Raw genomic sequence first — 71,580 nt, 5'->3', positions numbered from 1 at the left:
GTATGATGCAGGATTCTGGACATTCCCAGCCCCAACTCGAAGGAGGCAGCAAAAATGTATTCATTTAGAAAAACAGTCCAATCCAAAAAAGTATTTATACATCTACTTAACATAGGGCATATGATAAATCTCGTTGTTAATGGAACTACTGACATATCTAATGTAATGGCACTGTTTATATGCCTAAAATTTAAGCATGAACTTTGGGCGACTTGAACAGTCATTCTTGAGAAATTGAATCTCACTCTTAAAAGCTATATTTTATCTTTGTCATTATCCCTATTTGATTTTATTATATCTGCAATTTGAACTTTTGAAATCAGCTTTCAGAGTTTTAAGTCCAATTCAAGTTTAATTGAGCTTCTTTGGTATTTATCCTCATTTTTTCTTTTACAGTTACTATAATTTTAGTTTCAACAATATTGTTATAAAAAACAAGTAAAGAAAAAAGAAAGTTGCAATACTTTCTAAGTTTAAATGTAATGGAACCATCAATAAAATATTTACAATTGTATTTTTGTCTCAGCAATCTTTATCTAAATGGTAACAACTTGCAATGTTTGGGTGCCCTTGAACTCATCAGACCAATAGCTATGTATGCAGAAAGTCTTGGAAGAGAAAAGGAAACAAATGCCTTACAATTCAACAATGACTCTGATCACCAAATGCCAGAAGGTGAGACTACCTGGGGATGGTGCTTGGATTACAGAAAATTATCATTTTTATATTTTGGTTTAAAATTAAACTTACACATACTGGTAATATCCTGTGCAAACATTTAGGCTATGTCTAGACTGCAGGCTTCTTTCGAAAGAGGCAGAGCCTCTTTCGAAAGATCGCGTCTAGACTGCAGGCGGATCTTTCGAAAGAGAAATCCGCTTTTTCGAAAGAGAGCACCCAGCGAGTCTGGATGCTCTCTTTCGAAGACGGCCTCTTTACATTGAAGAACGCCTTCTTTCGAAAGAGGAACTTTCGAAAGAAGGAGTTCTTCCTCGTAAATTGAGGTTTACCGCCATCAAAAGAAAAGCCGCGTTCTTTCGAAATAATTTCGAAAGAACGTGGCTTGAGTCTGGACACAGGGGAAGTTTTTTCGGGAAAAGGCTACTTTTCTCGAAAAAAACCCTGAGTCTGGACACGGCCTTACTGTACACGAATGTAATGGAAGAGCAAGTACAGGTTCAGCCTCCCTGGTCCAGCACACTTGGGACCTGACCTGTCCCAGATGAGTGATTTTTGCCAGACTAGGAGAGGTCATTTCTGGACGCCCCCACTGGCCTCCTGGCCAGCTCCTCACCTCCTGCTGGCCTCACTGCCCTACTGATCCCACTTGGCAGCCATTGCTGCCCTGGGTCTGGGACCTGCAGGTCAGCCGCGCGCACCACGCTGGGGCTCAAGGACCTGCCAGACAGCCATGCCATGGATCTTTGTCTCACCAAGCTATTGCAGCTCCCAGCCCCTCAGGGAAATCACACGCGTATCTTCCAACTCCACTGGGCAGACCTGCTGCCACATTGACAGCTGGGTCTCTGTAGGCAGCCCACTGCCATGCCAGCCCCACGGGGATCCTTGCCACTGGGAGACTCTGGTCCTGTAACATCTGTGCCAGACCATGGATGTTGCTGGACCCAGAGAATCCTGGTGAAGAGACTTTCAAACTGTATTCTCTTCATCGCACCTAGACATACACCCTGTCCCTACAATGCACCGTGTAATGTCTTGTTTCAGAGAGTGTCGTGTTTGCAAAGATGTGTTTAAAAGGATATCACAAATTTGTGTAATCTTTAGGATTAATTATGCAACTGCTAATATTAAAATGTGCCTAGAATCCAAATTTAAAGCCGAAAAAGTACATACATTTGATTTGAGCAAAACACCAATTTAGTTTTCTAAGTACCTTTTATTGTTAAATTTTGCTCCCATTGTTTAATATTTACATGTTTACCCCCCTGACTGAGAAACGATCAGGATTTGGCCAGAACCACTTAAGCCACTATATTTTTCTACCTGAAAAGCAAGATCAGTATACTTGGGAACCATATAAATAAATCAACTTATAAAATTGTCAAATAACATTAGTTTCAGAGGCTGTCCTTGGGGTCAATTCACTCCTTGAGCGTTAAGCTGTTGATGATGATTAGTGTACCTGAAGCAGACATGTAGCTGCATAAACGGCACACTCTTCTTTCTGCCAGGGATTGCTGCTCTATGTGGGGATGGGCAGTACAGTGGTCGAGATGTCTTTTTAAATCACAATGAACATTTTCTGGAAATATTTCTAGAATTTTTTTCATTTGAAAAGCTGTTTTTATATTAGCGTTTGTGCATTTTTCAACCAGCTGTAGCAGCAGCAGCCTGCATGTGAAATGTCCAAATTCAGCATCTCCCTCAGGTGGCTTCTTTCAAAAGGTTTCTGATGACTAGAATTAAAGATGCCCTCTCCCTACAGAACTACTGTTGCAGCTGTCCCAGCAGACAGGGTGTGTGTCAAAACATCACTCCAGTGGTGAATCTGACCACGTACTCAGATATAATGGTGAATGTACTGCAGTGCAAAAGATGCTCTAATTTTCACAAATGAGAATACTAGGTAAACTATATTAAGGAATATAAGAAATTAGAAATAAGCAAAAATATCATAGAAGCTTTGTGCTGAAATATGCTGATTTCCCCCCCCCCCCCCCGCCACACACACACACTTAATTTTTTTTATCAAAAATAATTGTAACTGTGCAGATCCAGCTATGGTGAATGTCCCTCAGCATCCAGGACTATGTACATTTCGGAAGAGTATATCAAATAATTAATACTGCACATTCCAAAAAATTGTGTATAACTCCATGAATTGGCAACGGTTTGAATGGCTGTTCTTATTTACAAACATCAGATAAAGGTTTGGGTATCCACTTAACAACTTCTGACTTGACCATTACTTCCGAAACAAGAGCCTCTAACACAGTGGAAAGTAGTGGGAGGAAGGAAAAGAAAAGAAAAGGTATAGTTCGGTTTGGTATGGTATTCTTCTATTATACGTACCGTATTTTCCGGCGTATAGGGCGACTGGGCGTATAAGACGACCCCCTATCTTTTTAATTAAAAGATAGGGTTTCATCTTATACCCCAGCGCCCCGCCGCCTCCTTTGCTCCCGGTGTCCCTGGTCTGCTGGAGATGGTCCCCAGCAGACCAGAGGCACCGGGAGCAAAGCCGCCAGGAGCGCCTGGGCTCCCCCCCCCCCGCCGGAGCCCCTCCGCGGCTTTGAAAGCCTCGGGGGAAACCGGCGGGGGGGGGCATCCCAGGCGCGCATGGGCTGCCCCCCCGCCGGAGCTCCTCTGCGGCTTTGAAAGCCTCGGGGGAAGCCGGCGGCGGGGCATCCCAGGCGCGCATAGGCTGCCCCCCCGCCGGAGCTCCTCCGTGGCTTTGAAAGCCTCGGGGGAAACCGGCGGGGGGGCATCCCAGGCGTGCATGGGATGCCCCCCCCGCCGGTTTCCCCCGAGGCTTTCAAAGCCGCGGAGGAGCTCCGGCGGGCGGGCAGCCTATGCGCGCCTGGGATGCCCCGCCGCCGGCTTCCCCCGAGGCTTTCAAAGCCGCGGAGGGGCTCCGGCGGCGGGGCATCCGGCGTACAAGACGACCCCCGATTTTTGGGGGATGTTTTTTAACTTCAGAGGTCGTCTTGTACGCCGGAATATACGGTAAGTTCTTAAAACAGTGATGGGGGTGATATATCTGAGACCCTTCCAATAGCACATGAAGCAATGTGATTACCATCTATTGCACATGGTTTGGTGGTTCACTTCTTTCATCCCTATCATTAGTTTTTAAGGTTGGAAGGGGGCCTTGTGATCATCTACTCTTACCTCTTTCCTGCACAACACAGGCCAAAGAGATTCAAGATGTGGTGTCTTTTAGACATTCTCTTTCTCTCTCTATACTGCTCTTATCTCCGGTGTTCTTGTCATCTCAAGCTAGTAATGGAAAAGCTTCCCAGAGGATACTGCTTTCCAGTTTGAAAAAGGCCCGTCATATAGGCTAGATCAGTGTTTCTCAACCTTTTTTTTTTTTTTTTTTAATAAAGTACCCCTTTTTTAAAAAAATTGTAAGTACAGGCAGTCCCCGGGTTACGTACAAGATAGGGACTGTAGGTTTGTTCTTAAGTTGAATCTGTATGTAAGTCAGAACTGGCGTCCAGATTCAGCCGCTGCTGAAACTGATCAGTTTCAACAGCGGCTGAATCTGGACGCCAGTTCTGACTTACATACAGATTCAACTTAAGAACCCCAGGCATCCCCAAGTCAGCTGCTGCTGAAACTGATCAGCGGCTGATTCCAGGAAGCCCGGGGCAGGGGCTTCCTGTAGTCAGCCACTGGTCAGTTTCAGCAGCGGCTGACTTGGGGACGCCTGGGGCAGAGCACCCAAGCTGCTCTGCCCCAGGCGTCCTGATTCAGCCGCTGCTGAATCTGACCAGCAGTGGCTGAATCAGGACGCCTGGGGCAGAACAGCTGGGGTGCTGCCCGGTTGGTCCAGTAGCGCCCAGAGCGGTGCTACGGGACCAACTGGCAGCGCCCCAGCTGCTGTACCACAGGTGTCTGGAGCAAAGCCACGGAGCACGGGGGCAGCGGGGCAGCCCAGACGCGCCGTGGCTGTCCGCTGCCCGCGTGCTCCGCGGCTTGGCTCTGCTTTGTCCCCCCCCCACCCGTCCCCCTGGTCTGTAGACCAGGGGGATGGGGGGGGGCAAAGCAGAGCCAAGCCGCGGAGCACGCGGGCAGCGGACAGCCACGGCGCGTCTGGGCTGTCCCAGCTGGGAGGCAGGGCTGCGATCGCTGCTCTGGGTGCATCAGAAGTGAGGGGCTGGGAGTCCCAGCTGGGAGGTGGGGCTGTGATCGGCACTGGGAGCCTGTGGTTGTGCAGAAGCCTGGCAGGGGCAGGAGAGTCCCAGCCACTCCCCCGCTGGGCTTCTGTGCAATCACAGGCTCCTAGTGCTGATCATGGCCCCGCCTTCCAGCCGCTCCCCCGCCCACACCAGGCTTCTGTCCAGTGCGCAGCCGGAAAAATCAGAGAATACCAGACATTGCACATGTCCAATATTCTGATTTTTTTTTTTTTTACCGGACAAAGACTGCAAATACCGGACTGCCCAGTAGAATACCGGACACCTGGCACTCCTACAACCCAGCAGCCTGCCACGTGGCAGCTGCCAGAGACACATCCGGCCCCAGCTCAGAGGCCGGAGTATTTCCCAGTCCGGCGCCCACTCCTCCTACAGCAGGCCTCTCTGGTGGCCTTGTCGCTTTCTCCCTCTCCCCAGTGCCAGAACTTTTTTTAGCCTCCCTACGACGGGCCTATGCAGGCCCCCAGCAATTTTCCTCCTGCCTCCCTCCCCCAGATGCCTACCAGCAGCAGTTTACCTGGTGCTTGGGAGCCATGGGTTGCTGATCTCTGATGGGTTAGTGGCAGGAAAGCGAGAGGAACGTAGAAGGCGGGATGGCTGGGAGGGGACTATGGGACACAGTGACGTGATGATGTCACAGTGTCATCACACAGGAAGAACTCTTTTAAATAATATAGATTGACTAAGTTTTTAATAGAATTCAATTTGCATTTTTTGTAATTTCAGCTGATAATATCAATGGTTAGCCTTTTTTATGTTTATTGTCCATGGCTGTGAAAAATTATGATTTTAAGCCTTTTTTATATTTATTTCTTTAAATATTCACAAATGCGGGAAATCTGGGGATCAGATAATGGTGAGAGTCGGACAATAATTTCCTGATAGTAGACACAGAGATTCGAAAAGTTAAAGCTTTATAACCTTTAAAACACAAATTGGCAACATCACATGGGGGCAAAATATTCAAAGTGAATATCCATAAATCCAACTCTAATAAGCTATCAAGTAGCATTTCTCTTACTTTGCTGATCTCCACATTCCAGTACAATCGTTATCATTGGAAATATTTTTGTTCGTGTGTGACTAGTGAACATGTTGATCAACAAATAAAAATCTGAGCCTAAGTATTTTACTCCCTTCCTGCGTGTTTGGCTTATCTCTGTTAAAGCATTTCCTCCGGTGAGATAAACATTTCTCAATTCTGCTGTACATAAATCTACAATTGTGTGTGGCTATTACTAGAAGGGCAACTCTGGTGGTACGGTACAGAATGCCGCACAACTGGTACAGTGTACCAGAGAGAGAAGCAGCAGAATGTATAGCTGCTGGATGGCTCTATGCTGACAATTCCTCTGGCATAGCTGTACCACTCCCAGCCTTTCCCCCATAGGGTCTCCCCCATCTGTACAGCAGCCAGCCCTATCGGGGGCAGGGTGGAGGTGTGGTATGGGGTCGTATGGCCAGGAGCTGTGGGCACAGGGCTACTCAATGGCTCCATGTTCTGCTCCTTTCCCTGCTGTGGTTCCTGGGTCCTGAGAGCTGCAACAGGAAAAGAACAGAACCCCCAGACCTGCCTTTCCACAGAGCTGCATCTGCTCAGGCTCCCAGTAGCAGCCCTGCCTTGTTGGGAGTAGTACAGGTACCGGCGGAGCTGCCGGTGGCTTCTTTTCCCCACTGCTGTTCCCAGGTGGGTAGCAGCTCTCCATACAGCGTTTGACCCCAGCAGCTGGGGCAGCCGTTCTCCACATGGCCCCGGCTGCCAGAGTTGGAATTGGGGCCACAGTAAGGACAGCCTCACCGTGACCCAGCTCCAGCCACAGTGTTATACCAATAAAAGCAAGCAGAATCTCATGAGGGGGATAAGGCAAAAAGCCACATTTATTGTAAAGATAATAATAAAGAAAAGATAGAAGCAAACAACGTTGTTTAACTACTTATTCCTATCACTACTTAACCCTTATACACTTATATATATAAACATTCATTCATCCAGTCATTCAGGTTCTGTGTATTTGTTATAGTTACCAGCCTGGAAGTTGCTTGTGACAGAATACTGGCCAGGTATTCTGTACACAAGTGATGGTAGGTGGGGAGCGAAGTCCTGATCAGATGCGCATCTGAAGCTCCTGGTAGGCTGGCAGCAGAACCTTGGACTCTAACTTCATAGTCTTTTAGTCCAGTTCTTATAGGAATTTCTTCCTATGCCAGTCTATGGAAATTGCTGCATCATGCTGATGTCTTCAGGGTGGCTGCCAGGTGTTCGTTGGTGATCTCATAGGGTGGACCTCCAGTACTTGGTTTTCTCCACTTGACACCTTTTGGTTGCACTGGCACCTGACATCTTCTTCAGCCCTTTGTTGCTGCATTCTCAGGCTGGCACCTCTCAAAACCATTCATTCATCGTCCAAGCACTCTCTCTCTCTTACATACATTCCCTAATTGTTTCCCATACAGTATTTTGTATAATAACAACTTTACATATTCAAGAGTTGTAGTTACAAAAAAGTCACAAGTTTCTGGGTGGCATTTCTTGAAACATTCTCTGTCTGAGTGCTGAGTTAGTTACAGTTGCTTTGAAGAGAACAGGCGTCAATTATGTAACAATGCCCTTAATCGATTACAGGGCTTGGCTCCCTGGGACACAGAGAGGGGAGCTGTTTCTGGCTACATAATTATATTCTTAACAGTTCTAAGTTACATGATCTAATATTATATTCCTAATAAATTATATTCTAAAGGGGCAATAATAATAAATCTAAACATTTAACAATCTTAATAATAATAATAATAGATCTAACCACTTATATGCTTATGCTACTTGGACTTTAAATTGTGGAGAACAAATTATGGGGAGTCACTTCCACTTGGGGGAATCATTTTCAATACATTAATATGTTATCCCTATAACAGCACACTTGGCTGCCAACCATCCCTCTCACCCTGCTGCTGTGCAGAAATGTGGGTGGGAAGAGAATTTTTTGTGCGCATGCAAGCATGCACCTTTTGGGGAAGTCTAGTGGGCGAGGCTGATTAGCAACTGTGGGAGTGGCCTGGTAATGTGCCACGGGACAGCAGGCAGGGGTTTGCAGCCCACCGCCGATTCAGGGACCAGTAATTTAGAACCACTGTTCTGTAGTACACAGGAAAAACAAATCTCTGGAGTCTTAGCACATTGTGGCTCCCCTTGCACAGTAGAACTGAATTTATTCAGCCTTTAGGACCACCTGGGCCCTTTATTACACAAGAATTTTGACAAAAGGAAATTGAAAACCAAGGCTATAGATTTAAATAATATTAGAGATCTAACTTTCTCCCAGAGTCATGTTCCACACTCAGATGCAGGTGTGCAACTGCCAGTGTATTGGGAGTCACAGGTAAACTTTCTAGAATCACTTTTTGATTGCAAAAACAGATGATAGAAGCACATTTTCTATTAATATCATTAGGTAAGTGTAGGCCAGGTGAGAAGAAAACAGCTACTGAAATTCAGGAAATAATCAAATGTTATCAACATCAGCTGTCTTAATAAATGTTAGAAACAGTTCTACTATAATCCAAAGCAAAGTGCATGTGTGATGGATAGAAGGAGTGCTGTACTTTTCTGGGTATCCCAGTATTTGGTGACTAACAGGTTAAACTCAAGTAGCTAGAAGGTGTTAGCAGAGAGCCAAGAGAATGAATGGGAGAAGGTGTTGAGATTTGAATTGCAAGGAACCCTGCTTGCTTTGTATGCTTGTGTGACTTGAAGCTAGGAATTGGGGGAACAAGATGAATTGGACCAGGCAGGACTACCATGCCTACAATGAATACTGGGCATGAAAATGGACTGGACCTCGAAGCACAAATATGTGAGTAGATAGGGCATGTGTATTTAGACACACTGAAGTTATTTTCTTTGTTTTGTTGTTTGGTTAAACTTCTCTGTGCTAAATGCATGCGCCCCCTCCCTGCGCGTGCGTGCACACACACACCCACACACAAAAGCTGTAACTTTAAGCTGTATCCCAGGGATGAAATTCTCTATTTTAATTTGTTCTTTTCTCAGTTGCTTTACCAAGTATATATTTTTGTTTTGTTAATAAAATCACCTTTTTGAGGCTACAGTTTGATTGTGTCCTCGAAGGTAATTGGAGGTCTGTGTATGCATACCTAAGATTGAGAGGTCATCTATCGGAGGTTACAGTTTGGTTCCTTTTTTTTTCAAGCTCCCTTGTGGTAAAAGAGATTGGGGCATCCCTCTGGAAGAAGTTCCAAGTGCTTTCTTCCTGGATTCAAGAAGAGGGTTGTTGGGTTTTTTTAATGTTTATTTTTAATTTAACTTGATGATGGTAGCCTGTCTCCCAGGGTCAGGGAGTGACCTTTAATCTGTGACCTTGGGGAGTTTTTTAAAGCAGAAGTCTAGAGGCAAGATATTTTTAAGGTCTCTTGCAGGCCTCCATCTTCTGCACTCAGAGTGCCAGGATGGGGAACAGCTTCAACAGCACAGAATCAGCAAAATCTGGGAAACAAAACAAAGAGATTATGCAAGACGCAGCAACAAATGTGGAAGACTTCATAAGGCTTTAATGTTAAACAAAGTCCAAGTGGCTGCCTGTCTTACTAATGCCAACAGTAATACTCACATGAGTCAGGCAAACAAGATGTGACCCTGATTTTTGTAGTATCTTTAAACGAAGAAAAGTGATTTAATCAGCTATGGAATCCACTTTCAGTTTTTATGTTTATAGTCAAGAAATTCTTCCATTGTTGTGCCCTACCCACAATTGTTAATATCAGTACAGCTGTTCAAATACCAAATTGATGAGAGAATTTCAATGTATCTTTAAAAATTTTAATTGATTAGTGGGACTTAATCAATATTTATACACCTAGAACAGTGGGGTGTGTCTACACGGTACTTGTCGCTCGAAATAAACTACACAATTTGAGCTATGCAAATTGTGCAGTTTATTTCTAGTCAATTTTGAAATATTTTATTTTTCAATTTGGCACTATCTACACAGCACTTATTTTGAAATAAATCGCTATTCCATAATGTCCCTTACTCCTCGTGGAATGAAGTTTACAGGGGTGTTGGAATAGTGAATCCATTATATTTTGAAATAACGGGCACGCTCAAAAGACACAGAATAGATGTAGCCCTCAAGAGCAATGTAATGAGTATCCACTTTACCTTTATTCCACTACCCTCTTGGTTCTGAGCAAGTAGAAGGTGGCGACAGGATAAATTTTATTTGGTGAAATGTTATAGTCTATTATGCATGTCATACTAGATGGTCAACCCTTCTGTTCTTAAACACTATAAGTTTTTGTTATTTTTTTAAAGCCAAGCATAACTTTCTGAAATAGATTTATTGTGCAAATGCTGGTAGGTCTTTATTTACCGCTATGCAAACAGCACTGGCTACCACTATACATTCGTTTTCTCCTCTGAAATAATATTATGGAGCTGACATCTTAGCCGCCTTGTACTCAATGGGAATCCCATCTCTGGAATCTGACAGTGTTGTTTGCATATTGCTGAGGATTTCTATTCAAATTCTTATCTGAAAAAGAATCCTAGTAAAGAGATGAACACATTTTCTCAAAGGAAATCTTTAAGAGGAGCCATGTATTCATTTGGTGGCTGATCTAAAGCCCCCTGAAATTAATGGGAGTAAGGGGCTTTGGATCAGGTCACCAGTCAGAATTATCAAAGAATCATGGCTTTTGTTTCAGTGGTTTAATAATAAATCTTTGGCATTAGTTATATTCTACATAAAAAATACTTGTATTTTATTTACTAATGTATAACACTGTTTTTACTTACAGCAGATTTCTGTTTGTATTGTTCTTAAATGCAGCCTAATCAAATACTCTGAACACTTAATAGAACTCGATCTGTATGGCAATGCTATAGGAGATCTTTGTGCAACTAACATCCTAGAAGCTCTTCAGAAGCGAAAGAAAGGTAGAGTGTCTCCAACTTCAGTCTGTAAGCTTTAAAAATTACTTTACTTTTTATGTAGGTATTCATCTGGATGTTTATGCAAGAATATGAGAAATACTGTATGTAAATTAAATTTCTACATAAATTCAGTACTATTGACAATACAACCTTGAGTATCTTAGAGTTTTCAATGCAATAGATGTCAGGGGAAAGGGCCATATTATAAAAAATTGAGCTTTGTGTGCTTATATTTGGGTGAATGCAAGGTACAAATCAGAAAAAAGATCAAAATCCTGACAATGGCTATGTATGCTGCATATATTTGTTCTAATTTATACTTTAGTGATCCTGTATTATGCATATCACATGTATTGATACATCAATTGTCCTTTTTAGAAATGTCAGCAGCCTCATTTGTCACCCTCCCCAATGCTGCATAACTCCTAATAGTTTCTTGCTCTTGCATCTCCTTCTCCTCATTCCCTTCCTAATCGTGAACTTGCCCATATCCTCAAACTCCCTTCCACAATCTTGGTGGCTGATTTTCCCATCTGCTCTTTCCCATTTGCTTGCTGGCTCTCCCACGTCCCATGGAATTGTGATTGAGTATTTGGTAAAGGTAAAAAAAAAAAAACCTATGTCATCTATAGTTTAAATATTTTTGCTCTCGAGAATTGCTGCTGTGTGTCAATCCTTTGTCAATCAGAAGAGAAATGCAAGCATCAGGACCTTTTTCACATCAAAGATGTGTGATGTGTATGAGAGGAAAATAGTTGGAGGGAGAGATGCTATTCTGCTGATAAGTCAATAGAAAATGGTGAAGAAAAATGGAAATCACAGTGGAATTCCATTTTGGGGAATAATTACATCAGTGAATATGTCTGAGGTAGAAAGGGTTTAAAAAAAAAGTATATCGAGTTTTTTATAGTTGAAAATGGGAAAATATGTTCTTGGTAGTCTCAACAGACACGATGCCAGGCTTACATATTAAGATTACACCACAGATTTCCTCTAATACTTTCAAGTTAATTTTCAAGAACAGCAAGAAGTTCAGATCAACTAAAAAGGGAATGAAAAAGGTATGTACTTGCTTCTTTTCCAGCAAGGGGAGAAGAGAAAGAGAGAGAGACGGAGAGGCAGTAGGCGGACGAGAGCTAAGAGAGAGAGGGTGAGGCAGTAGAAGGAGAAGAGAGAGGGAGAGGCCGTTTGCGCCGCTTGCTCCCGCGTGGCAGCCTGGCTGAGCGGTGCAGAAGTCAGCCAAGCGCCACAGAGGGAGGCGAAGGGGGGGGGGCGGGGGGGTGACGTACACGCCCACGGGGCAGGCCTGGATGAGCGTGCATCTCCGATGATGATGATGGAGGAGGAGGAGGGGGGAGGGGGAGACCTGAAAATCCCATCTTATGACGGGTTAATTGGCTAGTTCTAGAATAAGAATGCTTTCTTCAAGTTTGTCTAGAAATAGCTTGGTTTAGAATAGTTTAGTTATTCTGGGATAGCTATTGCAGTAAATTACCAGTTGTTGACAAGTTTCTATCCTGGCCCTGCATTCCACTGATGCCTAGACCCATTGAAATCAGTAGAGATCTTCATGACTCAGGAATCTGTCCATGTGGATCAGAACACACGACCAGTTTCTAAATAGTAGCAAGTAAAACTGATTTTCAAAGCAAAATTTTCAAAATTATTTTACTTTTAATAATTTAAAGTGATATTAAATAAATTAATTTAAAAAATCACTTTGAGCATGATAGTGTCTTATTAAAGTTGTTTTAAATTGATGTAATGGGAAAAGGCATCATACTTTAAAAATAAAAATACAGAAACTGCTAATCATTATCCCTTTCTCATTTACATTTTAGGGCCTACTTCAAACACGTCAGGCACATAAGTAGAGCCATTGAAGTCAACAGAACTATTTGTGTGCTTAACTTATGTATATGCATAACCATTTGCAAGATTGAGACCTCAGACTATAACTTATAGTTAGTGCATCTGAAATGTATTAATTTAGAGTCAGATACACACATGCTCTTTAAAGTGGTGGTTGTTGTTTTAGACAAGAAACTGATAAGCCTGAAAGTTCCTGCTGGCAGGACTGGGTACCTAGAAGTTTTGTACTCCATCAGACTATTTCTTAACAATGGCTTCTTGGCCATGTAAATACTGTATTTTCTCATATGTCTGTTATTTTTCAACATGCTCCATTGAATGTAAATAAACTATTTCAAGAAAAAAATATTAATTGTATAGGTGCTTAGTATTTTTTCCTTGGTTATACTTTGAGGACAAAAATACAGTTGTCTTACAGCAGAATGGCATGCACTAAAATAGAGCAGACCCATGTGTAAGTTGCATTTTATGTTTTGTTTGTATAATTACTGCTGTAAAAAAATGCCTAATAAAGATATCAGTCAGAACATATTCCCAGGAGCTTCAGTGTAACCAGGCAAGGAATATTAAAAATATCAAATTACAGTCCTTCCCATATGTTGAGATTTAGATAATTATCTCCCCTTCAATCTAATGAGATAGATATAAATAGTATGCATTGATAGGAACATAGCAAATAGATCATTTCTTGTGGCTCTTTAATACCTGAGGTCGACAAGCCTTGATTTCACATTTCAGAAGGAAAGCAGCACCAGTCGTTCAATACTGTCTCAGAGACGAATACGGCCTACTAGGATTGTTAGATTTTGTGGTTTTAGTAGCCATAATTGATCCCCAGAGGCGGGACTGGCAGCCAGTGCGCTCCCAGTTCCACGCACAGGGCAACAGGTGGAGCCAGTCTGTGGGGGCCTGAGCTCACCACAGACAGAGGCTGCTCAGGCATCCCATGGAGCAGCCTCTGTCCGTGGCGAGGCAGCAGCACAGAGAACAGGGGAGGTGATAGAGACAGCGGGGGGAGGGGCGGGGGAGAGGGGGGGGATTGCATGTGGTTGTTTGGGTTAACCAATAAGCCCAGGTCTATGGCTTAATTGTTTCAACATCTATACACTAACATCCCTATCACCTACTTGGTCAGAAACACCGCCTCCTGCAGTGCTTTGGGTTTTCCTTGAAGGTCTCACATTCAAATACTTACTAGCCCAACTTTGTTTAGTTTATGGGACATTTAATAATGAAAGTCCAATGACTTTATGGCTGTGATCCTGCAACTCATTCATGGGCAGACAGTTCAACCATGTACTCTGAGGACTAGGGTGAAAGTCACAATCAACTTGGAAATGTCATTAATCTGAAAACAATGTAATAAAATCCTAAAATGAAACTAACTCAAAGATGGCAGAAAAAACATTTTGTTTAAAGTTCTGTGCATTTGTCAGCATTTGTGTATTGTCACTATCACCCTGTTTCCCAGTATAATCAGTTTCTCTTTTGCTGGAAAGACTCAAATATCAAAAGGGAACTAGGACCCTTGTAAAACTATTTTAATTTTTTTTAAAGTTTGCGTTTAAAAACTTTTTAATTGTCAACTTGATCTATTTTATTAACATCATTTTACATGCACACAAATCTATTAATTTTAGGACTTAATTGCAGTTAATTCATGCAATTAATTCAAAATAATGATAAAGCACAATTTTAATTAGTGTTTAAAAACAGAGTATCAATTGAAATGTATTTAATATTATGGATGTTTTTCTACTTCAAGAATATTTATTTAAATCACCACACAAATACACACTGGCTACGTCTACGCTGGCATGATTTTGCGCAAGAACTCTTTTGCGGAAGAGTTCTTGTGCAAAAACTCTTCCAGAAGAGAGCGTCTACACTGGCATGTGCTTTTGCGCAGGAGATGTGCTTTTGCGCAAGAGCATCTATGCCAGTGTACTGTAGACGCTCTCTTGCGCAAGAAAGCTCTGATGGCCATTTTAACCATAGGGCTTTCTAGCGCAAGAAATTCATGTTGCCTGTCTACACTGGCCTCTTGCGCAAGAACAGTTGCGCAAAGAGGGCTTATTCCTGAGTGGGAGCATCAGAGTTCTTGCGCAAGAAGCACTGATTTCATACATTAGAACGTCAGTGTTCTTGCACAGGAACTCTCAGCCAGTGTAGACAGGCAGCAAGCAGCCGCTTTTGCGCAAGATCGCACCAATATAGACAGAGCCACTCTGTGTTAAACCTCTCTAGGTTAGCACTCCCTGGTCCAGCAACATCTGTGGTCCAGCATGATTTTAGTTAGCTGGATGTTCACTTTTCATAGGTGTGACCAAGTTTCCCATGGTTCCATAAAGTTTGTTTACAGCCATCAGTCCTGGCTCTTGGTGTTCTGTGCCTTTTATTAAGCTCTAATTTACCTCTAAAGATCTTTAGAGAGTCCAGTAAGCAGTGGAAGTGTTGGTAATGCTGCTAGACAATACTGACCTCCCATGATCCGGCAAATTCTCTGGTTTGGCACCAGTCAGGTCCCAAGGGTGCCGGACTAGAGAGGTTCAACCTGTACAGTGGCTCCTTATATTTTAATTAGAAATATTTGCACTGTAAAATGATAAACAAAAGAGTATTTTTCAATTCACTTTATACAAGCACTTTAGTGCAGTCTTTACCATGAAAGTGCAACTTACAAATGTAGCGGGGTTTTGTTGCATAATTGCGCTCAAAAGCAAAACAACTTACAAATTTAGAGTCTATTAGTCTACTCAGTCCTACTTCTTGTTCAAGAAATCACTTAGAGAATGAAGCCTGTTTACATTTATAGGAGATAATGCTGTCCACTTATTTGAAGTGTCACCTGAAGGTGGGAACAGGTGTTCCCAGGGTACTTTTGTAGCGGCATTGAAAGGCATGTGTACCAGATATGCTAAATATATGTATGCCCCTTTATGCTTTAACCACCATCCCAGAGGACATAATTCAATGTTGATAATGCTCATTAGAAAAATGCATTAATTTTTGTCTTAATTCCTTGAGATATGTCTCCTGCTCTGTTTTGCCTGCATTCTGCCATATATCTCATGTTGTAACAGTTTCAGATGATGAGCCAGCATGTGTCTATTTTAAGACTGCTTTCACTGGCAGATTTCACAAAACGCAAAAAAGGTACCAATATGGCATTTCTAAAGACAGCTGCAGCACCGGAACCTATATTTAAGAATTTGACACTCCTTCCAAATTGTTAGGAGTTGTGGAGCATTGTTTCAGAAAAAGCAAAATTCTGATGAAGAAACTATACAACCCAAACTATTTCCTACCCCTGGTTTAAAATCTGCCCCATGATCTAAAAAGGTAGAAAAGGGTCATTTGACCCTTGCAGCAACATCTGTCCAAATTGAATAAGGACTTGATATAGTGTGCTGTGTGTTGCTGATCATCATGGCTATGTCTAGACTGGCATGATTTTCCGTTAAAAGCATTTGCGGAAAAGAGTGTCTAGATTGGCACGGACGCTTTTCCACAAAAGCACTTTTTGTGGAAAAGCGTCCGTGCCAATCTAGACGTGCTTTTCTGCAAAAAAAGCCCCGATTGCCATTTTTGTAATCGGGGCTTTTTTGCGCAAAACAAATCTGAGCTGTCTACACTGGCCCTTTTGCGCAAAAGGACTTTTGCCCGAACAGAAACAGCATAATATTTCTGCAAGAAGCACTGATTTCAGGCAGTAGGAAGTCAGTGTTCTTGTGGAAATTCAAGCAGCCAGTGTAGACAGCTGGCAAGTTTTTCCGCAAAAGCAGCTGCTTTTGCAGAAAAACGTGCCAGTCTAGACGCAGCCCATGGGAGTGTCTGTTCCACATAATACCAGAGGAGATGGAAGATATCTGTTTCTGAAGCTTCTATTCCTGCTCTCTCTGTTGCGGACCTGTTGTTCCCAAGTTCCTGATTACTGGTCAGCTGTTCCTTGTTCTTGTGTGGTGGGGTCCCTGGCCTAACACTGAAGTGGGTGGATTTTAACTTTTTAACTGTGATTAGTGGTTGTTCTTAGCAGACGGCCATAGTTGACAGATGCTAATTTAAGGGATGAACATGTATGGGACTGGATCCTTACTAAAGATTTTTCCTAGATATATATGATTCCTTAAACTAGCTCCCTTTGAAGACTGGAGCTGGAATAGTGGTGTACCATCATGTTCGTAATAAACCTTAAAAAATCCAACTCTCCTACTATACTTGCTGAATACCTTTTTCTACTGGTGGACTGTTGAGAACTGTTCATATTCTGCCAAATGGAATACAGTGGACTTAAGTGGTGGGGTCTAGTTTACCCTCTCAGGACTGGTTCGCCTTGTCTCAGCTCCAGTGCATGCCGCGTGCCAAGGGGCCTCTAACATCTTATTTCTTGGAGGGAAAGAAAAAAAATGGTTAAGTAATTCGGGTTATGACTGGGCAGGGGAGTGTTAACTCAGCCACCCTTGCTGCCAAACTCCCTTGCCACAGCCAATGGAAACACCTGTCCCAGAGGGTGGCCTTACTCTTTACCTAGGAATAATCCCTCCCTCTCCAACCCCTCCAAGGAGCCTAACTCACTTGTCTCTCCCACAGCTCGCCCCTTAGCTGACAGGAGAGTTTTCTCTCCTCTGTCAAGCAGCATTAATCACTGCCTGAAGTAGCAAGTGCTGGTGCCTGGCGACGGGCTCAGACCAAATCTCCCGCCGTCTGCCCTGGATCGGAACAGTAACTGTCCGATGTCCTGGGGGATCCAGGCTCCCCTGGAGCCGGACTGAGGAGCCTGGAAGGGACAGGGCCTCTGAGCCACCCCAAGCTAGAGGAGCCGCCGGGAGTCCTGTTGCCGTGGCGGGGGCGGCCGAGAGAAGTCTCCCCGCAGGGCTTGCTGCAGCTGGTCCCCGCCTCCGCTCCCGGTCCCCGTGCCTCCCGTGTGCCCCAGCTCAGCTGGCCGCGCTCCGGGCGCTGGGCGGCGCTGCAGCCCCGCTCTGCCGGCTGGGAGAAGCCAGAGCGGCGCCGCCGCCGCAGCGTCTCCGCCCCCCGCCATGGCCGACGTGGAGGACGGAGACGAGCCGGTCGCCCCCCACTCCCACGCGGGCTCCTCGGGCTCCAAGGCGGGCGCTGCCGACAAGATGTTCTCGCTGAAGAAGTGGAACGCGGTGGCCATGTGGAGCTGGGACGTGGAGTGCGACACGTGCGCCATCTGCCGGGTGCAGGTCATGGGTAAGCGTCGGCCGGGCCCGGCCTGCTCGCTGCCCCTTCCCAAATGGGAGGAGACCCCCGTATCCTGGGGGGAAGGGCTGTATCTCCTCGCTGCCACCCCCGCGCAGGCAGAGCCTCACGTATGACAGGCCTGTTTTTCCTCACTGGCTGGCCCCTCACCAGCAGAGCCCCACAACTTGGAGGGGGGGGGCTTGTATCTCCTCACTGTCCCCTCTGGAGGGCGTGTATGTCCCCTTGATATTCTGGAGTAGGAGGGGGGGGCTGTACCTTCTCCCCCCCCATAGGAAGAAACCCACATCCAGGGGCGAGGGGCTGTATAGTCTCACTGCCCCTTACCACAGGGAGAGCCCCAGGTAGTGGGGGCCTGTATAGCCTCACTGATCCTTCCTCACATGGGGAAAGCCCCACATCTTGGGGCTATCTGAATCTCCTCATTCCCCATCTTCTCCCCCTCCCCCAGGGCAGAGCTCCATATCCTGGAGGGGCTGTCACTTTTCACTACTCTCCTCCCCCCCACCTCAGGCAGAGTCTCACATCGTGGCAGGGAGAGAAGCTGTATCATGTCACTGATCGTCTCTCCCTGGTACAGATGTGAACAATTAACCAGTTATTTGGTAAGCATCCCCTTTACTGGGTGATGCACTGGTACCCAAGAGCAGCCCCCCATTCGTAGCCTATCCTGGGTAGAAGGCAGCTCTAGCCCTACAGGGCCCTGGAGTAGAAGCTAGCCACCCAGTGTGGGGTGGGGGCAGGGCGCAGAAGCTGAGGTCAGTCCTCCCCCCCCCCCCATATGGCTACTTGTTTCTGCTCCCATTCCCCTCAGCCAGGAGCCTCACACACAGGGGGTGACAGCCCACTTAATGGCTTAACCAGTTGAACCTAAAGTTTAACTGGTTAACTAATTAACCAGGATTTAACATATCGACTCCTTGGGGAGAACCCTGCAGAGCTGAGGCCCTCACTGCATTCCTCCCCAGGAAGACCAGGATTTCTGTTAGAGCTTGAATAGACTGGTTTCCTTCTTCCCGGCGCTGACATGTTTGCTGGGACAATACCAAAGCCCACAGATGGGGTCACTGAGCAGTTGTGTACCTGCCCTTAATTTTTACAGGGACTCCCATTTATATAGTGCTTAATGTCCTACCTCCGAGTTTGTCCTATGCCTAGTAGAAATTGCATAGAGGATCCTGTGCTTGTACCAATGGCTGATGTAGATCTCTGTGTGTTTGTACCAGAAATAAATCATTAGATGCCTCACCTAAGCAATCAGTTTTAACCTGTAATATTCATACTGTTTATTTCCTGAAATAAATTGCGGTTGCTTGACATGGCCCAGCATCTATCATATAGTGAGGAAACAGAATAAACAGCCTCTCAGTAGTAGGGATGTTAACAGATGAGCCTGAGCTCATCAGTTAATGCGCATAGTTACACGTAGCCCCTCCTCCCCTGCATTGCTGCCTCTGATACAGGGAGCTGGTGTGAGCTGGTGCATGTGGGGAATGGGCTTAAAATTTGGCTCCCTGTGAGCACCAGCTCCTGCCTGCACTCCCCTCCCTGCTTCTGCCTGTGATAAAAGCAGCGAGGTGGGAGGGATGTGGTGCTGTGGGAGCTGGTACGTGTGGGGAACCAGCTTTTATGCCAGCTCCCTGTGTATATAGGATCCTGCCTCCCTCTTCCCCTGCTCCCCAATAGAAGCAGTGAGGAGGGAGGCAGATAGCTCCCCAGGAGCTAGTACTCTTGGGGAGCCTGCCTAAAAGTTATCTCTCCATGAGTACTGGCTCCTGCCTCCACCCCCACTTCTCACCCACTGCTGCCTCTAATATAGAATATTATAGTTGTCTGGAATGTTGTGTTCATCCCTCTGGGGCATCTGGTATTGGCCACTGTCAGCAGACAGGATACTGGGGTAGACCTTTAGTTTGATCCAGTATGGCTGTTCTTTTGGGGCTGGAGCGGGGGCTTGCATGTAACCGTGAATGTTAACTGATGAGCTGAGGTTCATTGGTTAACAGTTTACACATGTACACTATCACATCCCTACTTGTCACGTGCTAGTGGAATATCTCCTGCCCAGTAATATTTCTGCAAATTTACTTTGGCTGAAAACAATATTTAAAAGTATCTTAAATTTTACAGATTAAAATATTGATAGTGTAGCAATTGCATTTATTAGTTGTGCAACCTAAGTAAGAGACCAACGGAGAAATATTATACATATTTTTAAACTGTGTAATCTTGTTGTGGACAGAAAGAAATAAGGTTATGGGACTTGCAGTTCAAGTAGTACTTCTCCCTACATCAGCTGCTGCTCCACACAATGAAAGCACTTACTGCTTCTCCCACTTCAGATTCCTCACCTAGTCAGTCCTCACTTTATTAAACAGTAGAATGAGAGTGCTGCTGAGGCAGCTCTATTTCTCCAAATGACACACAGGAGAGCTCTTCGTTTAGTGGACAGTGAAGAATTTCACTCATTATTTATTATTTGTATTAAAGTAGCACCTAGAGACCCAGACATAGTTGTTATAAGGGTTATTCAAACAATAAAAAGTGGTTCCCTTTCCTGAAGAGCTTCCTGTCTAAAGCAGGAAATTCAACAAACAAGAAGGGAAAGCACACAATAGCAGGTGAGATGACGGTAATCATCATGATCGTTAGTATCTGCATAAAATTTTTTGAAGGCGTCGTGATAAAGGAGTGTTTTAAAGAGAGATTTGAAAGGACAGTATGTGGCTTTACAGATTTTTACAAGGAGCTTTTTCTGTCAATATGGAACAGCATGGGAGAAGGTGCTTGCAAATGTGTTATGTAGAGGAATTATATTCTGGTGGAAGTTTAAGGTACTCCTCAAGTAAAATTGATCTGTTTTTTAAAAAAACAAGAAAGAAAGGGGGGGGGGGGTAAGCAGGTTTTAATACTAGGTTGAAGAACAATAGCATTGTGAATTATTTCTTTAAAAAGAAATGCTACCATCTGAAAAATAAATTCCTGAATTTGGGGGTTGTATGTGTACTTGCCAGTGCTCTTGTTTAATTTTTAAAATGCTTAAATGGATTTGGCACTAGTCTCCCAAAGGTTTGTCAAACAAAAAGAAGACTCTTTTTTGCAGCATAGTTTGTGCAAATATAACAACAACATGGAGGATGAGAAGAGCTTGCTTACAGCTGCCAGTTCTTTCTAGTGTGTGTGTGTGTGTGTGTATGTGTATGTGTATGTGTATGTATATATATATATAAAATATTTGATATGCATATAATTTTAATTTTCTTTTTATCTCTTAAATACAGTTGAACTAAATGGCAGAATTCTAGCTTTTACCTTTCTAAATATGATCCGAAGTTAATATTTACATTAGAAAAGCCAGTTTTAAGAATTGTGTTCTGAGCATCAAATTGAGTTTTGTTCTTGTTTACTTTTAGATGCCTGTCTTAGATGTCAAGCTGAAAACAAACAAGAAGATTGTGTTGGTATGTAGTGATTTCATTCTCTTGTTTTTCAGCAAAGGCATTTTCTCAGTGGGAGGCTTTTTAAAGTTTAAAGCTCATATTAATTTTATTAATGCACAAAAATAAACTGCAGAGCATTACTAATGTAAAAGACACACTGTCATAGAAAAGTACTTGACCGAGAAAATCTGCAAGTAGTCATTTATATATATGTATGTGACTAGGAAGAACTAGTTACACAATTCAGGACATCTCATTGTAGGCTTTTGATTTAGATAGGAAATAGCTACTATCTCTTCTTCAAGATAGGTACTAGAAGATATTAGAGATGTAAGCAAGTAGTCAACTACCTGATAAGCCTAGGCTTATCGGGTAGTCGGGTCGCTACTCATCTACTCGCTTCTCCCTTCTTTTGCTGCCTCTGTATCAGATCAGAAGCTGGTGCTAGGAGGAGTCATCTTAAAAGCCAGTTCCCCCCAGCACCATCTCCGTTGTGCGCAGTAGAGCAGGGAGGAGGAAGGAGCCAGGGGAGGCAGAACCGTAGCAGTCCTGGAGCTGGCGCAAGCCGGGACTGCTCAGTCCCAGCTTGCACCGGCTCTGGGAGCTACCCCCACTGCAACTCTGCATGCCTGGCTCCTACTACATTTAAACTGCAGAGCTGCAGCGGGTATAGCTCTTGTACCTGGTGCACACCAGGAGAGAACATCTCCCCTTATCGACTAATCGTATAATTGATACAAATTGTATTGACTGCATGATTAGCCAATTATCCACTTCTTAACATCCTTAGAAGATATAACAGAAGAACTTAACTAAAACATGCAACTGTGGAATAAAATTTTGACTTGATTAGAATTTGCGAATATGCCCTTAAACCTTTAGTATATAATGAAAAATCAACACCGAAACTATACACTAGCTATACTTAATTAATCAACCAGTAAAAATAAGGCAGAATTTAGCCAGGCAGTGGATGTTTCCAAACCATTCACAGACTTCACTCATCCCTCAAAAATGTTCCTAGTATTATGTATTATTTATATCATGCACAGCAGTGTGCTAAGCATTCTACAGATGTGTAAGACTGATGACACAGACATAATCCTATTGAACAGTGTTCCATTTATGGAAAATACTATCAAACCAGTGACACCAAACTCAATTAGTAAATCATTCTAATGTAGTGTTGCCTCAAATATAATGATCTTGTATAATCTGAAAAATGAGTTAGATTGTCAGTACTCTTAATTATGAATGTAGTTTGTTCATCTGTATTAAGCAGCATAACTAAAACATATCAAGTGTTTTTCTTTTCTTTCAGTTGTCTGGGGAGAATGTAATCATTCCTTCCACAATTGCTGCATGTCCCTATGGGTGAAACAGAACAATCGCTGTCCCCTCTGTCAACAGGACTGGGTGGTCCAGAGAATAGGCAAATGAAAATGTCAGTTTTTCTGTTGAACGTGTTTGAAGAAGTATATGTCTGATGCCATATACCCATATGAAGAGAGGAACACTCTAACTATGGTGTGATTCATGCAATTTATATCTGTTAAAAGAATGTTATGGGTTTTGTTGCGGTTGAACACTGTAGTGTGTTGCTGTACCATTTTGATTGGTCTTATGTCAACATCTTTTCACAACTAAGGCACACTACCTTAGAGTGTAGTGTTCTGGGTGTAAATTTTAGCAACTACTTAGAAATGATTTGCTGCAAAAAAGACACAATTACAGTCTACCTTATATTTTTGGTAAGGAAATGTAAAAAACAATGCATTCAAAAAGAAGGCCTCATTCATAAAATTGATATGATGTATAACTGAGTCAAAACAATTTTTACCATGCGCAATACTACATCCACACCAAAGCACCATAAATAATTTTGCTTTACAGTGATGTTTGGACTCAAATAAATAGTATGTGAAACATTCATTTTATTGTGTGTTTTCTCTCGGTCCTCCTTTCCCCTACCTCCAGTATGGTAGAAATCTTATTTATGTTCTAGTGCAGACTTGTTTTTGTGATGACTTAAAAAAATCTGAATTTATAATTCATTGAATATTAACGGCCTTTTCTTTTATAATATGTATTTTGATTCTCCATCATGCAGAATAAACTGGTACCACATTAGAATTTTTACTGTTATTTCTAATAAAAGCAATATCTTTAATGCAGCATTGGACTATGTTAATAATCATATTTGAAATTAATTAGTTGGTGTAATGAAAATAATAGTTAGGGACTAGCAGACTCATGGATGGATTTCAGATAAAATGAGAACTATGTCTATAACTTATTTAAAAAATAATTGACAAAATAGATGTTACAAAAAAACACATGGTAATTAAATATAGCAAGAATTTATTGCAGCACATTTTTTCATCTTTTCAGTATAGGTAGGTCTATTTTGGAACATGTTTTGTATCTATTTGTCTGTTTCATCAGATTGGTAGATTTATATTTTCATGTAATAACAATTGTTGTTTTGCTTTTTGTGGCTTCATAATTTCATTTAGTTATTATTCGGTATGTACAACCCTGTTTTAATTTTTGTTTTTCTTGTATTTAACGACTTGCCTTGTTAGTGTGTTTTTTGTTTGTTTGGTTATCTTTGCCCTTGCATGCCTACAAGAAACACATGGCCTATTAACAGTATTTTAGTGAGTTAAATATGTGGCAAGTTTGAAGAATTTGTGTTCTGATAAGGTTGTTCTAAACTACGTCTGATAGGCTGATTGGTTGGCAGGTTAGCTGACCATGGCCTCTTTGGCTATGATCAAATATTCCAGCAAGAATGCCCTTACACAGGGCGGTGACCTACCTATTTGATTGCATCATGCTGCCATCTGTTAGCAAGCCTATCTATACTGTATGTTAATACTACCTGCCAGGAAAAAGGTGGAGTCACTGGAAGTTGAGCATCTTGATTAGCTGCAATCTAGTAGGAAAACATTGTATATTCACAATGCTTTTGTATACTAGGCATAGTGAATGCCCGTGAAAATGATGTAGAATATGAGGCAAAAATAGGAAAAGAACAAGTTAAAAAATACAGACAAATTAGATGTCTTCAAGTCACTGGGGCCTGACGAAATGCATCGTAAAATACCCAAGGAGTTGACTGTGGAGATATCTGAGCCATTAGCAATTATCTTTGAAAAATCATGGAAGACAGGAGAGATTCCAGAAGACTGGAAAAGGGCAAATATAGTGCCTATCTATAAAAAGTGAAATGAGGACCACCTGGAGAATTACTGGCCAGTCAGCCAAACTTCTATATCTGGAAAGATAATGGAGCGGATAATTAAACAATGAATTGTCAAACATCTAGAACAAGGGTGGGCAATCATTTTTGAAGCAGTCGGGGTCTGCACTTTTCTATGGTGCAGTGTTTGGACCGGAGGTTGGGTGCAAAAGGGAGCTTGGGTTAGTGAATGAGGTGCAAGAGTTTGGGTGAATGAGGGTGTTGTGGCCTGGGGCAAGCGTATTGGGGTGCTGGGGTCCAGGAGGGGATATGAGTACAGGAGAGGATTCCAACCTGGGAGAGAAGTGTAGGAGGGGACTGTGGGAGAAGGGTGCAGAGGGTTTGAGTAGTGACTTGGGGCATGGGATTGGAGTGCAGGAGGGCATTGTGACAGTCCCCCAGATGTTTTATGAAAATTGGCTTATGAATATAAATATGCGTAGCTTGGAGATGCTATGAACAAAATACTTCATGTAATCTATCAATTTTAATCATACGATCTGTATACCCTATTTTGTATCATTTGCATGTATCATTCTTGTATGTGAAGTTAGAAATATGAAGTATGAGCCTTTATAATTTAAATATAATTTAATGAAAACCATTATTGGTGCCTCACTGCCTACCGCCCCCCCCCTCCTCCCAACCTTAACTTGGTAATCAACTTAACAACTTGTAAATAGCTTTATTTGTCCATTAAGTCCAGAAGGTGGTTGGTCCTAAGAAAACATGTGACCATATCACCTGGTACTGGGATCAGTTTTTGAACCTAGTAATTTTCCATGGAAAGAGGGATGTAAAACAAAAGATTCCAGTGCTGGGGAAAGGTAGTTAAACAGTGGGAAACTATCAGCCCTTTGTCTTCAGCTGGCCAGGAAAACCAGCCTGGGACACTAAAAGGATACAAAGAGGGCTGGAGACCCAAGTCAGAAAAAAAGAGTTTGTCTCTGACTTGAAGATTGTCTAAAATAAGAAGAGCTCTTTAGGGTAAGAATCTGCATGCAGTGTTTCTTAGTGGATTAGAACTAGCTATGCATTTTCTATTCACTTTAATTTAGTAACTTTGATCTGTCTGTTTTCTCTTGCAACCCACTAAATGCTACTGTTCATACCTGCCTATCTCCCTTTCATTGATAAAGGGGAGCTTACCTGAGTGAGTTTTTACTATATAAAATTTTTACACATAAAAAAGACGGATTTATCTGGGGGGGATTGGTCTCATTTGGGGGCTGGTTTCCTGGGTGCTGTGCCCTAGAACTGCATCCTCCCAGAGCTGAAGTGGTTCAGTGTCTGCATTGCTCTGCAGGGAGAGGGGGAGTTACCCCATCTCTGTCCCTTATCTAGGAGAGTCCAAAGGATCTGGCCCAGCAGGGAAGGATGGAGAAGAGCCCCAGAGAGTGAGAAGGTTGTTCAGTGGCATGATCAGCACATTGGGGAACAATCCTAAGAGGACTTCTGTGGTGACAGGATGAAGTCGGGGTATGGGTGCAGGAGAGGATTCAGGGTCTGGGAGGGAGTTGTGGCCTGCGGGAGGAGGCTGCAAAGGGTTTGGGTCATGACAGGGGTAGGAGGGAGTGGTGACCTTGGGCAGGGATTTAGGAAGTAGGAGGGGGGTGAGTGCCAGGTTCAGGCTCTGACTGGAAGGTGATTACCTAGGCAGCTCCCAGCCAGCAGCCCAGTGGGACCCTCAGGCAGACTCCCTGCCTGCCACAGCCACAGGTTCAAACTGGCTAGCTGCTCTCTCCATGTGCCAGGGAGGGGAAGGACTTTGTGTGCTGCCCCACCCCCAGCCCAGTCATAGCAACTCCCACTGACAAAGGGTCCTGGCAGGGCAGGCTGGATCTTGCCTGCCCTGGATCTGGAAGATAATAAGGTGATAAGAAATAGCATGTGTTTGTCAAGAACAAATCATGTCAAACCAATCTGATATCTTTCTTTGACAGGGTGACAAATCTTGTTGATAGAAAAGCAGTAGACATACAGCTTGATTCTAGTTAAGATTTTGATTCTGTCTTTCATCACCTCATAAACAAACTAGGGAAATGCAATTGAGATGGAGCTACTATAAGATGGGTGCAAAACTGGCTGGATAACCATTCCCAGATAGTAGTTGTAAATGGTCCACAGTCTTGCTGGAAGAGAATAATGAGGGGTCCCACAGGGGTCACTTCTGGGTATAGTTCTGTTCAATAACTTCATTAACAATTTGTGGATGATACCAAGCTGGAAAGAGTTGCAAGTGCTTTGGAGGATAGGATTAAAATTCAAAATGATCTGGACAATCTTGTGCACATACAAACTGGGAAATGAATGCCTAGGAGGGAGTAGTGCAGAAAGGGATCAGGGAGTCACAGTGGATCACAAGCTAAATATGAGTCAACTTCTCCCACCAAAAAACTGTCCTCTTTATACTGGACATAGACCTCTCACATGCCTTACAGTAGTAGCACCCAGATCAATCTCACCAGCAGTAGTGCATCTATGTGTCTGCAGTTTTAGGAAGACTGCACTGGTTAATCTTGGTACAATTATAAAAAGTTATTGTCATAACAATGAAGGTTAGAAACTTTTTAAGGAAAGTATACATTCTGCAGAAGTTGAGAGCAATTGCTTAAGAAATATTCCTAAACACCAGGGGCAAGGGGAACACCATAAAAATATAGGTGTTTCTTTGATCTGCTTCTGCCTTCACACAGAAACAGCAGAAATGCTAATACAATAAAACTCCGATGGTCCAGTATCTGATGGTTCGGCACTCCTGATGGTCCGGCACCATCAGGAACCTGGAAATGCTCCAGGCAGCTAGACCATTGGAGCTGCTCTGCCCCCAGCTTCCCCGATTCAGCTGCTGCTAAAACTGACCAGTGGCTGAACCGGGAACGCCTAGGGCAGAGCAGCTAGAGTGCCGCCGGGTAGGTCCCGTAGCGCTGCCCCTCGGAGCTGCGGGACCAACCCGGCAGCACCCCAGCTGTCCCCGATTCAGCCGCTGCTGATACTGACCAGCGGCTGACTCTAGGAAGCCCAAGGCAGAGCTGCTCTGCCCCGGATTCCTGGAATCAGCCCCAGATCAGTTTCAGCAGCAGCTGACTTGGGTACACCTGGGACAGAGCAGCTGGGGTGCTGCCGGGTTGGTCTCGCAGCGCCAAGGGTCAGCGCTACAGAACCAACTCGGCAGCACTCCAGCTGCTCTGCTGCAGGTGTCCCCGATTCAGCCGCTGCTGAAACTGACCAGCAGCGGCTGAATCAGGGATGCCTGGGGCAGAGCCGGACTATAGGAAGGGGGGGCTATGAGGGGTCTGGGGTGGCATCCCCCCCACCCCAGACCCCTCATAGCCCCCCCCCCTTCCGATAGTCCGTCATATTTGATAATCCAGCACCCCCTGGGTCCTAAAGGTGCCGAATTATCGGAAGTTTACTGTATTTGCATTGGTAATTTAGCGATAGGTTAATGACACCTGTTATAGGGTCAACATATACTGGAATTCTGCTTCTATCATTAAAACAAGTTGTGCTTAGTGGTTAAATGTAGTGTAATTTTGAAGCATTTGTCTTAAGGCATGGCTCAGGAGGAGTGAGTAATGTGGCCAGTTTTACTATCTTTAATATTGAGCACCTGTAATTTCAAGGTTTAAATCTGTTATTAACAATATGAATAAAAACAAGACTTTCAGGTGGAAGTTTCTTTTGGCAAAGGAGGACGTTTCTTATTCTTCTGAGATCTTCCTGTGCTATTTCTCATTGTTCAACTACTTTATAAATTACATTGGTAACCAATGAGAATGAACTTGATTCTTACAGTTGATTTATAAATTGCAAGTGAACATTTTAAGCTGTCTGTTTCATTTAAAAGATGTAAGATACAGGAAGCAATTTGCTCTGTATTGCCTTTCAGCAAAGTTCTGGTAAGATTAATGTGCACATTTTTAAAAAATCATTTTATACCATTAAAGAACATAATATATAAAAATCTGAGAGTGGCAAACCAATTCACATTAAGAAAATACAGTTCCTTTAGCGATGGCAATTATAAAAATGGCTTCTATTGGTAAATTCTGACCATTTTCATTTAAAATTACTGTTTTAGATAAGTAGTATGTATAGAACAATGGCAGAAACAAGGATTACCAGCATCTCTCTTTGTACAAGAGGAATTGTTTCACTGTTGCTAGAAACTTAGTTTTTAGTACTTGAATATTTACCTTAAATAATAATACATCTCTGAATTACCAAGAGCTAAAGTAAATAGGGATTAGACCAGGCATGTCCAAAGTCCGGCCCGCGGGCCAATTGCGGCCCGTGTTCTGGTTTAATACGGCCCCCCAGGTAATTTGGCAATATCTATCTTTTATGGCCCCCAACTAATCCATATGTATTGAGATGAATACATTGTAAAATCTCAGTTAACGTCAGTTGGTCTAAATCAGTTATAAATATATTTGGACACAACATGTATACTTGGTGTTATGTTCCTGTTCATATTTTTTGAACTTAAAAGTTGACAGACAACCTTTATTACCAATAATATGTAATGTACTTTACAATGTTCCTGACATATTTCAGCTTCCTGGATTTTTTTTTCATCTGGCCTTCAGATATGAAAGGCAGAGTGATTTAACACCTGTTTAGATTTGTCATCCATGTGACGAAATGAAAAGTATGCTGTTTGCAATAAACTTTGCATAAAATAGTTAATTTGCATTTAATTTTAATGGTTCAAAGAATGTCAGGCAAAATGGTCGGCCCTCACGCATGTTCACTTCATCAAATCTGGCCCTCTTTGAAAAAAGATTGGACACCCCTGGATTAGACACTCCTGGGATCTGTGCTGAGGACTCTTTTGTCTAAGTGACATTTTCAGGATTCAGAAAATTTGGACAGTAGTTTTCAATGTAGGGTATGGGTTTGTTTGTTTTTGTTTGGGGGGACTGGTGTGAGGAGGATATTTTTAAGTGTATATTATGGGAATTGCTTGTGTCATGTCTTAAACAAGTTCAGATTGTTTCCTCTTTGCTATGTGTGAGGGTGACTAGGATTCTACGTTGTTCTGGTTGTTCACAGGGTGGGATCGTTATTTTTAGAACAGCAGCAGTTCTTAGCCTGTTCATCTAATCCAATTTCTGCTCCTGTAGAGGGAGCAGCATATGACAGCACTGAAATGTATGCACTGTATATGTGCAGCTCACAAGCGTGGGTATTTCTCTTGGTGTAAGTTTAAGGATATGGTGCTTATTGATCAAACTGAGTGATTATTAAACAACTCCAAACATTTCCAGTGCTTTTTCTGTTGTTACTCTCTTCTGACTTCTGTTTCAAGGATAGGTTTGACGTTTGAATGGCTTTTGCATCTTGTAACAGCTTTTCTTTTATTTTACATATGTTTTCATTTAATTTCCAGTACCCCAAAGCTCAGAATACAATGGAAAGAAGTCAAGGAGATTTTATGTACCCCCAGGATCAGGGTGCCATGAATAGTGGATATGTGGGACTAGTGGGATTTTGTCCCCATTCCAAACGGCAAAGTAGCATGAGGGTATGTCTGTCTGTCCAAGGCAAGGATTCAGAGGATAAAAAGCCCATGGACAGTGGGCGGATGCGGAATTTTTGCATACCCAAGGGTCCCAGGGCCATGGACAGTGGGTGTGGTTGGGAATCCTGGCACATTTAAGGGGCAGGAAAAGGTCTGTGCTGAGGGTCACCAGCCAAGCTGCACCTATTCAGTGACGGCAGTGGGAAGGTTTTCTTGGGATGTCTTCCTGCTGACTAAAGATAGCAACCCAAAAGCTCCTTACAGAGAAACCTCTTACCAGTCACTTTCCACAAATGGCACATACACCTAAAGGTACTTAGTGAAAATCCTTGAGAGGTATTTAATGCTAAAGAAGCTAGTCTCCTCAGTGTCTCGCTGAAATCCATACACACGCAGGTAAGGAGAAGTGCAGGACAGGCCCAGGACCAGTGAGTGACTTTGCTCCGGTCAGGCTTTGTCACCCCAAGAACTTGCCAGGATGTGTGACATGGGGGGCCTGGACAACCTGATTGCCAACACAGCATACCTGCAGGCCAGGAAGAGCACGGATGGGGACACCAAGGAGATGCAGAGGAGGCGAAAGAGCCTGTCACTGCCCAAGCCTGAGCAGTGTACAGAGGTCAGAGAGGCCCTCCCTGCTGAGTATGAAAGCGTCTGTGAGCAGCAGCCCATTGGCAAAAGGTTCTTCAGGGATTTCTTAGAGACCATGCCTGAATACCTGGTGGCCAAGAACTTTCTGGATGAGGTGTCCAACTGGGAGCTGGCGGAGGACAATGCCAAAAGCAGCATCCTGCAGAGCTTGGTCACCAACTTCCTAAAGTCTGGCTCCAAGGACTACCTAGCCTTCATAAGCTCAGGCCTGTCCAGCAAGTGCCAGGCAGCCACTGAGAAGGACTATGAGAGTATCACGCAGCTGGCAAAGGAGGAGACAAAGGCCTTCCTTCAGGAGAAGCCCTTCCAGGACTTCCAGAAAACCCCCTTCTATGACAAGTTTCTGCAGTGGAAAGTCTTTGAGAAGCAGCCAGTGAATGAAAAGTACTTCTATGAGTTTCGGGTGCTTGGTAAAGGTGGCTTTGGAGAGGTAGGGGAACTGCCATCCCTTCCCTCCCTGGGCTAATGGGCTGGTATGGGCAATGCAAAAAGGAGCCTGCAATAGACTAGGCAGATGTCAGAGACCTGGGCAAGCTAACAAACTAATGTGATGTAACCCTTTTTCCACATTACTGCCCCCAGAGAATCCACATGCTGGTCATGACAGGGAACTTCTGAAAACTCCATGGGCGTCTCAAGAGCTTTGATCTAGAATAAGACAGCCCTAACACATACCCCAAGCAGAAAGGGCCAGCCTCCTCCTCCTATTATATTCCCATCCAGTACTCTGTCAATATGATCATTAGGAATGCCCTCTGAAATGACAGCCAGGTGTATCTTGCTTCCTTAGTTCCCATGCACCACTGCTGATAATTCACCTCCAATCTACATCTGTAAAGCCCCTTCCTTTCTCTTTTTATCTTGATCCTCTAGGTTTGTGCCATTCAGGTGAAAAACACCGGCAAGATGTATGCATGCAAGAAACTGGATAAGAAAAGACTGAAGAAGAAAGGTGGGGAGAAGATGGCTCTGTTAGAAAAGGAAATCCTGGAGAAAGTTAATAGCCCTTTCATAGTCACTCTGGCCTATGCCTATGAGAGCAAGAGCCACCTGTGTCTTGTTATGAGCCTCATGAATGGAGGGGATCTTAAATATCACATCTACAATGTGGGAGAGAGGGGATTGGAGATGAACAGGATCATCTTTTATTCAGCTCAGATCACCTGTGGGATTCTGCATCTCCACTCTATCAAAATCCTTTATAGGGACATGAAGCCAGAAAACGTACTCCTGGATGATAACGGCAACTGCAGATTGTCTGATTTGGGCTTGGCAGTACAAGTGAAAGAGGGGAAGTCCATCAACCAGAGGGTGAGTGTATGCTCCTGGTTCAGGGAAGGGAGGAAGGAAAGCCATTCTATTTCTAATGCATTATGAAAACAAGGCTTAATTCCTCAGGATTTGTTCTTCACTAAAGACCTTACATGGTAAGAGGATTTGATTAATTAACTCTTTGGTGGCATGTGCAATTAACACAACTTGTGCCATAGCAGAAATAAAAAAAACTGATTTGTTTTTATTGAGATACGCACTGAACTCAAACTAGCATTTTGAGAGGAACTACACTTTTTGTGAGCTACATCATAGTTCTAACCAGGAGTGAATCACAAGTATAATCAGAGACAAAGCTGTGATCCCATCCCCAACCAGCGTTTCTCCCATTTCTTGTAGGTTTGTTTGGGGATTTTTGTGGTTTTGTTTGTTTTGTTTTGTTTGTTTGTTTTCTATAAGAGAAGGGTAATGGTTTGCTAATTTTTGTTGCTTCAGTTAGAATGATTTTACATTAAGCTCTACCTGTGGTGATTACAAATTGATCCAGATTTAAAGTGATAATGTCATGGCGGTTCACAAGAAAGGTATAATGTAGCACATTTGTCTCCTGGTTGCTAGAACACACACACATGTATAATGAATGAATGTTCCTGATATGAGTTATATATTTGACAAAAGGGCAGTTAGCTGTTCTAGATATCATGTTGTAATTCTGGAGCATTTTACTCACATGGTATTTGGGGATTTAAAATTTCCACATCAAAGTCCCAGTGGTAGGAATAGTCTCAGTCAAGGAAAAAAAGCTCGTTATCATTCTTTCTCTCCCTCTCCAACCTTGAAAAAAATATATTTTTAATATTTTGCTGTGTAAGATAAGATGGAAAATTTTATTTTGAAGACCAACTCCCTTTTTCATATAGGTAGTATTTTTAATTGTCCATTGCTGAGTTTTCAGACTAAGGGAAAAAAAATACACACCTGTTTTTGTAGGTACAAGCAATCAAACATGATTAGTGGTGTTAGAATGTTAAATATGCAGTGACAATTAAGGCAAAGTTCCCATTTAAAAATAAATGTTGCTGACTATCAGTTCTTCCTAAGACGAATCATTTAACATTAGTTTTTCTTGGCAGCAATGTGTTCCTGACAAGTATGGATGTGGGTTGGGGGGGGGGTTTCTAAGATAATGTTAGTCATTGTTCTAGAACATAATTTAGTATCACAATAGCAAAAACATGCAAAACCCTCGTTCCCAATGGTCAGGTATTCTTGTTACAGCAGTTGCAGAGTAGAGAGAAACTGTTTATAGTCAGTAACATACACTTGTTTTGCTTTCAGTCTCTCTAAAATCTATGTTTAAAGAGATTATTGTATGGAAAAGTAGCTTATTTATCACTTTGTTTTTAGAATAGGTGACTGACATCAACTCCAATAGTTAAGATTGTACACAACTTTCCATTTTTGTATGTTATATGTGAGTGCATATTTGTGGTAGTCCAGCTTGATCCATAAATTATAGTTCACTATGGAAACAAAACGTGTATATGAGCTTTATTTTAGTCTTCACACTGAATTAGATAACCAGAAAAATTCTTGTTTGTCCCTAAATTAAAACATTCTGGGTTATTTAAGAAAAAGTTGAGGAAAGTCATTCTAATGTTAGGTTATAACATTAACGATCTGGTATTAAACCAGGCAAGAAGACGCTCTCCTACTCATAGGCACATTTAGCCTAATTCTAAACTACTTTTTGAATGGATCCTTATGTGTCTGCCTTTTAGAAGTCCTAACTTTTTGGAATTTCTTTTCACTGTGATTTTATATCAGACATTTAAGGTTTTCGTTATTTCAAACTTCTTTTTGGGCTAGGGTCCCATTGGGATACGTAAAATTACTTTTCATTCTGGTCATTAATAATGTGCAGTCTCTTTCTAGAAGTGAAATTACAGACATTTATTAAAATTATTTTATTACACAAAGGATTTCATGAGTAGCATATTGGCCGTTGCTCAAGTGTTTTTATTTGAGCATAAACCACAATGGGATGGAATTCCTGAAGTGCTGGTGCATAATTAGTTTGTTGTGAGGAGTGAAATCAATGGCTTATTGTTTATAACTTTCAATTTTGTCACAGACGCTGCTAGTTTTTCATGCAGGAAGGTAAGGAAGTTGTCATTATTCAGAAGCTCTAGAGGTGATCAAAGTCTACTCCTTTTGGAAAAAGCTGAAGTGACACCAATGTCTAAAATATTATTAGACTTTTTTAAACTATTACCCTTTATGATTATTAAAAACATTTGTAAAGAGCTTTGAGATGTACTGATGAAAGGTGCTACACAAGAGCTGCAGATTTGAATCTTACCACTGGCAACTCAAACCCTTTATTTTCTTTTAACTGGTATGATATAACATAAAGCACTTACATTTTACATTAGTTATATTATTATTGCATTAAACACTATATTTGTGAACTGTTTATAAGGGGCTAAATCTTATTTTATGCTCTGTCAACCTAAAAGCAGCTGTGCCCTGTAAGCCCAAAATTTCATTACAATAACGGCTGCATCTCTATCACTTACGTTGTAGGTATGTAAAATACAGTTCTATCTTGTAATGTGACAGAATTTAACCATGTGTTAATCACATTCACAAACCATGCTAGAGCCTTAGATGCTTGGTAACACTGACACCGTAATGTGGAACCATGCTTTAGCTAGGTTGTGGGATGCCTTCGTTATAAATTTTAGATTACGTAGCTGTTTTCTTTTTCTGTTCAGGTAAGCCTTTTATTTGGCTGAAGTCTAATACTGTCTGTGCATAAAACTAAAGAGATCATATTTGTGATGCATGATTGCTTAGATGAATATGTAAAAATGATCTTCTTCCATTGTTGCCACACTTAAAGGTGACATCAAGGGGGAAAAAACCTTGAGTAGAGAAAGCTGGAAGATTTTGTTTGTTCATATTTTCCTGTGTTGCTTTTCTTTGTCTTTGCTGAAGCACTCCTCACAGAATTATAGTGGCAGCATTTTTAGATTCTGTTACACGGCCAGCTGCTACCTGAGCTCCTCCTCACTGTACCTTTTCCCTCTGTTTTGACAAACTCCAGTCTCTTTCAGCAACAGCCCTTCTAAGCTACGTCTACACTGCAAATTTATTTCAGAATAAGTTATTCCGGAAGATATCTTCCGAAATAGCTATTTTGAAATAGTGCATCTGCACACAAAATGCGCATCGAAATAGCACGTGCACACTGATTGGACGCTAACTCGAATTAAAGGCCGTGCAGAACCAGTTCAGGCAGGGCATCAGGTCAGCAGTTATTTCGTGAGGCTATCTGAGGCTTTAGCTTAAAGGGACCCCTCCTGTACAGCAGTGTCTCAGGCTTTTTCTCTTTGCCTACCTGCTCTAGGGACAGCAAAGCCTTCTTTTCTGCCTGCTGTAGTTGCCCTTTTGGACACTTCAGCTTGCCAGATATGGAGCCAGAGCTGCCTCTTGCTTGTGCTGCAACTCATGCAGCAGTTTCTGTAGGCCACCTCCCAAACCCTGCAGGAACCCAACCTACAGCTCCTCTGGGAGACCTTTCTCAGATCTCTGCGAGCCCAGCTCATGCTGTGCTATCCCGCCCACCCTCCCTGGACACCGTACCCTGCCACTGCTGGCATCTGGACATCAGTGCAGACTGGTGGGATCGGATTGTCATGGAGTGGTGGGGAGACCAGCAATGGTTCCAGAATTTCAGAATGAGGAAGGACACCTTTCTGGAGCTCTATGTGTGGCTCGGCCCTGCCCTCAGGCGATGGGACACTCACGTAAGACCTGCCATCCCCCGTCTAGAAGCATGTTGCCATCGCCCTCTGGAAGCTCTCCATGCTGGATAGCTACCAATCCGTCGGGAACCAGTTCGGCGTGGGGAGATCAACGATCGGGGCCCTGGTCATGCAGGTATGGCATTCTCGGGCTATTGTCCCAGGAGTGGTGTGGTTCCCTAGGGAAAGGGGGTTGTGGGTGCAAGCCCCCTCCCCTGGAGGTTTTTTCAGTCCCGCCCTCACAAAGCCCTGCCGGGTATTGGGGTGAGTGTGTGTGGGAGGGAGGGAGGGGGGAACCAGGAGGGTGGAGTGGGGGAACTCCCGGGGGCCCTGGCACTCCTGTGAATCTGTTTGTTTGTCTCCTTCTCCAGGTGGTCAGGGCCATCAACACCATCCTGCTGCATAGGGTCATCTGCCTTGGTGACGTGAACGCCATCGGGTTTGCCGACATGGGCTTTCCCAACTGGGGGGGAGGGGAAGGGGCTATCGACGGCACCCACATCTCCATCCGGGACCCCAGCCACTGGGCATCTCTCTACATCAACCACAAGGGATACTTTTAAATGGTCCTGCAGGCTGTCACAGACTACCGGGGCCAGTTCACTGATATCTATGTCAGGTGGTCGGGGAAGAGCATGTTCCAGAAGCTGCACGCCAGAACTTTTTTCCCTGACCGCACCATCCAGTTTGGGGACGTGGACATGCCTATCTGCACTGTGGGGGATGTGGCCTACCTTCTCCTGCCTTGGCTCATGAAGCTATACACTGACCACCTCAACCCCTCTAGGGAACACTATAATGCCAGGCTCAGCAGGGCCTGCAAGGTTGTGGAAGGTGCCTGCAGCCGTTGAAGACGTGTTTCAGATGCCTCCTCACCCAACTGGACCTCAGGGAGCACAACTTTCCATGTGGTGGCTGCGTGTTGTGTGTTCCACAATGTGTATGAGTGGAAGGGGGAGACATTCCTTCCAAGGTGGGGGGTGGAGGCTGACCACATCGGCAGGGCCTTCGAACAGCCTCACACTGCAGCCATCCGGCAGGCTCATCGGGCTGTGCGCATCTGGGAGGCCCTGAGGGAGAGTTTCTCCCTGGGGGCCCAGAGACAGTGTCCTCTCGGCCGCCCCACTAGGGGCTTCTGCTTTGCTCCTCACTGCCTTTCCTCCAGTAATCCCCCCCCTTCCCTGCTGACACAATAAACAAAAATTTTGTTTTTGAAAAACTAAAAACTTTGTATCTTTTTATCTGGGGTCACAGAAACTGCAGAAAGAACCTGGGGGAGGGGGATGAGAACCTTGGAGGAGGGAGCTGGAAGGGGGAGGAGGGATGAGGAGAGGCTTGGGGCTGGGAGTGGTGCCTGGCTCTGCTGATCCCACCACCATTGGTGTAGGGGCCTTGGTGGCCACGCAGATGGGAGAGGGAATGGGAGGAGGCTCTACAGGGACAACAGGAGTGGGAGCAGAGGCAGGAGCAGGCATCATGCTGGCAATGAAGGAGTGCACAACCGTGCCCAGAGAGCAGCCCTGCTCCAGCAGCTCCCGCCAGGTGTCTCACCACAGCCCTCCTGGAGCCTGCAGTTGATGGTCTGCTCCGGGGATCAGAGTGCTGCGAGGTGCTCCCTCTGCAACTCATCCATGGCTCATCCATGGCTGGAGGCTGTCCTACGTCGTGTTGACCACCCCCCTCTTTCAGCTGGCCAGCTGTGGAGAAGAAAGAGGGGGGGGTCAGTCATTCCAGGGGACACTGTGCCTGAAGCTTTGCACTCATCTGTGAGCTGAAAATGACAGTTCTTGGCTCAGTCGAAGGCGTCATGCTTGCAGCAAGGCCATGTGCACTCTGGCCAGTGGGCCCATTCCTACAGATGCCCAGATGTCCCCAAGAGTATGGGCATGCCCGTGTGCAGGACTGCTGAGTGTGTGTCACTGTCCCCAGCCTCCTTCTAGAGGTGGCTTGTGGAGGGAAGAAGGGAGGATGGAAGGGTCCCACCCCAGGGTCACGAGCATGGCAGGACTCTCCAGACACCCTGTGGCCAATAGTACAAGGGTCCTCTGTGGCAACCTCCTGGGGCTGTGTGGCCAGGAGCAGTGTGACATGCTCCCATGTGCACAGGCTGCTGCACAATCCCCGGGCCTCAAGGGCCAAGCATAGAGCACCCCGCCACCCTTCACTGCCCACTCCCTCCACCCTCTGTGTGAAGGGAATGTGATGGCACTCTCATGTTCCTTCCCCAGCCTGGGCCGACGCCTGGGACACGTTCACAGGAGGGGTACCGGCTCCAGGGTCAGGAGAGTGCTGGTGCTGTTTTTGTCCTGTTCCTCCTCGTCTCTCCCACTGTGAGGATGACGATAGGCTTCTTGAGCCTGGAGTCCACAACTGGGGGGAGGAGGGGAGGTGTTAAGGGACTTCCCCGCCTCCCCTCAGGATGTGGTCCAGCTCTTTAAAATAAGGGCAGGTGTGGGGTTCTACCCAGGAGCGGTAGGTGCCCTCGCTGGCCCTGGCATATGCCTGGCGGAGGTCTTTTACTTTCTTCCGCACCTGCTCCTGGATGCAGATATGCCCCTTGTTGGCCAGGCTCTCTGCCATCCAGCCATAAACATCTGGTGTAGAGATCCTGGAAGTTGGTCTTGTCACCCCAAACCTCAATAAGTACCAGGATCTCTGCACCAGACCAGGAAAGTGCACATCTTTTTCAGCCACTGGCAGGCTCCTGGGAGCTATCTGACCGTCCCTGGGAGCAGTGGAACACTGGGTGGGAGCAGCAGCCTGGCTCGTTTGTGGGGACTAGTGAGGCAGGGGCAGCTGCAGGGTGGCTCAGGGCTGTCAGGGCCTCCTGCTAGCCACAAGCCCTTTCTGCTGATGCTGTAGCTTTAAGGGCTCCAGGGAGAGTGGGAGGAAAATAGAGTTTGGCTGAGTGTGGACAGAGCAGATAGCAGGGCACCCTGGGAAGGGTTGGAGGCCCCTTATTTTGAAATAATAGCTGCTGCCCTGTCTACACAGCCCCTATTCTGAAATAACTGTTTTGGAATAGGCATTACTCTTCACAGAAGCGGCAAGGAGTCCTGTGGCACCTTATAAACTAACAAGTGTTGGAGCATAAGCTTTCATGGGCAAAGACCCACTTCGTCAGATGCATGTAGTGGAAATTTCCAGAGGCAGGTATAAACATGCAGGCCAGAATCAGGCTGGAGGTGACAAGGTGGATCCAATCAGGGAGGATGAGGCCCACTTCTAGTAGCTGATCTGGAGGTTTGAATTCCAAGAGAGGAGAAGCTGCTTTTGTAGTTAGCGAGCCATTCACAGTCTGGCTGCGTCTAGACTGGCATGATTTTCCGGAAATGCTTTTAATGGAAAAGTTTTTCCGTTAAAAGCATTTGCGGAAAAGAGTGTCTAGATTGGCACGGACGCTTTTCCGCAAAAGCACTTTTTGCGGAAAAGTGTCCGTGCCAATCTAGATGCGGTTTTGCACAAGAAAGTCCCGATCGCCATTTTCGCGATCGGGGCTCTTTTGCGCAAAACAATACCACGTTGTCTACACTGGCCCTCTTGTGCAAAAGCATTTGTGCAAGAGTGCTTTTGCCCGAATGGGAGCAGCACAGCATTTCTGCAAGAACACTGACAATCTTACATGAGATCGTCAGTGTTCTTGCGGAAATTCAAGCGGCCAGTGTAGGCAGCTGGCAAGTTTTTCTGCAAAAGCAGATATTAGGAATGGCATCATACAAAAACCTGTAGGGGAACACTTCAATCTCCCTGGACACACAATTGCAGATCTAAATGTAGCCATCCTGCAGCAAAAAATCTTCAGGACCAGACTTCAAAGAGAAACTGCTGAGCTATAGTTCATCTTCAAGTTTGACACAATCAACTCAGGATTAAACAAAGACTGTGAATGGCTCGTTAACTACAAAAGCAGCTTCTCCTCTCTTGGAATTCACACCTCCAGATCAGCTACTAGAAGTGGGACTCATCCTCCCTGATTGGATCCACCTCGTCATGACCATAGTGGAAGAGACAGGGTGCTGATCTCTCTTTATATATTTAAAAAAGTTTTCCTGTCAGCTGACAGAATGATGTCATCATGCTGCTCTCACACTCTCTGACTGTGAAAGCCCCACCTTCTATGCCAGGGGTCAGCAACCTATGGCTCCTGAGCCAAATATTGCTCTTTTTCACTCCGGCTCGGTCCCTCCCACAGCAGCAGGGAGCGCGCACTGGCTCTCCAGGCTCACCCCCTCCCATGAGGTTGAAGTACCAGCACCAACTTCCTGCCAGATGGGGAGAAGCCCCAGGGCTCCCACCAAGATCCAGTTTACAAGGAAGAAGTGGCTGAATGTGTTGCTGTTTCACTTCCCGTTCACCCGGCTGGGGGAACAGCAGCACAGTGACATGCTTCCTGGAGGCTTTTCCCGTTGCTCGGCAAGGTGGTGAGTGAGGGGGGTGGGGGTCCTGGGTCTCAACTTGGGGATGGGGTGGAATGCCAGAATGGGCTCCCTATGTGGCTCCAGCCCCCTCACTCACTGCCCTGAGGAAACCCTGCACTCCCAGTCCCCTCACACATCACCTCTACCGAGACCCTGCACCCCCAGCATCCTCACTCTCCACCATGCCGAGACCCCACACTCCCAGTCCCCTTGCTTATCCCCTCTGCTAAGATCCTGCATCCCCAAGCCTGATCACTTACCCCCCACCGAGACCCCGCATCACCAACCTGCTCATTCATACGCACCCAGACCCAACACCCATCCCCCTCTCACATCTCGTCCAGTGAGACTCTGCACCCCCAGCCTGCTCCTGCCCCCTTCCCCCTGGACAAACACCAACCCCCCAGCCTGCTCCTGCCCCCTCTCCCCTGGCCAAACACCAACCCCCCAGCCTGCTCCTGCACCCTCTCCCCTGGCCACACACCTATCCCCCAGAGAGAGGGGGGTTGGCGAGCGTAACTCATGCTTTCTGGCCACATAAGCCACCAGAGAGAGGGGGTTTGACAAGCATAGTGAGCAGGCAGTGCAACCTCGTAGATTTTTTTTTTTTTTAACAAAGAACTTTTCTCCCAATTGTTTGCCAGGTTTTGAAATTGAATATATGCTACAAAAGCAAAGATATTGAAAATAAAACACCTCCCCCCAATGTTTAAACATGTGCCTAAAATACATTTCTCTTACAATGCTCAGATTTGTTTTCTTTGATATTTGTTATGTCACGGTATTGCTATTTCTCTAGTTATTCAGAGAGTCTTCTAAGGAAAAAAACAGCAAAGCAGCACCCTGAATTTCTAATATAAAAAAATAAGTAAAACAAAACAAAAAAAAATTAGAGATTCGTTATATCATAAAGAATCAAATAAATAAAGGAAGAGACAAATCCAGTTCTTTTTTTTCTGTCCAAGTTATCTTAAAAACTTGACAGTTGCCTAGGTAACAAAATAATACTTCAGTGCCTGAAAATTTCTTTTATGAGCATAAGAAATTCTATATATCTAAGGAGAAAACTCATATTTAATTTGAAATCCATGTCAGAACTTTAACAATGATGCTGTATTAATTCTTAATAATAACAACATAATCAGCAGTCCATCTTCAACCCTGCATATTTATCTTCTATAATACTCTAATAGAGAAATACAGAAGAAAAAATTTGTAGCTATTTTCTAAATTTAGACCTTATCCTGAAATCAAAACCATAGTCATCACTATGCTATAACCTTTGGTCAACACTAGTTACATCAGCATACAGACACCAAAATTTGTACACGTACATACTCGGTTGCTTCCATCAGCACTGCGTGTACTAACCAGCAGTGCATGTGTCAATCTCAAGTGTAGTGCACCAGAGGTGGTTTGGCATAGTGCATTTTGGAAAATTTTCACAGTATGTTCTGGGTAGAAACAACTGACTCTAGGATTTCTGGGAACAAGGAGTCAAATTCTCAGCATGCAACTTTCTATCAGGTTGGTTTGACGTGATTTGTTCTTGACAAATCCTTGCTGACATATATTACTTATTATCTTCCAGATGTTTGCAAACTGAGTCCTTGTTTATTTGCTCCACTATCTTTCCAGCTACACAGAAGTTTAGCTGACTGGTTTGTAATTCCCTGTATTGGCCTTATTTCTCTTTTTTATAGATAGATGGGCACTATATTTGCCCTTTTCCAGTTGTCTGGAATATCTCCTGTAGTCCATGACTTTTAAAGATAATAGCTAATGGCTCCTTCAGCTCCTTGAGTATTCTAGGATGCATTCCATCAGGACCTGGAGACTTGTTCTCCTATTATAGCTTCTGAACCTACCCCATTTTCATTGGCATTCACTATGGTACATGTCCAATCACCACCAATCCTCTTGGTGAAAATGGAAACAAAAAAGTCATTAAGCACTTCTTCCACCTTTCTCAGTAAACAAAAAGAAATCAATATGAACATAACCCATTTGTTTCTCTAACAGGATTTCCCATAAGGTAAGCCCTATCATTAAAGTTTACAATATTTTGTCCACAGCTGTATCATCCATAGTCAATTTCCTTTATGTATGTATGTGTGTGTATACACACACACACACACACACACACACACACACACACACACACACCTTTATTTAATCATAATACTAGATTCCATCAAGTTCCCTATTTTCACTACTGTGTCTGGCACATTATTATATAGTCTCTAATCTTTTGATACAATTATTTTAAATCATTCACTCAGTCTCTGGGAAAAGGGGGAGCTCTTTCCAGCTGCACCAGCAGTATATTCTTATGAAAGACTGCAGCATTTCTGAGTTTTCTCAGAATATAGACGAAATCTAGCCATTAGACCTTGAGTTTTCATGTCTCAGAACTCTTCTCTGTTTTGTAAAATAACCTTAATGTTGCGGGAATTCTTAAATAGTAATAACTCATAACTTTGGACCCCCTAATTACTACAATGTACAGTATTTATGTGTTGATGAAAAACTCCCCTAAACTTTAATTCACAATCCATTTTGAAAGACATTGGACGTCTCAAATTTTTGTTATCACTTGTTTAGGGAGTTCTGCATAACTCCCTCACAGTTTCATGAGTCATGAATAATATATTCATCCCAAACTCAAAGCAATAAAAACTTCATAGCATATATATTTGCTGTGCCTGCATACAGTGTAAGCAGGTGCCATGAGAACCTTTTGTACTTCCCCACTAACATGCTTCACACTTGATGGGCAGGGACCATGTCTGGTGTGAGGAGGGAGAGCTGCTTATATATAATTTATCTATATAAATAGCTTATATATAAATAAACTCCTGCCTCACCATGAACAGGACTAGCCCTTGAATCCCTTTTATATGTTTTAGGTTATTCGCATGAAAGTAGTGACATTCTTCTTGTAAGTCCATGTTTCAAGCACTTGTAACTCTTCAGTGAAAGTACCTTCTAATTGCTCTAATTCTTTTTACAGCTCACAGGTAATTTTGTTTGCATGTATAGAAAGGTCTGTTGAACCTGATTTGGTCATTTTTGTATGATCAGTAATTAAGTAATTCTTCATGTAAGGCTATACAAGGAATTACATTTCCCACATGTCCTTAGTTTCCTCCGTTTCCTTTGGCTCTTCTTGTTCCTTGTCATTTGTATCTTCTTACCGCTACTTAAAGAGACTTGTAAATAATTAAAATAGCTCATATTAGTTTTAGCATATGGATAGTTTAGATAACTTCAGGAAATAGTCTTTGGTTTTTCTGAGGTTCTTGGTTGTTCCTGGATTCAGATCAGATCCTTTATGATTAGGATGGTAGAACTCATAAAATGACCAGATTTGAGGTACATCTATTTTAGAAATAAAGAGTGATTTAAAATTGCATATAGTACGTGGGCAGCATGTTCATTTTCCTTATTGAAACAAATATGCACTGAAATTGATCTTTGGGAGATACATTCGCCTAATATCTAGGCATCTTACCTAAAAGTGCATATATGTGCTGAGTTGAATATATGGTGTGTTTAGAAGGTTTATTTTAAAATTACTTATCTTCATTTCTAATCTCCTCTTTATCTCATATAATAGGAATGGGCAACAAAGAGGAACTGACGGGTTTTCTTCATGTTCTTGGGGGGCCTGACCCAAAAGGGATGGTGGAGGGTAAAAAATTATTTTAGAGAGTCACTGTACAGGTTGGACCTTGCTGGTCCAGTGCCTGTGGGACCTGACTGTTCCTGAACAAGGGAATTTGCCAGACCAGGGAAGGTCCCTCCCCTTGTGGCCATGCTGCCACTGGGCTAGGGCTCCAGCCTGCTCCTGCTGGGGCTCTTCCCAGTTCCGCTACTGCCAGGACCGGAGCTCCGCAGCTGGGGCAGAGCTCCATAGCTGCTTGGCTCCATGGTTGGGGCCGGAGCTCTGTGGCTGGGGTAGAGGGATGGGGCCAGAGCTCCGTGGCTGTTGCTGGGGTTGGAGCTCCCGGCCGGGGCCAGAGGTCCATGGCTGCAGCCAGGCTAGACCGCTCTGGCCACTGGGTCCAGGGAAATCCTGTGGGGCCAGAACTCCCTGTCATGCTGTATGTGTGCGTGCGCACGCACGCACGCGCACACACACACACACCTCCCAGCTGAGTCGCCAGTGCCCCTTACAGCACTCCTGCCTGGTTCTTTGGTCCAGTAACATCCATGATCCATATCAAACCACAGATGTTCCCAGACAAGGGAGTCTTGGTTAAGGGAGATTACAACCTGTATTGTCACCCTTATTTCAAAGCTGGGCAGCATACCCTATCATGTTACTCTTACTTCTGTGCTGCTGCTTGCAGATCTGGGCTTGCAGCCGCCGCTCTCCAGCTGCTCAGCTCTGAAGGCAGCATCGCTACCAGCAGCAGCACTGAAGGAAGGGCAGCAGAACCACAACCACTGTTACAAATAAAAAGTTAACATCAATGTGGCTTTTTGTACACTCACTGCACTATCTGGGACAGGGGAGGGCAGGACCATACAGTATGTGGGGGGGAGGGGGAGGAGAGAGAGAGAGAGAGAGAGAGAATATGCTACATTGATGACTTTTGAGCAATGAAGTTATGCAAACACTTCAAGGGATTCTATTGACATTATAGTAATCACAAAAGCAAACCCTTTAAGATATGTAAATAGGCTTCTTAACAGTTTTCCTGTGCTGTGTTGTAAATATTTGAAGGACATCATAATATTTGAATAGGAAAAACATGTTTTGGTTAAAATCATATTCAAAATGTCCCTTTGCCCTCCTGTATGTTTGCTTTTTGTAAGAGTAGGTTGCTTAGGAAAACAAAAAAAAGCTATTTAAATGTTCCTTGAAGTTTCATATCAAGACAGCTAAGAATTGGTGGGTAGAGGGGTCACAATTCTGAAATGAAAAATAATGTAGCCAGTTCTGATACAGCTAATCTTTGTCCCAGGGGATTCAACAGCCAGTTGTCTCCTTTGCTCCTTTCCCCCACTCCCCCTTCTTCCACCCTTCCCCCCCTCTCCACCCTCCCGCGCAGCCGGCGGGCCTGCTTTGTTGAGTAATCTTGTTGACTAAGATTCTATAGAAGTTACTCTTCCTGTGTACTTTTGCAGTGACAGTTTGGCATTTGTTCAGAGTTAGCAGCAAAGTGATTATTTTATATATTACTACTTTTTAATACTTCAGAACCAACACGGGTTTCATCATCTCTCTCTGGTACATTATTTACTTTTTTCACTAGTGGGATTTTGCTATTAAAAATGGATCATGCTAGATGGTATAAGGTAGTAGTTCTCAACCTGTTGTTCGCAGAGATCTGGGGTAGGGATGTCATAGAGTAGTCAATTAGTCGATTAACCGATAAGCAAAAGCTTATCAGTTAATGCTATCAACCACATGCATTTAAATGCAGAGCTGCAGCAGAGGACCTGCCTGCCTGTTTGGCTCTTATTATATTTAAACTGCAGAGCCTCAGTGGAGGTAGGTCCCAGACCTGAAGTGAGCCAGGCTGCCCACCTGCCCAGCTCTTACTACATTTTAAATACAGAGCTGCAGTGGGGGTAGCTCCTGGACCCAGCTCGACCTGGGACTGAGCCAGACTTGCTCAGACCTGGCTTGTGCTGGGCCCAACAGCCCCTCTCCATAGGAGGGACCCCCCATGAGCAAGGGCTGCTCCATGCAATGCGGAGCAGCCTCGGCTCACGGCAAGCCTTGGCCAGCCGCAGGCAGAGGCTCCTTCGTGGCAGCCTCCCCGACCCCCTCTGCACTACTGCTTCTGATAGAGCCGTGGTCACCAACCATTAGACCACAATCTACCGGTCGATCTCAGGGGCTCTAAGAGTAGCTCTTGAGCCCTCTCTGAACTGCGCGCCTGCGCAGTACATTTACATTAGATTTCCTCATTTGAGGAGCTGCTACTCACCGAGCAACAACACAGGTGTGTAGCTGCGAGGAATGGTGAGAGCTGGGAGGTCGGAAGGGCTGAAACACCTCAGCCAGCTGACTTTGGCTTTCAGCTGAAAGATGCTGCCCCATGCTCCAGCTGATCGGCGGCTTCTCCTCTGCGCCTACCCATGTGGAGCTTGGTGCACCCTGGCTGAGCGCCATGGCCAGCTGGCCAGGCAGCCACTTCTCTTCCCTCCAGCCCGGCTGCCCTGCGCTCAGCCCAGGGAGGCTGCGTCTAGCTCCAGCTGTGCTGAAGCAAGCTTCCCAGGCTGAGCGCAGGATCACAGATGTCCATCTGATAGACTCTATACGACTAGCAATCTCAGACTACAACCCAGACTTCAAGACACTGGCAGATACTGTTTAGTCACAGGTGTCACACTGAGACTTTGCTATTGGAAGAAAAAATATATAATTATCAATACTTGATTTTAGATTTACAAAATAACAGAGAACAAAATGTATAATTGTAAATGCTTCATTTGACATTTGAGTAGCATGAATTAAAAACAGACCATTTATTTCATAACTATAAACGTGACTTTAATTTTATATATTGCATAATTTAAAAATAAACTGTTTAACAGAGTGTATAAGGGCTGGAGATAGCAAGTGATGGACAGGAGAATAGAGAGGGCGGGGCAGTAGATCTTCGCCTGTTCTGAGACTTAAAAAGTGATCTTGGGTGTAAAAAGGTTGGAGACCACTGTGATAGAGGCAGCAGTGCAGGGAAGGCAGGCAGCACCACGGAGAGGGTGCTGGTGCGAACCAGTTTTTAAGCTTACTCCTCCCAGATCAGCTTCTGCTTCCTCTCCCCCCCCTTGCTGCTTCTGATACAGAGGCAGTGGCGGGGAGGGGAAATGTGAGTAGTCAACTCAGTTACCCAATAAGCCTAGGATTATCGGGTAGTCGACTACTCAACTACTTGCTTACATCCCTATTATAAAGCATCTCTTAGTGATTAGTGTACTAATAATATTTAAGTAATAGTAAGAGAGTAATACTTTTTCTCTTTATCCATGAATCTCAACAGCATTTTACCAGGACTTGATCCTTCGAGGTGAAGTGCTGTAGACACCTACTTTTCTACTTCTGATCCACATCCTGCATAGTGGAGGAAAGCAGCTGATCACCAAGAGAATTGTTTAATGTCAGGGAGCACAAGGAAAGTTAGTCTGGCATTAAAAGGCTCAATTCTGCACAGCCCAACTTAAAACTCACTTATAATTGCTAAACAATAAAATGAGAGGTAATACTCCTTGCCTAGCACATAGGACTTTTATGAAGATTAATTAGTGAACATTTATGAAACTCTTTGAAGATGAAAACCAACATGTAAATACAATTATTTATTTGATTCTCTTTGTCGTTTGAAGCACATTAATTATTACAGAAAACATGTGGCATATATGTAGTGGAGTGATGTCTTCAAGTACCGTATACCAGTTTGAAATACACATCATTATTTGTGAAATATAGGACCTTATCTGACAGTTTTGTTGATCAGTGTGGTATGAATGCACAGTAAACATTTTGTGTATGTTTATTGAGTCTTGCCAGAAACATGCATGTGGCAGGGAAAGGGGTTATATGGCCTAAAATACTTGGCCAGTCGTATTTTTCTTTGAAATGTTTATTTCGCTGCCTTTGCTGAATGAGTTTTACATTATACATTTGTGAGCAATCTGTAAGCTGTGGTACTGTAGAATTAGGCTATTCACAACATCCACGATCCTTTGATCACATTGTAAACAGTCCCATTTATTTCAGAGTAAGGTTCCACTCAGTGTGATTAAGGGGATCAGAATCTGGCGCAAAATGACTGAAAAAAAAGTCCTCTTCTTCCCCATTCCCAAACAAATTAATAATACGTTATCAAAATGCAAAACTAGGGAGAGAGTTTGCAGCCATACGAGTGGATGAACTCTCTAGGCTTGTATCCTTGTATGTATTGGCAGAATTTGTCACTTTATTTAGAGTGACTTGAAATTAATTGCTTCAGAGGGGTAGCGGAGTTAGTCTGTACAGGATAAACTTAAAAAATAACAAATAGTCTGGTAGCACTTGAACGACTAACAAAACATGTAGATGGTATCATGAGCTTTGTGAGCACAGCCCACTTCTTCAGATGACCGGAGTGTTGGATGTCGTACTGGACATCCAACACTCTGGTCATCTGAAGAAGTGGGCTGTGCCCACGAAAGCTCATGATACCATCTACATGTTTGTTAGTCTTTCAAGTGCTACCAGACTATTTGTTGTTTTTTAAGTTTCAATTAATTGTATCTCTACCATGTATCCTGATCCTAAGCAGTACCAATAAGATGCAAGCACTCTTACAGATTTTTAGTGGCAGTTGAGGAGGGTGAACAATGTTCCCTCTATTTTTTTCTATTCATAGATGGAATAAATTTTGTTATGTGCACCAAGGCATTTCCAGATGCGCATCACCAATATAAACACATGCTGCCATCTGTAGGGAGCTGTGAGTGTTTTGCCAGTCAGCTGAGTGGCACCTGAATCTCTCTCGGGTTGCCAGCCAAAGTACTCAGTTTACAGGCATGGTGAGCACCATGGAAGTTTTGTCTTATCATCTCCTGCTAATATTTCTTGCTAAGCTATGAAGAGAAGTAAACAGAGACTTCATACACTGAGAAAGAAAACATCTGCACAGAAATACTTGATGTTTTCTGATGAATAAGCAGAATCTACTGGTAGATCTTGGAGCCTCTGACAGGTAACCCTGAGTGGTTTGGCCAGGAAGCTATCAAGTGCTAGTGGTTCAGGTGCCCCTTCCTGCTGCTCCTGCTCTCTGCCTTGGAGATGCCCTCCTCAGAGCCTCCTGCTTGCTGTGCAGAGTGTGGGAGGGAGAAGAGGGGAGGCGCTGACATCCAGATATCCCTCCTCCCCCCACTTCTGTACCCTATCTCTACACGGAGAGAAGGAGATGGAGGGAGCTTGGCAATGCAAATCTCTGTCACTCGTACACTCTGGGTGTCTGTCATTCTCACACACACAGTGTCCTTCACTTTCATCTCCCAACCCAACACATACGGGGTGGTTGTTGTTACTACTTTTACTGCTTGCAAAGCGGGTTATGTTTGGTTTTTGACTGGTTTGTGCGTTTCATAATTTTCATTTCTCTCTTATGCTTACATGTAATTCTTTGAGTACTGTAGTGAGTTCTAGCATGCCTAACTGTCATGGCTGGAGTAATTATCCCTATGGGAATTGCTGCTCCTGAAAGTGGCTGGCATGTGCCTGCAGCCCCTGACAAAGGCAGAGCAGGGGTTCTCCATATGCTGTCCTTGCCTGCAGACACCACTCCTACAGCTCCCATTGATCAGTAATGGGGAAGCATGACCAGTAGAAGCTGTGGGCTCAGTGTCTGTAGACGAGGGGCAGCACATGGCACCATGGAACCATGGCTGTTCATGCCAGCTGCTTTCAGGAGTAGTTCAGGGCCAAAGCAGGAGTAAGCCTGCCTTAACCCCATTGCTTCGCCACGCAGAAGTCATCTCAGTTAAGTGGTGCCCAGACAGAGCCTGCTTCCTGAATCCCTGTCCCAATCCTGAACTCCCTCCTGCCCCAGATATGAGTTCCCCTGCACCCAAACTCCATCCAAGAGCTTGCACCCTGAACCCCCTTCTAGATCCCAATTTCCCATCCTGGGCTAAGTCGGGAGCCCCCCTCACACTCCAAACGCCTTGGCCCAAGACCAGAGCCTGCACCCCAACCTTCTACTCTGCCTGGTGAAAATGAATGAGGTTTGGGAAGGAAGGGGATGGAATGAGCAGGGTGAGGCCTTGGAGAAGGGATGGAGCAAGGGCGGAGCCTCAGAGAAGGGATGTGAAGGAAGCTGGGCAAGAGTATTTGGGTTTGAGGTAGATCTTACATTGCGTTTAAAAAACAGTGATCTTATGGTTAAAAAGGTTGGAAATCACGGTCATACACTAATACTACTTGGAAGAGTATGCTACAACCATGAAGTAATTAATTCTCACCCTTCTTTAGCAAGGAAATAATCTCCCCATGTTATAGATGGGGGAGCTAAGGCAGAGAAGGTAAAGGACTTGCCCCGAGTTCCAAAGGAAGACAATGTCAGAGCTTGGATAAAAAGGTCTATTGGAGGCAGCTACTGCTATTTTTAATAAACTAGCTTGAGCAAAGCTAGCACACATCTGTCTGTCCACTCTGGGAATCACACCTGCAGTGTAGACATACTACCTTAGGAACTCATATTTTCTAAGCAGTAACTGCAGGTGTGCTTCATTCTTGTGGATTCTGTAAGTCTTTGTATAGGATACCAACCAGGAATATTTTCATTTGTTACAGAAATTTAATTTTATCTTGGCTTTAAAATAATCCCCCACTTATTTAAGTGACCAGGTGGATTATTGCTGTAATGTGAATACTTGCCAAGGTAACAGGATGATGGGAAATTGTAATTCCCTATCACCACTTTTTAAGTTTTGCTGCCTTGATTTCTCCTCCTAGTGACTCAGGAAAAAACACAACATTCAAATTACCATGATTAAATGAATGGCAAAGAAAGATAAGTTGTTTTCTTCCCTGGTCCAGGGTCCAGGAACTCATGTGCAAAAAATAATCTTGAAATTTAGAGCTATCAACAGCTTCCTGAGGTCTAATGTTACATTCCTCCAAGGTCTGGTAAGGCCACTGCTGAAGGAGCAGAACAGCTGGGAAAGAGAACAAAGCAATCGGTGGCACCCCATGGAGGAAAGAAGAACTGAGCCCCAGGAAAGAGCTGATAGAGCTAAACTCAGCTTGGTTTTTTCCCCCCTGTTCAACAGTTCTTGTGCCATGGCAAACAAAAGATAGATGTTCTGATTTGCTTTGCTGTTTGGTTTGTGATACTGACTGAATTTGTTTTGTAAAGATCTATGGGAAAAGTTAGAGACAGAAAAATCTTATTTTTTTCACTTCTGTTTGCCAATTCCTGTATTGATGGAAACTGCAAAGTGTTAAATTGTGTTTCTTCCCCTACCTTATTTGGTAGGAGCCCAGATGCTAAAGTTTACCTAGGGAATTACTAGGACTTTACCTTTCTCTGGACAATGTAGTCAATGTATAAGCATTTAAGTGTTAAGCCCAGTACTGCTGAAAGCCCTCACAATGTGCTAAGCTACTGTTTTTCAAAGTGTTCCATGGTCCCACTTTGGGAAAGCCGCTAGTGGGCCCACGCTGCTTTGTTTACCTAAAGGGTCTGTAGCCACAGAGCCTTGCGGTTCCCATTGGATCTGGTTCTCCATTCCAGCCAAGAGGAGGCACGGGAATTTTTGTGTTATGAGAACATATTAAAAAATAAGATGGCTTTTTAAAAATACACAAAATAAAATTTCAAAGAGGTATTTTCTCTCTTCAGCATGCTCTTTACAACATCAATTCATCTATATCTTGACAATCCATTCTCAAAATACCTATTGCCCTTAATGGAAATTCCTTGTGTGGATGGTGTCTGGATTGGTCTCATATTAATTAATTAATTAGTTTTAGAGCCAAGTGCTCACCAATCTGATTCACATATCTGAAAGCAGAATTTGGTCGTTGATTTTGACTATATATTTCTGGCTGTTCTCTAAATAAAGAAAAAAAGACAGAAATTGCTTTAAAAATCCCACTTAAAATAATAAGGTTAAAATTAAGTTTTAATGCATGTTTTTAACAAAGTAGAAAAAAAATAAAGCCTCTTATTCATCCTCTACAATTAAGATAAAAGATTTCCATGACAGAGATGAATGGAAGCACAGAATGGCTGGCATTCAGCTTTTATCTGCATGCCAGAAGAAATACAAGCAACGAAAGAGGCACATGGACTGCCTGGGTTTTGCCTTCTCCAAAAACTAGTGGAGACACCACATCCTATGGGTCCTCCATTATTTTATTCTGAAAGGCTATGTCTAGACTGCAGGCCTCTTTCGAAAGATCGCGTCTAGACTGCAGGCGGATCTTTCGAAAGAGAAATCCGCTTTTTCGAAAGAGAGCACCCAGCGAGTCTGGATGCTCTCTTTCGAAGATGGCCTCTTTACATTGAAGAACGCCTTCCTTCGAAAGAGGAACTTTCGAAGGAAGGCGTTCTTCCTCGTGAAACGAGGTTTACCGCCATCGAAAGAAAAGCCGCGTTCTTTCGAAATAATTTCGAAAGAACGCGGCTTGAGTCTGGACGCAGGGGAAGTTTTTTCGGGAAAAGGCTACTTTTCCCGAAAAAACCCCTGAGTCTGGACACGGCCAAAATGTGTAATAGGACATACCTAGCTGATGCAGGACTTACTTGGTCCGCATGTTTATGTGCCATGGACTTCCTGACTAAAAAATGGCCCCTATCGTGCACAAATAGTTCCTGCTCTTAGCAGGAATACTGTGGCACAAAATAAAGGTTTGAGATTAGATTTGATCACAGGCTAGTCTGGAGCAACAGTGTTTTGTCTTTACAGTAATATGACTGTTTGACATTTCATTTACTACACCTGTTAATAAGCACTCAATAGAATTTGTCCTAATATTGATACATTTTTAGTTACAAAATAGTTTTTCAATTCACGAAAATCCCTTTAAAACTGTTTACAATTTGTACCAAGCGAAAGCACTAACATCTGCAAGTCGTTATAGAAAAAGTGACTTATGAGGAATTTTTAGCTTCTGAAAAACAGCAGTAATAAGAGTACCAACAAATTCTGAATTTGGATATATCTTCATTAGTTTAACTGAGCAAAATATTCCACAAAAACCAGGATAAAAATCTCAGTGTTGGAAAACTGAATCCCTTTCAGTAATGTGCACTTGCCACCTCCATTTCCTTCTTCCAGTGCATTTTCATTCCATTGCTTCCCATCATGTTCTCACTTTTATATTGTTAAGTCAATGTACAATACCTTCCTGTTTTCTTTGACCTGGCCAGGAGCATATTAAATGGCTTTCTCTGACTCTTACTTTGAGGATCAGTGGATTTATTTTCAATTTAAATCACTGTCTTTAGCTGTCCTAAAACTACAAAGAGTTGTTCAGTTAAAAACTCAGTGTATCAAGATGAGAATATACTTTGTTATACCTTTGCTATGCTGGAGGGGAAAAGTCCTGAGTCATTTTGGCCTCAGTCTTTTGTGTTGCAGCAAGAGGTTTACTGTGCTAGTTGAAAAGCTTCAGGGGGTAGCTGAGTTAGCCTGTAACTGGAAAAACTTTAAAAAACAACTAATAGTCCTGCAGACTAACAAAACATGTAGATGGTATCATAAGCTCTCCTGGGTACAACCCACTTCTTCAGATGTGCTAGTTGAGTTATATAATTTTTTAATTGTGTCCCCTTTTGAGTTGTGGGCATAGTTGTCAGCAATGATTTGTGCACATAAGGACAAAGACTGTGCAAACTCCAGCTTTCATACAATCCACTCCTATCCCCATAAATATAGCTAAATCTTTACTTGCAAAATGTTTGCTTTGCCAGTTCAGGGCACTGAATTGTTCTGGTTAGTGTGTTTCCTGACAACACCCTGCATCATCTTATTCCAGCACATCTCTTCCTGTTTTTCTTATTTACTGTTCAGTTGTTTACATAGCTCAATGTTTGTGGTTTTATAGCCTTTTCTCTTCAACAAAAACTGTGCCCAGGCTGTTAGCTATATAGGAGATAGAAGAAGCCAGGGAAATCTAAATTTCATTTGTCCTTCTGCTTGCCAGTTCCTGTGCTGACTGAAATTGTGGAGAGATTTATTCTGCTTCTTCCTTTCCATGTTTTTTGGGTTGGTAACTACATATCAAACAAGAGGATTGCCATTTGTAACATGTATGTGTTCCACTAGACTTAGAGAATGGTCAAATCTAAATCTCTTTGAACTTCAGGTGGGAAGCTGGATATGAACTCCTACATTTTAACTCATTCCTTTATTTTGGATTCTGCATCAGGTCTAGAACTAAAACTTAGGTTCTTTCCAATTTGGGTTCAAATTCTGCTGAAATTTTGTGAGAAATGGTTCTCACAAAATTTTGGACCATAATGGTGAAAACTTCGTGAGAATAGCACATCTTGCAAGATTTCCCACACTTTGAACTAAATTTCCATAACAACTCGCAGAATTACAATCCCATTACATTAGAGCCTCAGACTCTACCCCAAATCAGCCTTTAACCCAAATCCTGGTCTCTCACCTAAACTTAATGTGAACTCAACCGCCACCTTGCTAACCCATCCCTAATTTATACTGAAAAAATGCACCCATTGGTCCTTGTCCTACAATTTTTTTGTAGGAGCTCTAGGAACTTGAGTGCCGTATCAGTCAAAGCCACAGCTTTTATCACATAACTAACACAGTAATACAGTTTATGTATATCAAATAGGTTAAAAGCATTTGGCAACCATCCCTTCAAGCGGTCGTGCTGCAGAAGGGCAAAGAGAGGGTAAAGAGAAGGTATTGCTGAATGGCGCTTCAGTGACCCACACTGATGATCAAGGAATGACACGCTGATACTGTCATGTGTGTATTGATATTATTCAGCTTGTGATAAGGTTGAATTCCAGTATAGCAATATCTTAACAGAGATACCAGGTCAAGATGCAACACTGTGATTACTGTGTTGCTCTCAGCTCTTAAAAGTATCACTTACTAAATCAACTTCGCCTCTGGCCTAATCAGACTGAGAAATGCTAATTTCCTCCCACTAAAAAAAAAGGCAAGGAAATAGTATTACAGAGGCTCTGCCTGGTTCTCACCATTGTTCTTACTCTTCCTGGGCCTGGAGACTTGCAGATAGCATTAAGTGATGTGGCTTTCTAATCATGTAGCTACCCATTATTCTAGTCTCACATTTAGGGCTTAGAAACCAGACTCTCTATACTTCTCTCTGGTCCCTTATCTCTCCTTCAGATAGCATTATTCTGGGTTTCTGATCCACAAAGGTACCCCTTCTGAATGGAGGAGTAGCCATGAATAAGAATTTAACTCTCCCTGGAGCAGAATCAAATTCTAGTGGGGAAAATCCAATACAAATAATGCAGATTGCCTCAGGGAAAATGTCAGACTGAGATCTCTGTCCACCGCACATAACTCTACAGAGCAGAATAACTTCCGTGGCATTGATGAGTCAACAAAACGGACTGTGCCAGTTTGGCTCCATTCTTTCTTTCTGTGCTTATTGGCCACAACCGGCTGATAGATGTGTTCTCAGCTCCCTCCTGCTTCTGAGCAAAAGGGATGATTTGGCCCTATGTCTCTAAAGGAGAATAGTTGCTAGCAAGGAAAAGGAAAGATATTTCATCTACTGTCTATCTTTTGTAAACAATAGTCTGCCATAGCAATGCTATGAGATATAATACACATACACATTGGCAGGAACTGAGATTTATAGGGATTTGAAAAACTGACCGAAAAAGGAACATTGTGCCTAAACTGAAGGGGTAATAGCCTTCCTACCCCTCAAACGGAAACTGCCTCTGCATATGTTTAATTGTGTCACTCACAAATACCTTTGTATGCACCAATGCTATAATTTCAAAAGCTTCAGAGAGGTAGCCGAGTTAATCTGTAACAGGAAAAACTTAAAAACCAACAAATAGTCTAGTAGCACCTTAAAGACTAACAAAACATGTGGATGGTATCATGAGCTTTCATGGGCACAGCCCGCTTCTTCAGATGACAACTGAAGAAGCGGGCTGTGCCCACGAAAGCTCATGATACCATCCACATGTTTTGTTAGTCTTTAAGGTGCTATAATTTTCTAAGGCACCTCTGTTTTGGCTCAGAGCCATAGTAGAACTCTGGTACTAATACACAAAGATACACAAAGATCATGTTGATACTAAAAAGAAAAATTCCCATCAGTTCAAAAAGGCATAGAAAAAGTTCAAGTGACTTTTGGCACTTTTACTGTCTGTTACTTAACCCTGCTGTATAACAGGTGTAACTGATGCAGAGGGGATAAAAATGGGTCTGCTTGTGAAAGCCTTAACTTTACTATGGCTTCCATCTGCACTAATGATGGTAGCATCATTAGCAGTGGACAAAAAGTAACTTCCTTCTTGAAAGGAAATCAAGTTACCAGAAAGCCAGTGGAACTGATTTGGAATCCTATTTTGTCTGTCTACAATCTAAGTGATACAGTTCTGGCAGTGGGAGGATTGGAGATGTACACTATCCACAGGACATGGTCAATTTGTCCGGTATCTAAAAGTGTTCTTTATTCAGAGTTATGTGCTGCAGCTAGCTACTTTTGACTCCTTAATTCTCCCCAACCTGAATGCAGTGTACACTAACAATATTCAAGCAAGGCTCACTTGCTGGTGCACTGCTTAAAAGGGAACTGGAAGGAGGAAGTGGTTCTGTTTCCTTTTTTGTTTCATAATGAATTTTAAAGGAGACCTGAAAGGTATAATTTAGTTGTTGCTTTCTGAACCTTAAAATACCCGGAAAATTGAATGTATTCTTTCCTGTTTTTGCCAGGAAACTACTTAGATGACTCAGAGATGTGGGTTGAGAGCTTTCTTTGCTCTTAATTGAAGGAATGAGCTTGGCAGAGGTGATGTGTAACTGTTGATGGTGGGGGGGATATGTATTTTGAACGCAGTTCCCACAAAAGCTATATATTATATAAATATTATCCCTGACAGAAATTGAAGGGCTTCACATGACCCTGCATGCCCTCCCCCACACATCACCTTGGAGAAGGTGAATCCTTATTAAGGGAAGGATTTTTTCCCCAAGTAGTTAAGTCAAAAAAATATTAATCAGTTTTCACTTCCTTGATTTTTCCTGATGTGCTATATCATCTGTTCCTCAATATTTTATAGTATTCCAGGAAAATAAGATACATAAAACCTGAATTTCTAATGTGAAAAAAATGCAGAAACTTTTTTTTTTGTAAAAAGGATGTCTGTTTTTAAATCTGTCCTGTTCTCTGTGCCAAAGGATAAGTGGACACAAATCAGACGTCAAGAAAGGTAATGTACGAAAGCCAATAGAACACTTTAACCTCCCTGAACACTCTGTAAGAGATTTAAAAGTAACCATCCTTTTACTTTAAAAAATGAAACAAAACACAACTTCAGAAGCAGACTACAAAGAGAAACAGCAGAGCTGCAATTCGTAGCAAATTTAACATGATCAAATTAGAATTGAATACAGACTTAGAATGTTTCTCTCACTATAAAGGCAATTTTTCTTCTCTTGGTATTCTCACCTCCCCATCAACTGTTGGGAGTGAGCTACATCCACCCTAATTGAATTGGTCTTGTGAACACTGGTCCTACACTTGATGGCTACGTCTAGACTGCATCCCTTTTTCGTAAAAGGGATGTAAATTAAACATATCGCAATTGCTAATGAAGCGGGGATTTAAATCTCCACCGCTTCATTAGCATAAAAATGGCTGCCGCTTTTTACAGCACGGAGCTTTGCCGGAAAAAAGCGCCAGTCTAGACGCTGATCTTGCAGAAAATAAAGCCTTTTCCAAAAGATCTCTTATCCCTTATTTCATAGAGGGATAAGGGATCTTTCGGAAAAGGCTTTATTTTCCACAAGATCAGCGTCTAGACTGGTGCTTTCTTCTGGTAAAGCTCCATGCCGAAAAAAAGCGGCAGCCATTTTTATTCTAATGAAGCGGGGGAGATTTAAATCCCCACTTCATTAGCAATTGCAATACGTCTAATTTACATCCATTTTACGAAAAAGGGATGTAGTCTAGACATAGCCGATAAGTAACTCCCTACTTTTGATATGCTAGTACAGTGTTTTTGTCTTTTTTTTTTTTGTCTGACAACATTTTTTTTAAAGAACATTTTCATAGGTGTTCCGCATTAAAAATAATATAGTTTGGTGTTCCGTGGTCTCAAAAAGTTTAAGAAATACTGTGGTATTATGTATTTCTCCCAACTTCTGTGATTTCTACTCCATGCATTTTGTTTTTACCCATGAAAGCTTATGACCAAATAAATCTGTTTAAGGCAGAGGTGGGGAACATAAGGCTGGCTCCCAGCTTGCCTGCATCTGGCCCTCGAGGCTCAGGGCTTCCTCCCCTAGCATTGGGGAGCCTGCGCTGGCACTTCAACCCACCACAAGGCTGGAGCGCACAAAATCTACTAGCCTGGACCTCCCTAGTCTCTGGTGTGAGTGGGGAATGTGGGGAGTATCTTTCTCCTTCTCTGTCAGGGTACACGTCAATGAGGGCTTGTGGGTTTTTTTTCTTCTCACTTGAGTGTGGCCTGTGACTGATTTGTCTGTGGGTCAACGGCCCCCACCCAAAAATAGTTCCCCATCCCTGTTTAAAGGTGCCACATGGACTCATTGGTTTTGCTGATACAGACTAACACGTAACCCTCTGAGACATGTTTGCTACTGATATTTTCAGATACATTTTTGTGACTTGATGTAATTAACATTAGGAAACTTGTACTTTATTCTAGTGTGTTTCATTATTACTGTTATTTAATGATCCTATATGTTTGATTGTCATAGGCTGGAACTAATGGTTATATGGCTCCTGAAATCCTGAAGGAAGAGAATTACTCCTACCCTGTGGATTGGTTTGCTATGGGATGTAGTATTTATGAGATGGTTGCTGGTCGAACTCCATTCAAGGATTTCAAAGAAAAAGTCAATAAGGATGAAGTGAAAAAAAGAACCTTGGAAGATGAAGTGAAATTTGAACATGCCAACTTCACAGAGGAGACAAAAGATATTTGCAAGCTGTTCTTGGCTAAGAAAGCAGAGGACCGTTTAGGAAGCAGGTATGATTTGTTTCCCATTTTTAAGCCTAGATCAATGATGTAATCATTATTTCATATAAATGGTGGTCAAAACCTTAAGTTTCTATGAACACCTCAATCTTCCTTTCCACTTCTATGAGTGGAAGTGTTCTCACAGATATTTCTTAAAAGAGCATGGAAAAGGGGGAATGTTGCCTCTTGTGATGTCAATCTCCATTACCTGCCCAGTAGCCACTCTTTGGAGTTTTGTAGGGATTTTAGGGGGGGAGGAGCCCCCTCCATAGCAATCTTTTCCTCCTATACAATGATAGTGTAGCCCTAAGTTAATATAATATATGGAGATATACCATCTCATAGAGCTAGAAGGGACCTTGAGAGGTCATCAAGTCCAGTCCTCTGCCCTCACAGCAGGACCAAGTACCATCCCTGACAAATTTACCCCAGATCCCTAAATGGCCCCCTCAAAAGCTCACAACCCTGGGTTTAGGGGGCCAACACTCAAACCACTGAGCTATCCCTCCCCTTAATGCTACTTGAGTTCAGAATGGTGGCTTTATGTTAATATGACTCTTGTAGGCACGGTGCTGGCAGGGTTCTAGAGCAGCAGCAGGAAAGGACAGCCCCCCGATGAACCCGGAAGTTTTCTTTCCTCCAGGTATCAGGATTATAAGGCTGAGTCATGTGTTTCATACAACAGGTATCCTAACCTTCTCATTGGCAGGCCAATTAAATGGATACTCACAGATCTTTCTGGGCCTCTTCTCTTCATCCCAAGGGTACTGTAAGGGAGAGTACACTTGGAGCTAAGTTCTTATTAGTCAAAAATTCCCTTTGCAGCATTAATGGGAGTTTTGCCTTTGAAAGGATGGCTGAATTTGGCCCTGAGTCAGCAATTCTAAAGATTCTTTGAATAATAAGATCATTTGAAGGCTAAACATTATAGTATTTAATTCTTCTAATACCTTTGTAGTGGTACATGATGAAACATTTAATACCACTATTGTTGAGACAGAATAAATACAAGACAATCCATATGACATTAAACTGTTATATAAAGTAAACTGAGGATAGCTAGAGTTAGAATATATAGTAAATTTCATCAGACATTATTGTAAATGTATCTACCAATTCAAATAGTTAGGTTTTCCAATATAATGTGATTCAGAATTTACCAAAAAGTAGATGAACAGACTCATTTAAGACAGTCATTCCACATTTTATGTGTATACTGCGCAATAATACAGGTAAAATCTTCTGTTGAGATCACTGGGAGTCTTTTCTGTATAAAGATTTCATATTTTGCCTTAAACTTTTATTACAGCACTGTAATATGCTGGATATGGTGAGCACCACAGTTTATAAAACTAGGAAATATAGTCTCTAACTATCTCTTGTTTAGGAATAAAATAGAACAAGTATAGTTCTGTTTGTGATACATACGTGGCAATTAGAATAAATTAGTGGATATTTTGTAAAAGTCAATGTTTGCCAAAAGTCCAGATTCAGTGTTAATCAAAATGACACGTTGTGACACTGATGATGCTTGCAATGAATATAAAACTCCTGTTTTCAATGGAAGGGCTTACATGAAGATGTAAGTAATATTATTATTTTTAATAATATTAATTTGTTATACTGAGTTTAGAAATAACTTAGGTATATTTGAAAAGACATTGAAGAATAATATAGAAGGTTATATAACTTTTATGTTTTTTGTGTTTTATATTTAATATACAAGTGAGGACCATATGATTTTTTCAAACATTTTGCAGGGATATGTGTGTCATTTTGTCACATGAATCTTCTCTCCAGCAGGGTTAGTGAAGATCGTCCAAAATATGTTTCTTTGCATGCCAATATGATATAGTCCTGGTTTGGTCAATCATATGCTGTACTTCTGTTGGGATTTCAAATGTGATCAGAGGCTGTGATTTCCCATTATTTGTTGTTATAAGGAAACTGAAAATTCTAACATTGAATGAAAACTGTAGATTCTGTTCAGCAACAAATTATCTTGCAATACAGTACAGATCACAGAAATTGCCTGGTTTAGCACAGTAATACAGGTTGGACCTCCCTGGTCTGGCACCCTCCGGACCTAATCAGTGCCAAATGAGGAACTTTGCCAGACCAGGGATGGTCATTTCTGGACACCCTGCTACCAGCCCCTCCACCCCTGGTCTGACCACTGCCCTCCCAGCTGGCTCCACCTCTTGCTGGCCCTGCTGCCTTGTCAGCCCCTGCTGTCCTACCGGGCAATCCCACCACCTCCACACACGCCAGGCTCCTGCTGTCATGTCAAGCTCCTGCTGCTGCGCTGGACACCCCTACTGCCTTCATGCATCAGGCTCTCAGTGCCACACTGTGTAGCCCCACTGCCTCTGCGTGCCAGGTTTCTTCTGCAGAGCCTGGCTCCTGCTGCTCTTCCAGGCAGCCCTGCAGCCTCTGCGCCAGGCTCCCACTGCTGTACGTGGTATCCTGCAGCCCTGCCAGGAAGCCCCGCTGCCAGGTGTGAGACTCCTGCTGTCCTGCCAGCTTGCAGGGCTTCCAGGCACTAGCCCTCCTCTGGGACTCTCTGGGAACATCCGTGGTTTGGGTGTTGCTGAACCAGAGAGTCCTGGCTAAGAGAGTTTCATCGGAAATCTCAGTTCGCTTTTCATACATTTAGTCTCACAACGCCCCCTGAAATAAGCTTTACCACCCTCATTTAAAAGCTTACATAGAATCATAGCAGGAACAGCCCTCATAGGCTGCAAGGCCAGGGCCAAACCCCCATCTGGCCCAGATCCAACCCCGTCTCTTCCCGCCCCATCCACTCCTTCCTCCAAGCTCCTTCGCCCAAGTGACACAGTCCAGAGGATCAGTGGAGGCCTGGCACCTGCAGCAAAGGTGGGCCCTCCCCCTTCACTCACTGGCAGTAGTGGGATACGGAGTAACTTGGCCCCAGGCTACTCCACTCTGCCAGTTCCCAGCCACGTTGTTCCGCTCCCTGCTGGTGAGTATAGGGAGCAGTTTCACCTCTTCCCTCAAGGCCCCTTCCCCAAGAAACGTGGCTGAGAGCCAGAGGAGCAGGCTGGGGCTGAGTTACTTCGCTACTCACTTCTGCCAGTGAGTGCAGGGACGGGCCCAATCCCTGCTGCTGGCACCAGTCCCCTGCCAACTTCCTGGGCCCTGTGGGACCCTCCCCCCAAAGCATGAAGCCCAGACAGTTACCCCAAACCGTCCAGTGGACAGGACAGCTCTGCCTGAAAGGAACTTTGAGAGGTTATCAAGTCCACTACCCTCCATTCATGGTAGGACCAAGCACCGTCTAGTTGGGCAAACTGAGGATTAGAGAGTGCAGGTAGGTTGTTCAAGGTCATACAGCAACTCTGTGGAAGAGCTCAGAATAGACTGTTCTGCTAATGGAACCACAATCTTGGTCATGTGCTTTCGCCACAAAACCATCCATCCGCCTACTTAATGGCATATTAGCCTTTAGTGGTGGGTGGGAGAAGCATCTCAAGACATTTATTTGTGCTGAGGTTTTTCATTTTATCACTTTGATTTTTCCAAAATATGCTGCATCTACTTTCTTTCCTGTTTGATGCCACTTCATGTGTCTGTGGGATTGGTAAAAGGCCACTTGCCCCCACCAAAACCTCTACAAGCCCAACTAGCAGAACTACACATGGAGTGATGTGTCCTATGTTTTATGACACCTGGGAATAGGAAAGGGGAGTAGTTATTCAAAGAAAGGAGCATAGAGCACAGTCTACAACTATAATCTGTTGTGGCACCTTGAGGTCTTGAGGGAGGAACACGATGGAATCCATTAACATTGTGTCCCATTTTTTCTTGCCCTCTCTTCAATACACAGTTGAATGAGAAATGGACAAGCAGTAGTCTAGCCTTACTGTACGTGATGTTAAAAAAAAAACCCTGTCTCTGCCTATTACACTGGAGATATTATTCAAGAACAGCTCATCCTTATGTAAAGATTAGCCTTGTAATTCTGCTAAGGTCAGTCAGACCTTGGGTTATCTATATAAGTGCCTGTTGCATAAGTTAAAGCTGCTCAAGAACAGCTTTATTTTGCACACCCAACCTTTCGAAAATGTTCTAATTTCTCCGTTCAAGATTCAGTATTGTTGGCTTTTTCTGGAAAGATTAACACCTTTCTCTCCATTCTCTGACCATTTTGGAACTTGCTCACCCCTCTCTCCTGCTGTCCCATGCAGTAGTGAAAGAGCTTATTGATGAATGCCAACTTGAGAGACAAAAGGAAAAAATATGTAGCACTTTAAAGACTAACAAGATCGTTTATTATGTGATGAGCTTTCGTGCGCCAGACCCACTTCCTCAGATCATATTCTGAAAGAGAATTGGCATGACCGTATATAACAAAGGAATACAATAATCACCTAAGAAACTATCTTGTTAGTCTTTAAAGTGCTACATATTTTTTCCTTTTCTTTTACCAAGATAAGACTAACACTGCTACCTCTCTATTACTATTCAACTTGAGAGAAGTTTGACAAGGTCATTTCCCTTTTTCTGTCACAGTTATGCAAACATCAGATTCACCCAGGAAGGGTCATGATTAGATAGAAGCATCACCCTATGAGTAGATGCCTTTACATGGCATTCCTATAGCTTCACATATTTAAAATATTTTTTATTCCTGATTGTATCAGACAAAAATATATAACGTCAAGAGGGGGAACACTGCAGTAATCCATTGTGGAGCTAACACCAAGTTCTGATGTTTTTAATTACATGTTATAGAAAAGCAAAATAAAATTAAGTCTGCATGAATATGCTGTGTGAAGTCACTCAGTAGCCCTTTAGGATGACTGACTGAGCTGCCTAACTCTCAAATCTGTGAGTTTCTATTATTTGAACTGCAGCTCCAATGCACTTCAGCAATTGACTTCAGATTCCACAGCTGCACCAGTGTTTGCATGTGACTAACTGAGCTAGGTAGGTTTTGCAAGGCCCTTTGCAAAAATGACATAAGCCTTATGGATCTCATCTGAGTTTTTATACTGTGCTCATTGCTGTAGTAACGGGAGACCGTGCAAAGGCCATTAAGGATGCTGTTCAAGCTGGAGGATCTGCTACATATGCATTGTGCAGGCTCTTGGAAGAGCTGGGCTTTCTGGGGCTACACACAGGCCTAAGGCTGCATCCGGTCACTAAGTAATGTTGCTTTTCATTAGTGAAGATGATTGATTCTGACAGAAATATGCACTGTCTGTTTCTTTTAATCCAGTTGTAAGGAGTCATGTCTATAGAATGTCTTTTTCTCAGTATTATCCAGTATGTGTGAAAGTGGCCTTTGTTTAGTATATGACTTTTATTTAAAAAAGTGTGAACAACTGCAACCCATTAACAACACTTCTATTTACTGTGGCCAAGGAATAGCCAGATGGTTGAAACAAAAATACCGAATACCCCCCACTCAAAAACAAAACAAAACAACACCGGGAAAAATTCTGTTGAAGGGGGGAAAAAGGGGGGCAGACAAAAAAAAGTACTCAAAGACTTATTAAGCAAAAAAAAATTAAAATAAAACAGCATTAAAACAGCATGTCCCCTTTGAGTGAGTGCAGGGATAGAAACTGGGGAGAGGTTGAGCACTAAGACCCAGGGGAAGTCCGTGGTTGGCAGCCATTTTGTGCTGGCAGCCTTGCGCAACCAGGTAAGTTTGGGGGCTAGGGTCAGGGGGTTGGGGGTGTTGGGAGCCAGGGAGGGTTCAGAGGGATTAAAAGTTGAAAGACACAGAGGGGCAAGATGGTGGCCAGCCGCTGACAGCCTGTTAGGGCCAAAAAGCCTCAAAAACATTTCTTAAGGGGGCCACAGTTTTTTTAATTTTTTTTTATTTATTTATTGCTCAACAACTCTTGGGGTCTTTTTTTTTTCCTCAACAACTTTGGTCTCCCCCTTTTTTTCTCAGCAGAATTTTCTCCCCAGTGTATTTTTTTGCGGGGGGAGGGGACGTGTTCGGTATTTTTGGTTAAACCAACTAGCAACCCTATAAGTCAGCTTTGGAGTTCTTTCTGTTTTGTATATATAGTTCACCCTTATTAGCTAGTTAGTGCATAGTTTTGACTGACAATCTCTTGTTTTATTGCAGGAGCAGTGTTGATGATCCAAGAAAACATGTTTTCTTCAAAACAATAAACTTCCACAGGTTGGAGGCAGGCCTCATAGACCCCCCTTTTGTGCCAGATCCATCAGTTGTGTATGCCAAAGATGTAGCAGACATTGCTGACTTCTCTGAAATCCGGGGGATTGAGTTTGATGACAAAGATAAGAAATTCTTCAAGAAATTTGCAACAGGTGCTGTCCCTATACCCTGGCAAGAAGAAATTATTGAAACAGGACTTTTTGAAGAACTGAATGATCCTAACAGAGTAGCTTCTGGGAGATGTGCAAATGGAGGTGAAGCCAAGTCAGGAGTTTGTTTATTGTTATAAATTTCACATAGTTAACAAAAAGGGGTGAAAAATGCACCACAGAACTTTCCAGATTCCAACAGTGTGTCAAAAACTCAGCTACACTGCTTAAGAAGTACTGTTTAACCTGGACATGAAATCACCAAGACAAGTAGGACCACAAATTAAATGGCTATCAACAGGACAAGTAGGACCACAAGTTGAATGAATATTTTACTACTTTGTTCTAGCAACACAGATAATCTGTTTGTTGGGTTGGAAGCTATCAAAATGAATTATCAGATTCATTTTAGGAAATATAAGAAGACAGCTGTCCATCACTGCGTGTATGTGAAATATGAAAGCAGTAACAAGGTGAAGAGAAACCTGTTCTAAAAATTAATGAGTCTGTCATTGTAATATATTCTTTTCTTGATCTCTCAATCTCTCTCCTTTTTTTAATTCAAATGTTTCCCCTTTTCTACAGTTTTCAATAAAGGCTTTTAAATTATGAAGAAATACTCTTAGTAATTAGACAGTGAATTTGGACTTCATGCATCAAACAAACTTCAGAATCTTTTGACTATCTAGATTTCTCAGTTCACCTTAGCCACCGAATGGTTCCATAGTAATATGTCCAAATTCTCATTAATATAGAAAATTCAGTTAGCATAAGGACAAAAAGAATGTCAGATTTTCCTCTGTCTTGACTTAGACTGAGAGTGAACTAGTGAATTTGAGAAAACAAATTGACTGAATATTGTGTAAACTTAATCTTTTGAGTAGTTATACTACACCTTTTATGAAGAAATGGATATTTGATTGATAATGTACATTTTTTATTTTGCTACCAAGTTCATCATTCCATCGGGTTGTCCTGATATATGTGTCTATATTTGGTTTAAACTGTGGTTTAAATTAAACTGACATACCACTTTGTAACTGGCCTTTAAAAATAAGTTTCTAAATATAATAACAATGTTAATTCAATCCACCACAAAAAGAAAATACATTGCACTATTTTTATAAGTGATATGGAAAATGATGTAAGTTGATATATTAGTCTAACTGTATAGTTTCACCAGTTGTTGGACAAAACTTTATATATTTCTATTTATTTTGAGTTAGAACACCCTGAAATTAATTCATTTGGGACGCAATTCTGCACAAATTCTACATCAGACAGGTAGTATGCTTACTACCAAGAGAAGTCCTCATGACTGTTCATATGTTAGTAATTACTATACTACATAGTAACTGCTAACAGGATTAGGTCCCTTTTTTCCCCCCAGTTTCTACTGATTTCAATGGAAGCTGATGGCGTTCAGCTTCATAGAGCATTGGAGCATTAGCACTCAGTCCTGCATTCCTTACAGGAGCAAGTTTTCTACTCAACTCAAAGGTTTCTAGAGGATTAGGCTTCTATATCTGATTTACAGAGGAATTGCTGAAGATACTCTGCATCTATTGCAGTAGTTTTTAAACTATGGATTGTGACCCAGTACTGAGTCCTGGAATGTCAGGTGCTGGGTCTTGTTGCAGGGTGATTGGTGGGAGTGCTAAGGCAGGCTTCCTGCCTACTCTGGCACTGCAGGCTGTCTTGTGTCCCAGAAGTGGCCAGCAGCAGGCCTGGCTCCTAGGTAAGAGGGGGGAAGAGTGCACAGGGCTCCATACTCTGCCCCTGCCCTGAGCACTAGCTCCATACTCCCATTAGCTGGGAGCCTGCTGCTGGCTGCTTCTGGGGTGCAACTTGGTCTGTGGTGCCAGGACAGGCAGGAAGTCACCGTAGCACCCCCAATGCACCGCTTACAGAGAGCCACTTGAAGTAAGGCTCTCCTGACCTAGCTCTAACCACCCCCCAGCCAAAGCCTCCTCCTAAAACGCAAAGCTCTCATCCTCAGCCCCACCCCAGAGCCCACATTTTAGTCAAAATATCTTGGGTTGCAGGCCTCAACAATTTTCTTCAACTGAGTCATGAGAAAAAAAAGTTTGAAAATCATTGGTTTAATGAACAGTATGTGGGTTTAAATATCCTTAATAAACTATTAATATAATAGCTTTGCTCATTCCAAATATGTACCTGTGAAACCATACATTTCAGATACTTAAAAAAATGATCTATGAGTACAGGTAAATACACACATTTGCTGTTGTGTTTCCTAAGTTTTGTACAGAATGATTAAGTATAAAAGGAGTGGTTTCTTTTTCTTCTTTTAAAAATATTTCTCCGATTTTCTTTTTTCTTGTTCTTCATTTAATATGAAAGATTTTATTTCATTTGGATAATTCTGTTGATGAATGCTATTTGGGCACCAGAAATTGAATTCTGATATGGATCACATAACCTTTTTTAGAGATAAAACACAAACAACTACCATCATGGAGGACCCTGGCCAGTCTATCAAATTATTGTAACTTTGCTATTGGCCAAATTGTGATTTATTCTGTTCATATGGCAGCAAAGATGGTTTTGAAAGGGTATTGAAAGATGGATGAACCTGGAGATAAAAGATGATGTTGTGGTTCTAACTAGAGATGTTAAAATTAGATTAATCAACTAATCAAATAGTCGATGGAATGTCCATTGAATATTCAATTACCCAATAAGGGCCCTTCCGCTTTGAAAGGTGACAAGAGCCACCCGGCTGTTGCTATATTTCAAAGTGGAAGTGCCGCATGGAGCCTGGGGCCAGCAGGGGACTCAGTCCCCTGGACCCAAGCTGGCTCCAGGCTCCATGCTGTGCTTCTGCTTTAAAATGTACAAGAGCCCCAGCAGGGACTCTTATACATTTCAAAGTTGGAACACCACCACTGCGCCTCTGCCCCTTCCCACGGAGCTGGATCTGGGAGAATCAGCTTTTAAGCCAGCTCCCACCAACACTCCCTCCTCTTTCCCTCTCTTGCTGCCTCTTTCTGATAGAGGCAGCAAGAGGCAGAGGGAACTGACTAGTTGACTAGTGTGTCAACTGTCTGATAAGCTTTTGCTTATCTGATTGTTGATTAGTTGCTTACATCCCTAGTTCTAACACAGAATGAGGAGAGAAGGGGTCTGTGTTCTATTCCTGCCTCTTGTCACTGACGTCCAGTGGTTTTATTTCTCTGCTGTAATTTTCACCTCTGTAAAAATCCTACGTCTCAGGGGTGTTGTGAGGCTAAAATCATAATCTTTGTAAAGCACTTTGAGGTTCCCAAGTGGAAATTGCTAAAGAATTGTAAATCTTTATTGTAAATGAATACAAAAGCCTGTGTGGTTCAGAAGGGTAATGAATAGCAGAAAGCTTGTGCCCTGAGTAGGTGCCCTCTCCAGATCCATGGAAATTGCACTTCTGGGGTCCTTTGTCGCTAGAGCCACTGAGAGTCATTGAGGAGTAGGTTGTAAGAGTTCTGGCACAGACACAGTCTGACTCAGTTTTATAACCCTATTCCAAGCAGATTACTCCTGGTGTAGATTACCTCTGCTCCTGGCAGGATAATATGTAGCAAGAGCTGATCTTGGGAGTGGAAAGCAGCCAGAATTTGGGCTCACGTTAATACTACTTTTGTAGTATAAACATGTTCCCATTTGGAGTGAATTGAGGTATGTACGGAACCAGAATTTGACCCTATGGTAAAAGCACATTTCACCTACTATTACTCTGCAGAACACAGCACTTCAATAAATGGTATAGCAAAATCTATTGCAATACCTAAATGGAAGAGTTCAGAACAAAGTTTCTCTCATCACAGGCCCAGGTTTTAAAAAGATGTATTATGCCAATAAGCCTCAAAAGGGCGTGCATTAATCGTCTATCAATTCATGCCTTAGTGTACCATGTAAGCCACTCAAAGAAGTGAATCAATAGTCTACTGATGCACATCCTGGTATGGCCTTTTGCTGAGAGGTTACCACAGTAGTCTTACCATTCAATTTCTAAAATCCGTCAGTACGTGGATTTGCACAGCAGGTGTTTCCATTATGAAGAATAGAGAAAGAAAAGAAAAGCAATGCCTTTGCAAGCTTTTTTCTTTTCTCTGCTATTTTCAATATATACTTTGTAAAATGTACTTACACTTTTAAAAAAGGATTTAGTCAAATATTGGGGTTCCTCCTTCCTCCTCCTGCCATTGCCATTAACATTGATGTACTTTTAACAACCACTTGGTGGTGGATTAAAGACAACTTTTAACATCTTGCTTTGTGTTATAAAAGACAAGGCTCTAATACTGCAAAGACTTACGCATGTGATGAACAGTACCTGTTGAAGCCAGTGACACTGCTCACATGGATAAAGCTGCCCTACCCAAACTGCTGAATCAGGGCATAGTTTGAGAAATAGTTGGAGAAGAATTACCTACTATCTAAAGCTATGTCTACACTTGCAATTGATCAACAAAACATATATCGTGGCAGCCACAGTTGAAAGGAGGGAAAAGAGAGAGACTGCTTTTACACCTAATGCCTGTAACAGTCAGTATGTATAGGGATTATTTATTGGTAGTGATGAAGACCCAGTTGAGCACTATACGAAAGGTTGCATTAGCATAAAGGCCCAAATGACCAATCAGAATCTGGCTTTGGAGAAGCAGTTCAACTTACTATTTTATGTGTCCATGGAATTTTCTTACTCTATATCAATAACATATTTGTGTCAGAATAGCCAGTCTTGTATAAAATCAAAAGTTCCATAGTGAATCTAACTCTTTTTAGGATCATCTCTCCAACCTATATTCACAAACAAATTTCAACACAGGAGCAGGAAACAGTAAAATGGGATGGGGATGCGATTTCTCTTGGACTTCTAATTATGGCTAAAAGATGGTGTTTTGCAAAGCATGCAAAATTCTTAATAGTGATATTCAAAATAATGTAACTTTTGCTATTTAAATATCCAAATATATCTAATTTTCATATCCGGAGATAAAAGTGAGATGAATAACTGAACTCTTGTCATTTATTTGAAATACTGCCTCTGCTCCTCTTAAGCTAAGATTGTATCTTTACCTGCTATCATTACAGTTTCATAGCAAAATGTTTAAATGGCTGGAATCCATTGTTACAATAAAAGGTTATAAAATCTTATTTGTGATTGTGCAAAGTAGTCATTTGTTAATGGATGGGTGGTGAGATTAAGATTTAAGGGTATATCTACACTACAGCGCTAATTCGAACTAATTTAGTTCGAATTAGTTAATTCGAACTAAGCTAACTCGAACTAATGCATCCAGACTAAAAAACTAGTTCGAATTAACATTTTGCTAATTCGAACTAGCTTGCCCACATAGAGTGAACCCTGAACCGGGGTTAAGGATGGCCGGAAGCAGCACCGGCAGGGCATCAGATGAGGACTTAGAGCGTGGAGCTGCTGCCTCAGGCTAGCCGAGGGCTGTGCTTAAAGGGACCCGACCCCAACCCCGGACAGACAGTTCTCAGGGGTGCCCCACTTGCAAAGCAGTCCTGGCTTGGAGTGCCCGGAGTACCCACACTGGGCACATCACACCACTCGGCCATCAGCCTGGCTGCACTTGCCGCAGGCTGCCATCTGGGGAGAGGAGGCAATCGGGGGGCTGCAGGAGAGCTTCCACCCCCAGAAGTCCGTAGAGCCACCCCAGTCCTCCCCATTGGGAGCTCGTACCCCATTCCTCCCTCACCTCCTTCCACTTACCCCTCCCTAGCCCCCCTTCCTGATGTACAAAATAAAGGACAATTGTATTCAAAAATAGAATCTCTCTTTATTGAACAAAACTGGGGGAGACTGGGAAAAGGAGGTGGGAGAGGGGAAGAGAGAGGGTGGGAGAGGGAAGGGCAACTACAATGATGAGGGGTTTGGAACAGGTCCCATATGAAGAGAGGCTAAAGAGACTGGGACTTTTCAGCTTAGAAAAGAGGAGACGGAGGGGGGATATGATAGAGGTCTATAAAAGCATGAGTGGGGTGGAGAGGGTGCATACAGAAAAGTTCTTTATTAGTTCCCATAATAGAAGGACTAGAGAACACCAAAGGAAAGGAATGGGTAGCAGGCTTCAAACTAGTAACAGAAAGTTGTTCTTCACAAAGCAAAGAGTCAACCTGTGGAACTCCTTGCTGCAGGAGGCTGTGAAGGCTAGAACTAGAACAGAGTTTAAAGATAAGTGAGATAAAGTGATGGAGGTTGGGTCCGTGGAGTGGTATTAGCCAGGGGGTAGGAGTGGTGTCCCTGCCCAAAGTTTGTGTAAGGC

At 43.1% G+C, this 71,580-nt stretch overlaps 3 protein-coding genes across 4 annotated transcripts in view; all 3 read left to right on the top strand.

Moving 5' to 3' along the window:
* The window catches only part of LOC106731761 (uncharacterized), a 28,175-nt gene extending 15,029 nt beyond the window's left edge, over positions 1-13,146 (top strand). The window contains 4 exon segments of the mRNA XM_089780995.1: positions 527-675; positions 2,885-3,002; positions 10,727-10,833; positions 11,779-13,146. Coding sequence (XP_089637121.1) covers positions 527-675; positions 2,885-3,002; positions 10,727-10,833; positions 11,779-11,984 — 580 coding nt within the window. The 3' untranslated portion in view covers positions 11,985-13,146.
* A 4,469-nt stretch (positions 13,147-17,615) lies between these two features.
* On the top strand, positions 17,616-23,297 carry RNF7 (ring finger protein 7). Of its 2 annotated transcripts, none has more exons than XM_075937635.2 (3): positions 17,616-17,909; positions 21,339-21,386; positions 22,687-23,297. In XM_075937635.2, exons 1-3 carry the CDS (start codon positions 17,739-17,741, stop codon positions 22,741-22,743), a joined length of 276 nt encoding a protein of 91 aa, XP_075793750.1. In that variant the 5' UTR covers positions 17,616-17,738; the 3' UTR covers positions 22,744-23,297. The 2 variants fall into 2 exon arrangements, with proteins under 2 accessions (XP_075793750.1, XP_014427411.2); XM_014571925.4 differs by having other exon boundaries at positions 17,670-17,916.
* A 4,655-nt stretch (positions 23,298-27,952) lies between these two features.
* GRK7 (G protein-coupled receptor kinase 7) lies at positions 27,953-70,410 on the top strand. The gene is made up of 4 exons (XM_006119870.5): positions 27,953-31,217; positions 31,661-32,098; positions 58,716-58,987; positions 65,085-70,410. Exons 1-4 carry the CDS (start codon positions 30,615-30,617, stop codon positions 65,425-65,427), a joined length of 1,656 nt encoding a protein of 551 aa, XP_006119932.2. The 5' UTR covers positions 27,953-30,614; the 3' UTR covers positions 65,428-70,410.
* The last annotated feature ends 1,170 nt before the right edge of the window (positions 70,411-71,580 follow it).

This window comes from Pelodiscus sinensis, chromosome 10 (genome assembly GCF_052426305.1).
Source record: "Pelodiscus sinensis isolate ZL-2025 chromosome 10, ASM5242630v1, whole genome shotgun sequence".
In the NCBI taxonomy this organism is placed as follows: Eukaryota; Metazoa; Chordata; order Testudines; family Trionychidae; genus Pelodiscus; species Pelodiscus sinensis.
This window is presented reverse-complemented; position numbering and strand designations above follow the sequence as displayed.

Bases quoted from the DNA above. Each gene is read 5' to 3' on its own strand.
- RNF7 (XM_014571925.4), top strand. From the start codon at position 17,739: ATGGCCGACGTGGAGGACGGAGACGAGCCGGTCGCCCCCCACTCCCAC. The intron at 17,917-21,338 runs GTAAGCGTCGGC...GTTTACTTTTAG, and splicing joins CTGCCGGGTGCAGGTCATGG to ATGCCTGTCTTAGATGTCAA. The intron at 21,387-22,686 runs GTATGTAGTGAT...CTTTTCTTTCAG, and splicing joins CAAACAAGAAGATTGTGTTG to TTGTCTGGGGAGAATGTAAT.
- GRK7 (XM_006119870.5), top strand. From the start codon at position 30,615: ATGTGTGACATGGGGGGCCTGGACAACCTGATTGCCAACACAGCATAC. The intron at 31,218-31,660 runs GTAGGGGAACTG...TTGATCCTCTAG, and splicing joins GTAAAGGTGGCTTTGGAGAG to GTTTGTGCCATTCAGGTGAA. The intron at 32,099-58,715 runs GTGAGTGTATGC...TGATTGTCATAG, and splicing joins GGAAGTCCATCAACCAGAGG to GCTGGAACTAATGGTTATAT.